This window comes from Saimiri boliviensis, chromosome 10 (assembly GCF_048565385.1).
Source record: "Saimiri boliviensis isolate mSaiBol1 chromosome 10, mSaiBol1.pri, whole genome shotgun sequence".
Classification (NCBI taxonomy): Eukaryota; Metazoa; Chordata; class Mammalia; order Primates; family Cebidae; genus Saimiri; species Saimiri boliviensis.
The window spans coordinates 73,443,184-73,504,131 of NC_133458.1; the positions used below are offsets into that span (position 1 = coordinate 73,443,184).

At 39.8% G+C, this 60,948-nt stretch overlaps 1 protein-coding gene and 1 pseudogene across 2 annotated transcripts; both read right to left on the reverse strand.

The window, feature by feature from the left end:
• Positions 1 to 2,922: 2,922 nt before the first annotated feature.
• On the reverse strand, positions 2,923 to 24,484 carry ASNS (asparagine synthetase (glutamine-hydrolyzing)). 2 transcript variants are annotated; one of them, XM_039472728.2, is made up of 13 exons: positions 24,348 to 24,484; positions 21,969 to 22,004; positions 21,083 to 21,354; positions 15,458 to 15,695; positions 10,594 to 10,779; positions 10,235 to 10,336; positions 9,662 to 9,789; positions 8,069 to 8,195; positions 6,450 to 6,556; positions 5,693 to 5,793; positions 4,042 to 4,123; positions 3,798 to 3,953; positions 2,923 to 3,281 (listed from the first exon to the last, which is right to left on the reverse strand). In XM_039472728.2, the coding sequence occupies exons 3-13, from the start codon at positions 21,329 to 21,331 to the stop codon at positions 3,072 to 3,074; spliced, it is 1,686 nt and encodes a 561-aa protein (XP_039328662.1). In that variant the 5' UTR covers positions 21,332 to 21,354; positions 21,969 to 22,004; positions 24,348 to 24,484; the 3' UTR covers positions 2,923 to 3,071. The 2 variants fall into 2 exon arrangements, with proteins under 2 accessions (XP_039328662.1, XP_074235576.1); XM_074379475.1 differs by lacking the exon at positions 24,348 to 24,484 and having other exon boundaries at positions 21,969 to 22,006.
• Positions 24,485 to 53,437: 28,953 nt separating this feature from the next.
• Positions 53,438 to 60,737, reverse strand: LOC141580094 (ras-related protein Ral-B pseudogene; annotated as a pseudogene).
• Between the last annotated feature and the right edge of the window lie 211 nt (positions 60,738 to 60,948).

Sequence of the window (60,948 nt, forward strand, 5' to 3'; positions counted from 1 at the left end):
TCAAGGAGAGGGAAGATAGGCTGCTTCTTCTGAGAGGCAGCCAGACTCTGGAAGAGGACATGGGACCAGGAACACTGCTATGGCCACTTTCAGAAAATAAAATCTGCCACACTTTCTAAGATTGGAATGAGCTAACAATAAAATTACTTAGAGCAGCTGCTAAGTACATGCTTGGTATTGATTTTTCCACTGCACAGTCTAGAACCACACGTAACAGCCTCCCTGCTCAGCTTCCACTCTGCTTCTTCGTGGCCAGACTTTCCCTTCCTAGGAACCTACTCCAAAGATCCTTTATTACAGATTCTAGACCAAACTAAGGGCAATTCCAAAACAGGAGGCATTCAGGAGCATGCTCTGACTCTGTGCTCAAGATGTTCATACCACAGTCTAATACAAGCAAGTTTCCCAAAAAGTATAATCCTTTGGATGCTGGGCTATCATAGGCTTAGGATTCGTTCATTTTTATGTTTTCTTTATAAAGGACTTCAGAAGCTTTCAGGCTTTGTATTAACCAAAATCTACCTACACATGTCCCTTTATAGCAAAAGATCTTCAAAAAAATGTTAAAACTTTACAAGTAGATTTTAGCTGGATTTTACTTTTCATTTTTTAAAATAGAAATGTATCGTTCTGTCAAACTATTTGGTACCTGATAGCAGATTTTAAGACAAAGTGAAATAAACCTCTAAAGGGTGGGTCATTCATGACAGTGCTCACATCAGACTGAAATGGCAGAACGGTATCAGCTAATATTCTCAGTGTATGCTAAAAACGACTGGACTATTTGTTGTTAGAGAACGGTGTGTGGATTAGGGCCTCCTTAGCACTAAATTACCAGAATCCAGGAAAACAGGCTTGGCCAATAAGTGAGCTATTAAGTCATGTGTAGAGCAGCCCAAGGGCACCATTTCTTCAAACCTTCTACAATTTAAATTGCAAAAGATAAAAAGCTAGCTTTACTCTTGGTGCCAAGAACCTTCTGTAAATCTTGTGTGTAGTTTGAAATCCAGAAAGTTGCTGCCATTATAATTAACCTAGAGTTTGGTGCTATGAAATTGGCTTAGCTAAGTATCTTCACTACCAAACTTCTGGGTAGCAACTAAATATGCCAGATCTCAGTCACTAAAGTTAAAAATCCAGAACCAAATCCCACTGCCTGGAAAACTGGTAGTTTGGGGTTTATGTCATATCTTAAACCTTGTAGTGTACACTCTATAATGATTATGAACCGAGTTTCCCAAGGATTTTTTGTCATTTAGCTTGGTTATCTGAAGCTTTACCAGGAATAAATAAGCCTAGAATCTAATCATTCTAGGTTTAAGCAATTTAAGCACCTACAGACACAAGATAACCATTAGAAGTCATCTACTAGGGTCAGGTGCAGTGACTAACACCTTGGCATTTTGGGAGGCCAAGGTGGGTAGATCACGTGAGGCCAGGAGTTCAAGACCAACTTGGTCAACATGGTGAAACCCCATCTCTACTAAATATACAAAAATTGGCCAGCCACAGTGGCACCTGTCTGTAATCCCAGCTACTTGGGAGGCTGAGGCATAAGAATTGCTTGAACCCAAAAGGCAGAGGTTACAGTGAACCAAGATCATGCCATTGCACTCCAGCCTAGGTGACAGAGCGAGACTATCTAAAACAAACAAAACAAAGTCGTCTAAGATAATGACATCTCTGTTTCTTAGAGATACTCTCTGGATACAGCCCTACAGCTACCCTAAAATACACCCTTCTTCCAACTTACCAGCTAATTTTCTGCCCACTCACTCCTCCATCAAGCATCCTTGTATTTATCAGTACACCAGCAATTCCCTTTTCAAAAGGTTTTAAGAGCTAAATTCACCTTTATAAGGTATTTCAAAATATTGTCCCTAAACAACCAATGAGTATTTACTGAAAATCTTCTACCTGTTCTTTGAACGTGTTTTTTGTTTGTTTGAGATGAAGTTTTGCTCTTGTTGCCCAGTCTGGAGTGTAATGATACCATCTCAGTTCACCGCAACCTCCAACTCCCGGGTTCAAGCGATTCTCCTGCCTCAGCCTCCCAAGTAGCTGGGATTACAAGTATGTGCCACTGTACCCAGCTAATTTTGTATTTTTAGTAGAGATGGGGTTTCTCCCTGTTGGTCAGGCTGGTCTCGCTCCCAACTTCAGGTGATCCGCCCACCTCAGCCTCCCAAAGTGCTGGGATTACAGGTGTGAGCCACTGCACCCAGCTGAATATGTTACTATACTTTCTCTTTCAAGTAGGTTTGGACTTTTAACGGAAATGCTTAGTCAGCCTGGTTGTTCCTCTAGAACAGTGATCAAAAAATTATGGCCCATGGACCACATCTGGTCCACCAGCTGCTTTTATAAATAACTTTTAACAGAACCCAACCATGCTCATTTTTTGACATACTGTCTATGTAACTGCTTTTGCACTATAATGGCAGATCTGTACAGTTCCAAAAGAGGTCCACAAAGCCTAAAATATTTGTGTGAATCTTTATTTAAAAAAAAAAAAAAAAAAGCCTGATCCCTGCTTTAGGACAAGTCTCTAGAAGTGACTTTGGCTCAGCATAAAAGAGAAAAGAATGAACTACTATCTTGCAAAATAGAGCTGTCAGAAACTCCTACAAAAGACTCAAGTCTCGAGTCTTACCTAGGCAGCTATTAGGAATGCAGGCAGAACAAAAATACTGTAGGTCACTGATGACTTCCCTAAGATGAGGCAAGGACTGGAAAGAAGCCACGTGAGCACAAGATGCAGATGACATCTAAAGCAGCTCTGCCAGAAGAGTGCTGTGAATTCTTGCAGACATCAGACCATTTCCTTTTCCTAGCTTACTCTCCACTTTACTGTGATACAGCAAAAAATTTCTAATTACCTCTTATGAAGAGACTGTATGAACATAAATGACTATAGCAGTGTTTAAGATTTAGGACTTTTATTTTTTTCAAGTTAGGCTGAGTTGACTTTCATTGTTCCCCCATCTACTCATATATAGTACTCACACAAGAAGAAGAAATATTTGCATAGTACCATACAACAAGAACAACAATTACAGCACGAAGAGCACCTAAGCTTTGGCAGCTGACTTGTAGTGGGTCAGCGTGCGGGCGGAAGGGTCAGTGGCATTGATCCACTTGGGCATCCAGTAATGGCTCAGCCAGTAAGCCCGGCCTGGGTAATGGCGTTCAAAGATTTGACGATAGTAATATCCTTCTTTGGTTTTGGGAGTATTGAAGGGAAATTTCTGGGCTGCATTTGCCATCATTGCATCATCAACCTGTAAGAATAAATGTGTAAGAGCAAAATAGTTTTTTAAAATGGCATGGAAATACTTGTATTTACTCTGGTTCCACAAAACAGAAAACATTAAGACATGACTGTAAATTATATGAGACCCTTTGAATCACCCATCGCTTAGAAAATGCTAAAGTATTCATCATAATACGCACAGCTACAGTGACTACTGAAGAATTCATATACATATTTTTAATGCTTGGTGGCTCTGTTTTAGTCATTTGTGCCTAACAAGATCTGGCACCCAGCAGGTGCTCAATAATGTGTTATATGAAGGTAAGTGATGATTGTAGTAGTAAGTCTCCTCTCTCTTTTAATTCTAGATGCTACTTTGTAATCCTTTATGATACTTAATTCTTATAAAAGAGACAACTGTTTACAGAGACTATGACTGTCTCTTACAGGGACAAAGCATTCAAACTAAATACGAAATGAATAGCAATGACAGCTCTGCATCCAAATTGTCCCATTCCTGAAAATGTTTTTAAAGATATTATACCTGATGTTCAATGTATTCCTGTAAAATCTTGAACCACGAATTCTTAACTGAAGTTATGCCATCACTGAAGGCTTCTTTTGGTCGCCAGAGAATTTCTTTGGGTATTAGATTGGAGTCCTCAAATGCCTCTCTCAGGAGATGTTTTTCTATCCCATTCTGACATCAAAAAAAAGGAGCGTCAGTGAAAGTTACAAATATAATCTGGTGGCACTGGACGGTTTCTATCTTGAGTTGATTTACCTACCTTTGGAATTCTCAATTCTGGTGGCAGAGACAAATAATAGGAAGAAAACCGATGATCTAGAAATGGGACTCTCAGTTCAAGGCTTAAAGAAAAAAAAGAAGAAAATCTAAATTAAAATGTGTATTTAGTGCCCATCAGTTCTGATTCAGTTACCCATCAATTCAACCAGATTCTAAGAAATGTTAAAATCATATAGCCACATACAAGTACAAGCCTCCCGTTAGGAGGCTGCCCTACACTACTGAATGAATACAAAAAATATATATATTTATTTAAAGTAACAAACATGTCATGTCATCTAGGGAGTAAAACTAACTATTTGAGACTATTACTTTTAGTTTCCTTTCTAGGAATAGTTAATTGAATATTTTAAAAAGCAAAAAAAGTTACAAATCATGAGTGACCCAATCATTAAGAAAATACCTTGCCTGGAGCTTTCTAAGTCAGTGTTTTCAACATGCAGTATATAAACTAGCATTCCACTGTATTTCATCAAATGCCATATCACCAGTTTCCTGAAGCCTAGAGACTCTAGTTAAGACAAGTAGATGGGATAATAACCAGATTCAGTTCATTCCCCAAACCCATAATTAATTATATCCTAATTTACGTGTGATTCAGCAGAGGCAACTAAAACATTTAATGTCAGTTGTTTATCCTATATAGCAAAAGTCTTCCGTTCCTCAACATAACTTTAGACAACCAGACATGATACCAAAAAACCCAGTTCCTCATAATGTAATCAAACGCCTCGCATCTTCACTGCCCTATCCCCTCAGGGTCACTACAGCACCAAACAGGCATGCTGGGCATTCAATATTGTCACATATTTACAATACTTCTCTCTTTTGGCATGAACCACCACGCCTGGCTGATTTTTTTGTATTTTCTTTTTTTTTTTTTTTTGAGACAGAGTTTCGCTCTTGTTACCCAGGCTGGAGTACAATGGCGCGATCTCGGCTCACCGCAACCTCCACCTGCTGGGTTCAGGCAATTCTCCTGCCTCAGCCTCCTGAGTAGCTGGGATTCCAGGCACGCGCCACCATGCCCAGCTAATTTTTTGTATTTTTAGTAGAGACGGGGTTTCACTATGTTGATCAGGATGGTCTCGATCTCTTGACCTCATGATCCACCCGCCTCGGCCTCCCAAAGTGCTGGGATTACAGGCTTGAGCCACCACGCCCGGCCAATTTTTTTGTATTTTCAGTAGAGACAGTGTTTCTCCATGTTGGTCGGCTGGTCTCCAACTCCTGACCTCAGGTCATCCACTGCTCCCGACCTATTTCTCTTTAAAACACTTAACAATAGCTGTAGCAGCCTTCCCTCTTCCCTCTTGGTTGTTCAGACCTGAGCAGAATGTTGTTACCCTTTAAAGGTGAAAACTCTACCTCAAACGACCTATGGAAGAAGTCTTCTCCCCACAGACCACGACACTTTGAAATGTGGCCTCTTTTGGGACGAAGTTAAGAAACAGCTTCATTTTCTCCATAGAAGTCATATTTTATAACATATAGCCAACTGTAGTATGTAACATATAGCCAATCAGCTATTGATGTTTTAATTTTTTCAGGGTATTGGGCTTTTTTTTCTTTTTTTCTTTTTTTGGTGTTTTTTTTTGTTTTTGTTTTACAATAGCTTCTTAAAATGTTACCCGTGGGCAGCAGTAGTTCGATCTGCGCGGAGAACATCAAACAAATAGAGTTCCCTCAGGAGCCTCTCGCTTTCTTCCTCGGCTTTTTCCGGAGAAGGAGCCTATTTCAAACAAAAATACCAAGAGTTTTGCTTTTGGCACACAAAGCGGTTTGTCTTTCTCTCCAATCCCAAAGGTGGATAAGACAAAAAGCTAAACAAGTTTAGAAAAGGGAGTAAATAACTGAACAGAGCTAAGCAATGCTTCACAAAACATACCTTCTAAACTGCTAGTATTATAATAAAATGAACACACTGGGAAACAGTCATAATTCCATAGGGGGCTAAGAAATGGCAGAAAGGTGATTCTCAAGCTTAACTAGTTTTATTTATTTAACTTTTGCTTTTTTTTTTTTTTTAAGAGACAGGTTCTTGCTCGGTCAACCAGGCAGGAGTGCAGTGGCACAATCACAGCTCACTGCAGCCTGGGACCTCTTCGGTTCAGGTGATCCTCCCACCTCAGCCTCCTGAGTAGCTGGGAGTATAAGCATGAGCCACCATACCTGTCTATTACTAGTTTTAAAGAATAAAAATTATCTAACACTATTAAAATTTCTTTCTTCCCCAAGAGATAGAACGCAAACACTATCAGATTCCCTTTGTAACCTCACAGGGCACTCAAAAATATTACTGTCATACTGAAAGATGATAGAAAATAGTCAAACGATTCATACTTTTCTTAATACAGAATGAACATCCCTCCACTTCACAGTTCTTACCTTGTGAAAATATATGTAACCTTGCGTAAGTTCGTCTGATCCCTCTCCAGAAAAGATCACCACGCTATCTGTGTTCTTCCGAATATACTTGGAAATTAAATACATACCTTAAATAAGAGAGAGAAATTAACTTTAATGTCAACATAACCTTCCACCAAGAATGCCTTTGATTTTTGGAAACAACTGAAAGTTTTACTACTATACTGGACTTCAAATTAATATAAAATAGTTTCCACAATAATGACCTTATATTTATAAGCCATTTACATGTACTTAATCCAAAAGTACTACTGTAAAATAAAATAACCCAGAACCATTCTGTCATTTTATAAAGAGGTTTCAAAATTCTAACGTTCTAATGTTTTTAGACCAAGAAAGACCATCTTAAAACTTTGCTAAGCAGAACAATGACTCAAATATCTAAAAATCATTCCTTTCATAGTAGCATAACAACACAAAAACAAGAGCACGTGTTTGGGTGGTTTAATGTCAGTTTTCGCCCTGCCACTCTCCATTTACCAGATTTTTCATAAAGCCAGGAAGACTATGTCAGTTATTAAACCTGCCTTCTTGGTTCTGTACCACATCCCTCTAAACCAGAGTTTCTTCTCAACCTTGTTTTAACTACCACCTCAGCTAGAGAGCCTTTTTTAGACAGTTATTTTCCTAACCCCAGCCCCATGAAATTCCAGTACCAGGGCTACCCTATTTATTGTGATGCTTTGGAGGGCCATAAACCATTGTAATATCTAAGATATTTTTGCCCTTCCTCTCAAGAGAAACAGTAGCATATAAAGGCTCAGTAACATCGGATCCATGTGATTTGGTGTATACGTCCAATCTCAGTGGATATATTATCTACAAGATAAAATTAGTATTGTTTGCAGAGCAATGATAGCTAGTGACTGGTAAGTTGTATGATGAAATATTTACCAAAATATATCTAAAATGTGTATTTCTTATCAAAAATACATTACCAAATAGACCTATTTCTTCACTGTATACAGACTGTAGCCCAAGAAACTATAAGAGAAATGGGAGATTGAGGGAAGAAAATATGTATCTACTCCCTGGGAAAACACCAACAGTCCAACATTACCAAAAATGTAGAAGTTGAACTATGTATTTATTGTGCCCTTCACTCCAAAAGAGATTCGGAGAATTCTTAAGTGATCTTAAATAATTAATAACATACGGATTTAATTTGCATTCATCCTTAAATAATATTATTTCTTTTTTTTTTTTGAGACTGTCGCCAGGCTGGAGTGCAGTGGCGCAATCTCAGCCCACTGCACCTCTGACTCTTTGGTTCAAATGATTCTCCTGCCTCAGCCTCCCGAGTAGCTGGGACTATAGGCGTGCGCCACTATGTCCAGCTAGTCTTTGTATTTTTAGTAGAGACAGGGTTTCACATGTTGGCCAGGATGGTCTGGATCTCTTGACCTCATGATCAAATCACCTCAGCCTCCCAAAGTGCTGGGATTACAGGTATGAGCCACCATGCCCAGCCCTTAAATAACATTTTTTAACTATTGCTTGAAATAATTTTTGTTACACCTTACATTTTTTTTCAGTATTTTAAAAAAACTGTTTATTTACTAATATAAGTAATACCTCACCTACTGATGCACGAACTGTTGTAATATCGTAAGTTTCCAAAGAAAATATGACTTCATCGAGAGCCTGAATGCCTTCCTCTGAGTTGAAGAGGACTTCATGATGCTCGCTTCCAATATGATTTGCTACCTTATTATATAAAGAAATACCCCTTTATTTGTTAAAGAAATTAACTTCCCTTGAAAATCAAACATGATGCGAGTTCACAAAGCTTTATGAATTAACAATGGTAAAAACTAAACAAGGGAAAACAGAAAACCTGATTTTATAGGCCACCACATACAAGCCCCATCCAGCCCTGTTCCCTCGCCTGCTTCAACTCCACCACCAGGAAGCAGGTCTCCCCTCAGCTCCTCCGGTGCCAAGGCTTCAACCATTCTCTCAGTCGGCACCTTCCACCTCACCCATTTTACCTATCCCACCTCATTTCTCCCTAGTCCAGCAGGGTCCCATGCTAAGCTTGGTCTTTTTTGGTCCTTCTGAAATGCCTAATTTTATAACCCAGATGTTATTACTATATAGAATGGCCCCTCCCCTCATTCTACTTTTCCTGGCTATTTTGGATTCTCTCAGCATTGATCACTTTGCATTGAGACTGCTCTCTAGCTCTTTCTCATCCATGTTACAAAAGTTCTCCAGAGTGGGAACTAGGTCTCCTGCTCACTGAATACAGACAAGCTCCCCTCTGCTCACAGTATTCTAAATATAGCACTTTTGAAAATAATAACAGCTAACACTCATTAAGTACTTACTATATGTTAAGTTCTACCCCACTTACTTTACATGAATTATATCATTTCAACTTAAAACCACCCCATAGCATACACTATTATTTTTGTTACATAAACAAGTAGAGCCAGAATGTCAAACCACAAGTCAGACTCCAAAGCCTGCAGTCTTTGCCACGATATCATGCCTTTACGTTCTTTTTTAAAAAACAAAACAAAACAAAAAAACGAACAAACAAAAGCCTCTCTTTTGAATTTCTCAAGATGGGATGTTGCTATGTCACCCAGACCGGACTTGAACTCCTGAGCTCAGACCTCCCACCAGTCTCCCAAGTATCTGGGACTGTAAGTGTGTGCCACTGCACCTGACTTATGCCTTTACTTCCTTCCTTTTTTTTTTTGAGACAAGGTCTCACTCTGTCACCCAGGTTCCCAAAAGGCTAACATCACAAGCATGCACCATCAAGCCTGGCTAATTTTTATATGTTTTTCTGTAGAGATGGGAGTTTGACTATGTTGCTCAGGCTGGTTTCAAACTCTTGACCTCAAGTAACCCACTCCCTTGGCCTCCTAAAGTGCTGGGATTACAGGTGTAGGCCACTGCACCCAGACGCCTTTACTTTCAAAAGAACATAATTATCATCATAGGGTCTTTGTGAGAACTGTATGGGTCATAACAGATAAAAGTACAGAGGACAGTGTACAACACAGTGCATATTCAACAGCAATTTCATTCTACTTTAATACATTTGAAACAATTTCCTCAGTCAATACAGCAGCATAAGTGGAATTATCCATTATTGATTCCATTTTCATTCTAATAACAAGTCTACTCTAGCTATACAAGGGGCAGAGACAGCACCTTACCTTTCTTGCAGCCAGTAAATCGGGGCTGTCTTCCATGCCAATTGCAAATGTCTGGAGAGGATACTGTACTTGGGCCTCTTTCATCTGCTTCAACAGCGTGGCAGCAACCAAGCTGGAGTCCAAGCCCCCTACATGCAAAACAGAAAAGTGGAAGTGTCCTAGTTATGTGCCTTGAATAAGACAGGGACAGAGGATGTACATTCCTGATAAACACCAAGATCACAGTTTTACCATTTAAAATCCTTAAGTTTTATAAACCGAAATCAACTTCAATAAGATAAAAATACATATACTGTGATAATATTAGTATTTGGTTAAAAATCACTACACAGAGTTCTAAAGAACATTCACTGGCTCACTCTTTACACCAATAACATAGCTACAGTGTCACTCAAGTTGGAGTGTTACTATGAGTATTAAGTGTAGCTTATACAAAATGGTTTCCATCCTATAATGAAGGAAAGATTTTATCATATAGTAAATATTTTATAGTAAAAACGAAAGGGATGGCTACAAATCATCTCAATTAAACACACATGAAATATAATTAGGTTTTTTTAAAATTGACTTCACCTGATAAAAGGCAGCCAATCCTCCTGTCTGTCATCAAACGCTTCTTTACAGCATTATTAAAAAGGATCCGGATGTTGTTCTTCACTGTTTCTATCTCAAAACCTATAAACACAGCAAGTAAATCAAACGGCTCCAGAAAATCTTGGGCTGGATTAGTTATTGAAATGAAATACATAATCATCAACACCTATCATGATGGCATTTACTCAACGGTTGAGCCTGCCAAATCTTCACGTGTTCCCTCCAAACAAAACAGGAAGTAGGTCTTGACACTAAAATCATTCAAATGATGTAAGAGTACAACTTATAACTTTTTCCCTTGGAGAAGGATGGGGAATAGGTGGGTGGGTGTCCACTACCTGGAAAGAGTTTCTCCACATTGTCATAGAGGGCGTGCAGGGGTTCATCCCGACAGTGATGATATTTAACCATTTCCACAGATGCAACTTTGCCATTTGGCTTTAAATCCAAAACTTCATAGTGTCCAGGAAGAAAAGGCTCCACTTTTAAAAAGGGAGTTGAAGCGTGCTTCAACGTAACAAGACCTACAAATTCAAAATCATACCTTTGTTCAAATTAGGTAACCTTTCACAATTAGTTAACATCCCCTACATTCCTATTTATTTTTTCTTTTCAATACAAACGCATGCCCATTAAATAAGCAAAATAGGAAAAAAAAATTTTAATCGCCCAAAGCCCTACCATCTACTTACTGGAGAGAGAATAATGGCACAGTGATATACTGCCAAATTGCACTAACTTTTGGTAATTCAAAGCAATAGAAAAATCTTCAGTGTTCAATTCCTTCTTCTTAGATTTCTAACCAAGAAAACCTATTTTCTATACTAAAGCGAATACATACAAAAGGAAAAGACACACTTATGAGGTAAAGGGAAGAAACGGAGTCCTAATGTTATGATAAGCTAGTAGTCATTTATTTGTCATCACTGAGGTATTTTCAGAAAACAGCCATGGTTCCCAGACCTTTAACAAGTTCAATGATCCACTCTTAGCTACTTTTAAGTCAGATAAGACATCTACCCCTTAACTAGTTGTTATGCACTATATGTGAATAAAACCATATAACTTAAATTTCCTCAAAAAAATCCCACAGAAAGTACCCAACCTCACATTACCATGATCTTTGACGCAAACATCAATGTTTTCTTGTAAATCGTAAAAGACTATATGGAATACCCAAGATTTAAAATTTGAGATTGTCAACCCAGCCAGCAACCTGTGTAGCACTGAATTCACATACCAGAAAAAGGACCCAGATTCCCTCACCAGCTTTCAGAGCTCGTGAGCTACACAGCCTGGGAAAGGAATGGGGAGTAATTTAAAGGTTTTAAGCAGGCAGTACTATCATCAGATGAGTTTTTGACAGGTTATTCTAAAAGCATTGAGAAAGGAAAACTGTTGCAGTCTTCCAGATGAGATCATTTGGTCTGGAAAAGGACAGTGTCAAGGATATAGAAAAGAACTATCAAGGAATTTCAGAGGGTAAACTGGATGTGATTATAGCTCCATGTCAAGTGATCGTCAGGCTCAAAGAAGGCACAGAGGAGCAGAAGGCTGCTTTTCTGGGGTGTTCTCTTTGCCAGGCTTGCCCAGCAGTCCTGGCAACTGATATATATGCTTGTTCTTTGCCACCTGATCACACTAGAAATGCCTGAAAATAAAACAGTTCCGGTATTAGTACAAACACTGTGACTAGTGTCCTAAGGACCCATTCAATTGATCTCATTATCCCTGTTGCAGCCAATATTAAATCTGAAAATTAAGTGAGAAAGAATTTAAAGAATGGCAAAAAGAGGCAGGGAGAGAGATTTTAGGATGTTACTGCTGTATAGGTAAGGAATAAAAAAAAAATGTCTTCCTTCACTTCTTCATCAAAAAGTGCTATACATGATTCACAATTATTTTCTTCCCTCTTGTGGGTTGTCTTTTTGATTTCTTGATGGCGTCCTTTGAAGTACAAAAATGTTTAATTCTGATGAAGTCCAATTCATCAATTTGTATTATTGTTGCTGGTGTAATATTTAAGAAAGCTTTGCCAAATCCGAGGTCATGACAATTTACTCCTATGTTTGCTTCTCAGGATTTTATAGTTTTAGTCCTTACATTTAGGTGGATTAGCTCAAAATGGATCCAACTGATCCATTTTTTTGTATCCAGAGCTTTTGTATTTGGTGTTGGGTAAAGGTCCAACACTTCAGGTTTTGCATATGTTTACATATCTAGTTGCCCCTGTGCCAGTTTTTGAACTTGTTTCCACACTGAATAATCTTAGCAACCTTGTCAAAAATCAGTTGATTTTATATATATATGGGTTCACCTCTCTCAATTCTATCCTATTGGTCTATACATCTATCTTTTTGCTAGTATTATACAGTCTTTATTATCATTGTCTTGTAGCAAGTTTTAAAGTCAGTAAATAAGAATTCTCTTACTTTGTTCCTCATTTTCAAAAGATTGTTTAGGCTATTCTTTAGTTCCTTGCAATTCCATATGAATTTGACAGTCAGCTTGCCAATTTTACAAAGAACTCATCTGGGATGCTAATAAGGATCAAGTTAAATCTGTAGATCAGTTTAGCGAGGACTGCCATCTTGATAATGTTAAGCCTTCAATCCACAATCATGGGATACTTTTCCATTTATTTAAATCTTCTTTCATTTCTTTCAACAATGTTTTATAGCTAACAGAGTACAAGTTTTATACTTCTGAATTTTATTTCTAAGTATTTTATTCTTTTTTATGTTATTATACATGAAATTGCTTTCTTAATTTCATTTTCAGATTCCTCATTGTAATTATGTAGTACGCAGTTAAGTGTGTCAGATACCATTGATTTTTGTATATTGATTTTGTATCCTATAACCCTGATGAGCACAAGGGATTTGTATCTAGAATACATAAGGAACTGTTAAAATTCGTAATAAAAAGACAAAATAACCCAATTAGAGATGGATAATTCAAGAATGGATAAACAAAATGCAGTACATGCAAACAAATGGAATATTATTCAACGATTTAAAAAATGAGCTATCAAGCCATGAAAAAACAGAGAACAACCCTAAGTGTATACTATCAGGTGAAAGAAGCCAGTCTGAAAAGGCTACATACTATATAATTACAACTATTTATGTGACATTCTGGGAAAGGCAAAATTAGAGAGAAAGTAAAAAGATCAGCAACGACTGGGGGATTAGGAGGAAGAGGAGGGGAAGGAATGAACAAGTGAAGCACATTTGTCAAATCCAAAAAACACAAAGAGTGAACCCGAATGTAACCTCTGAACTTCAGTTAACACATAAGCATCAGTTCATCAAATCTAACAAACATAGCACAGTAATGCAAGATGTTAAGAGTCACAAAAACTGGATGGGGCACTGAAGGGGGAGCATATGTGAACTCTCTGCACTTTCCTCTCAATTTTTTCTAAAACTGCTCTAAAAAGAAAAATAAAGTCTATTATTATTATTATTATTATTATTTTTTGAGACGGAGTTTCGCTCTTGTTACCCAGGCTGGAGTGCAATGGCGCGATCTCGGCTCACCGCAACCACCGCCTCCTGGGTTCAGGCAATTCTCCTGCCTCAGCCTCCTGAGTAGCTGGGATTACAGGCACACGCCACCATGCCCAGCTAATTTTTTGTATTTTTAGTAGAGACGGGGTTTCACCATGTTGATCAGGATGGTCTCGATCTCTCGACCTCATGATCCACCCGCCTCGGCCTCCCAAAGTGCTGGGATTACAGGCTTGAGCCACCACGCCCGGCTAAAGTCTATTATGTTTTAAAATAAAATGATGCCTAGCAGGAAAAAAGAAATGGCAAAGAGTCTGTACAAATATTTCTCCAAAGAAGATATACAAATGGCTAATAAGCATGAGATAAAAATCAAAACCACAATGAGATACCACTTCACATACACTAGAATGGCTAGAATTAAAAAGTCACACGGTAAGTGTTTGTGAAGATGTGGAGAAACTGGAATGTTAATACACTGCTGAAGGAAACAAAAACCATGCAGCCATTTCAAAAAACAGACTGGCAGTTCCTCAATTAAACAGTTACCATGTGTCCCAGCAATTCTACTCCTAGATATACACCCAAAAGAAATGTCTACACAAAAACTTGTACACCAATGTTTATAGCAGCATTATTCGTAATAGCCAAAAGGGGTAAACAACGTCCTAAGTGTCTATCAACTGACAAGTGGATAAACAAAATGCAGTGTATCCATGTGATGCGGTATCACTTGGCCATAAAAAGTAAGTATTGATACACGTTACAGCATAGACAAATCTTGAAAGCATTGTGCCAAGTGAAAGAATCCAGTCACAAAAGCCGTATGATATAATCCTATTCATATGAAACATACAAAACAAGGAATCCAGAGGCAGAAAGATAAGTGATTGTTGGGGCTACGACTGCAGGGGTGCGGATGACGGATATGGAGAGATGGAACTGAAAGCTAAAGGGCACAGGAGGCAGGATGTTGTGGTGCGTGCCTGTATTCCTAGCTACTAGGGAGGCAGAGGTGGAAGGATTGCTTGAACCCAGGAGTTCAAGGCTGCATTAAGCTATGATCACACCACTGGGCTGGACGACTGAGCAAGACCCCATCTCTTTAAAAAAAAAAAAAAAAGAAAAACCTGGTTGATCCTGCCAGTAAAAAATAAGGTAAAGGACATAGGATTTGATGTGTTTTTTTTGAAGTGGAAAAACAATTCTAAAACTGACTGGAGTGTTGGTTACCAACATCTGTGAATATACTAAAAACCACTGAACTGTACACTTCAAGTGGATGAGTTATACAGTATGTGAATGATCAATAAAGCTATTTTAGAAATCCTAATATTTGCTGTGCTATAACTGCGGCAAAGTACCACAGCGCAATAATTGCAGAGCCAACTCAACCATTACAGTATGACGCAGGAAAACTTAAAACTACACTTAGGATCAACCTAGATGCAGAGCATATTAGCATAGCAAAAAACAGATGACTACAGTAAAGACTCATCCTTCAAGTATTACAGAATTTAAGTGCTGAAAAGGAGAGTACAATTCCTCTGTTTTTTAAGAAAAGGTAAGGACTCATAACTTAGTCACTTGTAAAATTCTGGATTGCTCTCTAAGAGATTTTCAAATATAACTTAAAAGAAAACACACAACCAAGACAATAATGAAAATCTATAGAAAAATTTATTATTACCTTTAGCTTCTGAACATACAGCCATAAATCCATCTTCTGTCATTGTTTTAAACAAAGGTCTGACTCCGTATGTATCTCTGCCCAGGAAAACTTTCTTACTGGCAGTATCCAGTAGAATAAATGCAAACACACCATCCAACATAGAAACTGTTTGCTCAATTCCGCCTTTGTCATAAAGATGAAGAATTATCTCACCATCCACGTTGGTCTGGTATTCAAATCCAAAATGCTGTTGCATCTTAGGAAGCAACAGCAAAACCAAAACATTAGACTCTTTGTGCATTCACTAATAATTTTTTATTGCAAAGTTGCTTCAGTATTTGAGCTCTGTAATTATTTCATGCACTTCGGTGATTTAGGAGAATCACAACATTATCAAATTAGGGTTTGTTTCAGCTCATAATTCTGCAAATTCTTTATCAGACTGCAACTAAAATTTTCATTACATAAAGTTGAACCCATGAAAATTTTGACTGCAGTCTGATAAACAGAATGTAATGGGAATGTACCAGAATCGTAACCTGTAGAGGGATGGAAATGCATATTATACACACACCATGTATGTAATACATATATATTTATATATATGCAGATTGAGTATTCCTTATCTGAAATGTTTAGAACCGGAAGTGTTTTGGGTTTTGTGGGTTTTTTTTGGTTTTTTTTTTTTGGAATATTGGCATATATGTGAGATATCTCAGAGATGAAACCCAAGTCCAAACATAAAATTCATTTGTTTCATATATCTTATACACATAGCCTAAAAGCAATTTTATATAACATTTCAAATAATCTTGTGCATGAAGCAGAGTTTGTGTACATGGAACCATCAGAAAGCAAAGGTGTCACTATCTCAGCTACCATGTATCTGTGGCTGTTTGATATCACTGACCATCATTCCTGACTCTGAATTTATATGCTACTGATGAGTCATCATTTTTATACACTTATTCACATATAAGTAAAAAATATGACATACAATTAATACAGTAAGAAAACAAGCAGTATAGTAGCATCACCAGAATACCTGCATCAGCTGTTAAGCAGCTATATAAACAACGGCAGGCTTTCAGACTCCACCTACAATACTGTGTTTTTTTTTTTTTTTTTTTTTCTTAAGACGGGGTTTCACCATGTTGATCAGGCTGGTCTCGAACTCCTGATCTCAGGTGATCCACCCGCCTCAGCCTCCCAGAGTGGTAAGATTACAGGCGTGAGCAACCGCACCCGGCCAATGCTGTGTTTTATTAAAAGTTACTGTCCACTGTATTTTTCTTTTCTCTTTTTAGTTGAGAATATCAGAAGCAGTTGAGCAACTGGGAGGTGGGTCCTCTGAGGCTGAAGAGGCATTCTGCCAGATGGTTTTTTAAAATGTTTCTCCAGAGTCATCTGCCTCATTAACAACGGCTTTCATCCTGGAAGTCTCTTCGTTTTTATAAACTGACATAACCTCTTGTTCTGTTATGAATGCAGGTAGCACTAGTCCTTCAGTATCTCTATCACACATTTTCACCATGTCATCTATACCTTTATGCTACAGTCCAATTTCTCCAACAGCTTGACTTTCTGGGTTATAAACACACGTTTCAACTTTTTCTTATCATTGCTGCTCACAGGGACTTCTACAGGCCTTTTTATCATTTTCAGTATCTTCACACCACAGAGCAGAGAATAAGCAAAAATATACAACAGGTAATGCACACAGGTCCCATCTGTGGGGATCCTGCCACTCGGGTGTCCAGCTTGCACATGTGCCATTCTACTACCCTTTGTGGGCGCACTTGCATGGGGAAATCTGGGCACGAGTAAAAAAGTTACACTGCAGCTGAAGGGGGCTGAGAGGGTCTTTCTTCCCTAGGGAACGCCAAATAAACTCTGTGTTGTACACTTGCATTTTGACAATGACATCAAAATGTACATGCAGTGTCATGTCAGTGCTCAAAAAGTTTCAGATTTTGGAGCATTTCAAATTTCAGATTTTAAGGATGCTCACCCTCTAAATTTAAGATAATAGGCTGCCTGGTTGCCATGATACTAAAAAATGTGTCTTGTGCAACTGTTAACTTTTGGTTTGAGAAGACAGTATTGGCTAATAAGTTCCTCAGGTTCAGCTTCAAAGACCTATCTATAAAAATGTAAAGCACAGGGACAAACATCATTTGGTATCATTCCCTGAAAAATGACTCCATCACAGTAACAGATACATGATCCAAAACAAAGCTGCTGGTCCCTAAGGGTGGATGACAATGCCCAGTGCTTCCACTACTGCAGTAGCATTAAAGCTAGTCCTCAATGATAAACTGACAATGGTGCTTTATTAGTCTGCATGCCCCAAAGGAACAGCAAAGGGACTGTCTGCCACTGCACACAGAGTAACAAGGTTTGATAAGGCTAATCCCCAGTTGAAACCCTCCATCATCACTGGCAAACTATGAGGATAAAAAGCCCTTGATGTATTCCTCTTCATACCTTTTACTCACATTTTTGGTGGACATTAGAGAAAGAGGTTTAAATCAGGTGCAAATCCTAGATTAAGTTTAAAACATGTTTACAAATTTCAAAAACTAAATCTATTATTTATGTGCATGACCCTAAAATATGCTTCACACTCCATTCAGCTCACTCCCTGATTTGCAAAACTTTTGTCTATGAGCCCTCCCTGAACTGTCCAAAAATGGCCTTTGTCCTCTATTTGGTCCCTCTCTGCTCCATCAGGGATAATCCTGTAACTAGCAGGTGGGGTCAGGAAATAGTCTTTAGCTGACTGTTCTGGGCTCAACTGCCTGAAAGGTAAGTGATCATAAAGCATTCGGTGATAGCAAGCAACAGCTTCCCAGATCTACCTTGCCTACCGCTTTGGCCTAAACTTTGCAGATAATTAATTTAAGAAGGAGAAGCAACCTTCGGGTAATGGATGTATCACTTCCTATTCTCCTAAACGAAACTCCAATGCTGCATCTTAGATAAAAGCCCTCAGATATTGCCTCCTGAAGTCACGCTGGCATTTGACTTGGTTGCAGCCCTCTGACACTCTCCTTCAGGGACAGGGACTGCTCTTTGCCCCAGCCTTTATTCCATTCCTCCTCTCTTTCATTCACTCTCCCTCTACTCCCAGCATACCTCTGGCTATATTTTATTAGTAGTACACTTTATTTTTATCTAAAAGGGAATGGGGGGGATTTTTGAGCTTATGTTGCAGAATATATAAACCTAAAATTTACATTCTGCTCATTAGATGAATTTCTGGCTGCCCCAACTGCATAAGCTTAGAAGTTTGGTAAAAGCAATGGAACAAACTTAACTTCTCTACTTTTACAAATACAACATTTGGCTAATTTAGAACAGAAATTAATTAAGTTTGAAATGTTTAACTTCTTGTAACTTTTTAACAAAAGCAACAACACTGTTCAAGTTAAAGGGGCACTTCCTATCTCATTTAAGGGGAAAGCCAAGCTGATAATGCCATAATACCACTTAGCATTCTCATGCATATGACACTGATTTGACTTAGAAAGAAAAAAGTTTTAATACTCTCTTCTTCTACCTCCCACTAGCAGGAAATTCCATCCTTGCCTCTCCTTTTCCCTATTTCCTCTCCAATCACCTAGAAAAATGGTCTGGTGCATAGTAGGCCCTTAACAAAGGAATAAAGAAATGTGTGAAAGGAATTTCCTGAATAACTATTTTAAAACTTTTTAAATGAGAAGACTATTATTAAAAGTATTCCTATGAGCAGGCAATAAACAAAGACAAAGCTATTATTCAGAGATAAAAATGTCCCAAAGGTGGTTAGGATATACATCTCTATCAATGCATGACAGGTATCTATCAAGAAATCTCAAAAAATATCAAGAAACATCACAACCAAATGCGTGAACCTTGAATGAAATCTAGCTCAAAACAAACAAAAATCTGTGGGGAACACTCCTGTGTGAGACCCCCAAAAGGCGTGGGTCTCACTATACGGTGAGTTTGATCCCAAACGCAGTTTCCTGTTGGAGGCAGTCCAGCTACCAGGAAAAAGGAACTGAAAGATGGATGATCAGTTTCTAATAACAACCACGATATTGTTTGGGCCTAACTATGCAGTGCTGCTAGACCAAGTGACTCCTTACCAGCAACCAGTTTCTGCTTTTAATCTTTATGACTCTAAGTATAGCTTTAACCTTTTTTTTACTTGCCTGACTGCCTTGTACCCTAGATAATGGTTTAACTGTGGGGATATCTGCAAAGCAAATGCCACCATACGGGATGGCTTTGATCCCTGACTCAGAGACTCCTGAATGGGGGAGTTGAGATAAGCTGAGTCAGGAGCAGACAAAGGAGAATCTGGTTAAAAGATATTCTGATGAGCAAAACCAGAAAACCTTTTCACATCTCAGTTCTAAAACAAGATCAAACCAGAAATACCTGCAGCCATGAGGAATAATGTCTGGATGTAAACAAGCTTTGTGATCACAGGAAATTCTGTTACTTTTTACAACCACTGATTGTGTATCTGACTTCTCTGTTGTATAGGCCAGTAAGGTATAGATTTGCATTTCCTCTTGCAATGAGGTAAACCAGAGCAAAGAAAGTGTATTTATTCCTGGCCTTTGAAAAATAAAATTCACTGTTTAGGCACGGCCTATCCAGCCCTCCAGACGCCTTGCTTTCTGTCTCCCTTTCTTCCACGCACTCTCTCTTCCAGGTATTGGGACCCTCTTGCAGGTCGAGAGACCCCCAGCAGACGTGCCGTCCCGGACCGGTCTCCGACAAAAATCGGCTATAAAGATATTCTCGGTAGCATTCTGAGAGGCCAAGGTGGGCAGACACCCTGCGCTCAGGAGTTCCAGACCACCCTGAGCAACATGGCAAAACCCCATCTTCAATAAAATACAAAAAATTAGCCGAGTATGGTGGCAGGTGCCTATAGTCCCAGCTACTCAGGAGGCTGAGTCAGGAGAACTGCTTGAACCCAGGAAGCAGAGGCTGCAGTGAGCCGAGATCATACCACTGCACTCCAGCCTGGGTGACAGAGTAAGACTCTGTCTCAAAAAAAAAAAAAAAAAAAAAAGATATTCTCAGGACACTTACGGAAATTTAATTTAAGTATAAACTGGGTATTAAGTGGTATTCTGGAGTCTTAGATTTAATAATGGTATTGGTGTTACAAAGAAGAATGTCCTTATTCTTAGGTGATAAATGCTTATATATTTAGGAGTGTCATAATATCTGCACCATACTCTCAAATGATACAGCAAAAAAGTGTGTGTGTGTGTGTGTCTGTGTTTGTGAGGAAAGAAAAATCAAGCAAATATGGCAAAACGTTAATGACTATTCAATCTAGGTGCTCACTATTCCCTTATTTTCTGTATGTTATCAAATAAAAAGTTGGGGAGAAGGAGAAAATAAGAGTCAAAGAAATTGAACTGTAATCTCCATTTTTATCACTTTTTTTGTGACCAAGTCATTTCATTCACCTTTTTATTCATCAGTTCCCTGACTATCTACACACTTACAGCAAATGAGATAACAAAGAGTGTTTTGCAAAGTAAAAAGCATGATACAGAATACATAATATCATCATAACCAACAAGCTCTGAAGTTTAATCACATCCAGACATCTGGCTTCTTTTTCCTTACCTTCCTATGGTTGTAGATCTCACCATTGTAACAGAGCCACAAATACGGATATTTCCTCACTCGAATTGGCTGCATTCCATACAGAGGGTCCACTACTGCCAACCGGTGAAATCCAAAGCAGCAGTTGGTGTATCCATTGACATTCTCAAAACGAAATGCATCTGGACCCCTGTGTGCAATCTTCATAGCACTCAGACACTGAACAGAAAGGCAGTCATCACTGCCAAACAGGGCCCAAATGCCACACATGGTGTAATGAAACTATAAGCTCTCTATGGAGAAAAGCAGACAAATAAAAAATATTCAATATCCAATCCAAGTCTGCATTAAATCTTGATTCCAGAAACGTGCGTGCATAAACCACTTCAAAGACTAAAATGTAAACCACCTTTTCTATAGCTATTTCCCATTAGGTTGACAGCCCATGGGAGTAGAGAATGATTTCATTTACTTACAAGTATTCAGAGAAGATATTGACCTCTACATCCAACCTGCTACAGCAGCTTAGCATCCACCAAAGCCTGCATCTCGCCCACTTTAGTGGTTGGCTAGAGCTGGCAGCATCCAGGCCACATCTATTTCTGCAATCTAGGTTTGCTTCCAAGATACAGAAACAAATGCAGGCTGGCTCCAACCTAGCCAGAGATCCCAGCCCCACTCTCTCCATCCCAAAATCCCTCAAAGATTCAAGAGACTTTCCAGATTATACTAGAGTCTCCTCTCAGGTTCGCTTGACAGTTAAATGCCCTCTCTTTACTTGAACTAGCTGCAGGTAGAATATAATGGGTAGAACAGAAAATCATACTGCTGTAATACTAGGATTACTATCTGTAATACTAAGATACACAGCTCTTTTAAGCATTTCACTATATTATAGCTAGCTTACCTCTAAATGATGTATCCAGATGTTATTGAAGAAAGTCTAAATGGGAAAAAAAAGCAATTTAATTTGATATCAGATATCCTGGCTTTATAACAAATAAATCATTTTAGGTTGACAGAAGATACAAAATGTTTGCTATCAAAACATCCTAACTGAAAAAAAATGTCCTCAAATATTTCTGTCTCAAAGTTTAATGTTCAGTACGGAAACAAAGTAGATGGGACATACACTAACAACAGCCCTAAAAAAAAAACTTGGCTCATCCCTACAAGCCAGGAAGCAAATAAATCATCCTTATATACATTAATTATTTTCCAATTTCAAATTATCAGCTTTGAAATAAAGGGCTGTTTTATTTGACTACTACCAGCTCAAAATGGCCATTTTCATTAAACATCTTAAAACATCATATTAAAACTTGAAAAATAACAATTTTGATGTTTTCTTAAAAAAAAAACTGCAAATTGCAGCAAATGCCCAGATAATTTGGGATAGATACCCTAAGGAAAAAATACATATTCAAATTACATAAGTCACTTTGAGCAATCCTTTGAGGATATTTCATTTTTATCTAAATGAACCAAAGGTTTAGCTGGCTTTTCCAGAAAACCAGAACCAAATAATACATGGTTATAATGAAAATCATCTCAAGCAAATTGGAAATGAAATGCCACACATCCTACACTGTCCCTTCCATGCACTTTACCAAATAGCCTATAACAAATTCTTTACTTTCAGATTTAGTGGGAAAACTCCATGAGATTTAAATGAGATGACTACTAATAAGCCATCTGCCTTTAACTCTATACCAATTAAAAATGGGTTAGGAAAGTGCTTTCAAAATCAAATGTGGTCATCACAGAATAATGCGCTGCTTGTGAATATTAAGCCTGCTATAGTAAATACACGCTAACCACTAAATTGGAGGGGAAAGAGGGAGAACAAAGAGGCATGTAAAGTACACTTACTTATTTCTAGTAGGAAAAAGCCAATTAAAACTACAACTTATTTTTTATTGGAATCAGTCTTATAGGAGGGCAAAGTTCCTACTGCTGCTACCTGTTCTCAGTATTTTTCTTTTTTCTTTGTAAACTTCTAGAGCAGTGCTGTCCAATAAATGTGAGCCACATACGTAATTTTAAATATACTAGTAGCCCCATTAAAAGAAAAAGGTGAAATTAATTTTAAATACACTTAATATATCCCAAATAGTATCATTTTAACATGTAATCAATATAAAAACTTATCGAGCAGATATTTTACACTGTTCTTCCTACTCCAACGACAAAATCCAGTGTATTTAACACAACACATCTCAATTCGGACCAGCCAGCATTTCACGTGCTCAAAAAGTTACAGGTGGCTAGTGCCTACCGAATTGGACACTGCAGTTTCAGTACATTTAATTTCTATTCCACTTAGTGCTACTTAAAACTTCACCCTCTCACCTTACTTTTATGTTAAGATCTCAGTAAGTAACCAAGTGTACAAAGGTTCAAACCCTACTTTACCTCTAATTACTCTTACAGCAATGTGATAAATCATGATTTACAAAAAAAGAAAGAAAAAAGAAAAAAAAAACACTGCTGTTAAAATTATCAGCCAAGCGCCCAGGGTAGTGGACAGTAAAGAAATAATGCAGGCCAGAGGCCGAGATGAAAACTATCCTTTTATTTAAAGCTTTAACAATAACCTGAAGTCAGCCCTGTAAAACAGACATCGATTGAAACAGGCACGCTAGTTCTTTTGCCTTTTTCTGTGCTTGGCCTTGTGCGTCCCTAAACAGACTGCCTCTCAGCCGGGTTTGCTCAGCAAGTCACTTGTTGAGTCTTGCAGTCTACATAGGGGTGGTGACTGGAGGGGGGATGGGGTGAGAAGAGAGGAGGCATGGTGCGGGAGGCCAGGTGAGGAGTGGGGCAGTTGGAAGGGAAAACACAAGACACCCAGGTCTCTCCTTCCTAGATCAGGACCACGCGACACGTGACTGCGCCCCGGCCACGTGGAGGCTCCCACCCGTCTTCTACAGGGTCCCGGACCGCGAAAATATCCATGGGCTTCAACGCCACATAGTTTAAAAAAAAAAAAAGTACACATATAACATCTACGGGGGCTCAGGTCGCCGCTGCCTTCTCTCCGGAGCGGCCCAGTCTTCCCGCCGCGGTTCCCTTGATGACAAAGAGTCCTTCCGCACCGGCTTGCTGCGAGGTGCGCAACAATCGCTAGGCGTCCACCTCGCCCTCTCTACTGCCGGAGACGCAGCATCAGCCGGCCCGAAGCGCGTCCGTCCGCCGGGTGCCAGGCGGCAGAGCGCATCCTCCTCCCCCCGGGCAGCCCCAGAGCCCGCGAGGAGGGTGCTGCGTGGGGCGCGGGGCTCCGTCTTACCTGGGCGCAAGCGGGTCGAGGCGATGTGGGCCGCGGAGGCCAGGTCTGCCAACGGCGTGTCGGGAGATGGATGGCGTGTCGTGCTGTGGATGGCGTGCCGGGCGGAGGAGCTACTGGCGCTTGTACCGGTCTGGCTGCTGTAATGCGTACGGGAAATTTCATCAGCCGGCGAGAACCAACCAGCGCGCGCAGGGGCGGGGCCCAGGGGGCGGCCGGGCGGGTGGGGACTGAGCCCGACGGCGGGAGTTCTCCAGTTCTTTTGTTTCCGGTGCGTCAGTTTAAGGATAGCCTCAGATATCTGCCTAGGTTACCTGCTGTTCTGACAACCAGGGAGTCTTCTGCACTTGGTTTGTTCTTAGGTAAATCATCTCCGTTTATTGTTGCATTACCGTCTGTTTTATTATGCAGTGCAGAGAAAAGCTTGCCCTAAGAAACTGATGGGTAAGGCCTAAAATGTCCTTATAAAATCTATTAATAAATCGGAGGGCCAGGCGCGATAGCTCACTCCTGTAACCCCAACACTTTGGGAGGCCAAGACAGGAGGATCACTTGAAACCAGGAGTTCAAGGCCAGCCTGGGAAACACAGTGAGATCACATCTCTACAAAAAATGGTGGCACACCCTTGTAGTCCCAGGAGCTCAGGTGGATAGCTTGAGGCCAGGAGCTTGAGGCTGTGGTGATCTGTACTCCAGCCTGGGTGACAAAGTGAGACCCCCATCTCTGAAACAAAATAAAATCTAAATCTAATTGATACGTGAAGCCAAAATACATCAGTGGTTCTTAAACATTTTAAGTACAAAGATTCCTTTTAGAATCTCAAAAAAGAATTTTGTCAATGTGCCTCCACAAGATGATGATGTGCTTTTAAGTATCACTTTGATGAAAAGACATCATGATTAAATATATATATATAACACTCTTAAATCGCATTTTACTAATTACATCAGCACCAAAATAAATGGAGAAATAGTAAAATTATAGGTGCACCACCTACTAAGATCAGACTACGGTCAATGTGTGGAGAGCATGCAGGTTTGATGGTCCCATACAATGCATTCCTGACTAAATAAAAAATGCCAACAATATAAAATCCCTAAGCACTGAAGATGGAGTAGATGCTTAGTAGTTACAGGCAAGAGCAAAGATAGATGACTTGTTCTCAGGTTCATTCTTGCTGGAAAGTTTTCAGGATCAAACAAACTTTACTGTATCCTAATTGACACATTTTAAACCTGAGAGCAATGAGAGAAAGTAGGTCTTCTGTCTACATTTTACAAATGAAAAAATAAGACTCAGAGAAGCTGAGGGATTTATCCAAACACAACTTCACAACAGCAAAGAACTGAGTCATAATCTGTGTAAACCCAGAGCCCATGTCCCGTAGCACCTAGCCTGTGTAGTGGAAGACAGGTTCCCCTACTTGATGTGTTATCTAGTCTGGTTAGTTGTGCTGCATATCTCCTGCTTGTCCCTCCAGAGTGCCACTCTTCCCCACCTCTCTTTCTGTCCTGGCTCCCTTGCCCTCCTCTTTCAGAGAGAGTGACCAAAAAAAGACATTTCATGGAGATACAAAAGGTGGGATGGAATAGTCTCAGGACATTTACCCCCATGGCTTCCTGACCTCAAAGCTTTTCTCCTGAAGGCCACAGCTTCTGTGGACTGACCCTTTGCACACATCCTTTTCTTCACATTCCAGAACTGCTCCCTATCTAGCTACTCTATCACAATGCTACTTGCTCTCTCACTGTAGGATCTGTTAAAACAAAAAGTGAGGCTGGGTGCAGTGGTTCACGCCTGTAAATCCAGCACTTTGGGATTTATGTATATATTCATTTTGTAGAACTGCAGATCCCATGGAACTGGGAACTCTTTATTCTTCCAACAAAATATTTATTTAGCCACAAATAGAAGACCAGTGATTCAGCCTACATACACACACACACACACACACACACACACACACACATACACGAAACAAAAAAGCACTGGTAAGGCTGGGGGCAGGGTGGGGGGAAAAATCTAAAAAATTAAAAATTTACTGAGAAGGACCACTAATTAGAATCTGAATAATTACTGCTTTAAAGCAGTTAAGAATAGAGCACAACGAACCCAGAGAAGAACTAGATACAATTCAGAGTGGAGCTAACAGAGCAGATGGTATCTGAGCCAAGACTGATAGAATAACATTAATAAGGGCATTCACTGCCGATTATTATCTCCTAACTGCAATGCATTTCATAGAAGTTATTTATACTTTTCACATCAACCATGGAAAACAATTATTATTATTCTTTTTTGGAGTTAAGGAAGTGGTGTAAGAAGATAAATTTCCAGTCATGGAAAATAATAATTATTCTTCCCTTTTGAAGTTAAGGAAGTGGCGTAAGAAGACAAATTAACATACCAATACCAAACAGCTCACATTCAGTGACTCAGGAGTGTCCATGTTTCCCCAAGAGAGGTCTGTCTGCTCAGCAGGCAGACCCAGTAGAGAGAACCCTTCCAAGAAGTGGCAGTGAGACATGAAAGGTCTCAGTGTGTCTCTGAGAACAGCAGAAACCAGTATGTAAACCAAGTAGAAAAAGCCAGTGAAAAGGCAGGGATTTCCTCTTAAGAGAGCAAGAAGAATAAACAGAGCAGGACTGAGGGAAGCCATGGGAAATGGGCAGAATACCATGCTTCGAACAGGAAAGAGGGAAGGAATGCTGGTGGTCTAGGTAAGTGTAGAAGCAGAGGAAAGGGAAGCGGAGGAAAAAAAAGGATGTATTAGTCAGGGTTCTCCAGAGGAACAGAACCAATAGGATACACGTATATGTAAAAGGGAGTTTATTGGAGAGAACTGGCTCACATGATCACAAGGCAAAGGCCCGCTGTAGGCTGTCTGCAAGCTAGGGAAAGAGAGAAGCTGGTAGTGGTTCAGACCAAGTCCAAAAGCCTCAAAACCAGGGAAGCCCACAGTGCAGCCTTCAGTCTGAGCCAGAGGGCCTGAGAGCCCCAGGGAAGCCGCTGGTAAAAGTCTCAGAGTCCAAAGGTGGAAGAACCTGTAGTCTGATGTCCAAGGGCAGGAGGAATGGAAGCAAGTGTCCTACACAGGAAGAAGAAATAGAGAGAGCCAGAAGCCTCAGCTAGCAAGGTTATCACACCTTCCTCTGCCTGCTTTATTCTAGCTGCTCTGGCAGCTGATGGGCTGGTGCCCACCCACCTTGATGGTGGGTCTTTCTTCCCAGTCCACCAACTCACAGGTCAGTCTCCTCTGGCAACACCCTTACAAACATACTCAGGAACAATACTCTAGGCAGTTCTCAGTCCAATCAAGTTGACACCTAATGTTAACCATCATTCAAGATTTATAAGCTAAGCATGTCAGTGATGCTAAATAAGTGCTGGGGAATAAAAAAACAACAGAGAGGAGAAAAGGAATGCAGAGGAGGGTTTACAAGGTTAAAAAGAATTCATACTTATAGGCCCCTCTTTTCCATGAAAAAACAGGAGGCTCATCTTCTGCAGGTACTGAAGGGTTTGGGATGTTCTGAGGGTGAGCTTGAAAATAACAGACATATGTCAGAGTTAATGATGGGAAAAAGAAAAGATGAGTGAGCATCATCGTGGTCCAGCAAAGGAGGAAAACCCAACTATGAATGTGAACCGGTGCCAAGGGCAGAGCCTCCAACAACATGGGGCACTCCGAGAGGTGGAATCAAGACCTGGAGAGGATGGATCCAGGCTCTGTGTTTGGCACAGTGTGTGTATAAGAAGGATAAGAGGGCTCGGAAGCACAGGTGCAGTGAGTGTGCCTCCGCAGGGACACGCTTTTGGTATGTTCTGTTATTACTCAAAAATATGCAGTGCCCCTCCCTGGGGGAGGATTGTACTATATCTAGTCCATTGATATCTGTGTAGCCAGGTGACTTGCTATTGCCAATGAAACGTGAGCAGAACTGACAGGTGTCACTTGTGAGCAGAAATTTTAAGAACCATGATGTAACTCAACAATACGTCTTTTTCCTCTGCCAGTATTCCAGGTAGGAGCAACTCCACCAACCAAGGGCCCAGAATGCGAATTCTGTAGAGAAGGGTCACAGCCTACCCATGATCAATATGTAGCTGAAGTGAGCAAACTTTTCTGGTCTTAAGTGTCTGAGACTTGGGAGTCATTTGTAACCACAAAATAACCCAATCCAAACTGTCTAACAGAGCTTGAGTATTTCAAGTTGAAAGGGAAACAAGTAAAACCAGAAGTGACCTAATTTGTTGAAAGCGTAACAGGGGTTGATGATTAGAGGCATGGTTGCAGGCTAAAGAAGTATGGGAGTGAAAGGGACAGATGAAATGGACATTTTCATGAGCAATGAATGTAGAATTTTACAGTGTTAAGTAAAACAGTGAATTTAAGATTATCTAGCCCAGGTCCCTGAACACAATGTGTATTAAATCGACAAAAGCCTTCCTCACACAGGATTCCCATAAGCATTTCCAGGTTGTGCCCTGTCTAGCCGTCATAGATACTGTTTATAGATTCTGAACTAGGAATCAGGAGCCCTGGAGTAACAAGCCCCAAGAAAATCACAGTAAAATTGTGAGTCCAGAAGCTTGACAAACATCCACTTTCATCATCTTCCAAATGCATCTCTTACCTCCCTCTTCCTAGTTCATTACATCACAGGCATATTGATCTCTTTGCTGTTCTTGAACACAACAAGCAGAGGTGAACAGGGTTTTTAGCAGCTGAAAGTTAGACTTCTTGTAGCTGGAGACCAGACTAATCCCTTTTTCTTCGTGTGGAGGTTATGATTAGGATTGTCAGAGGAAAAAGGGTTTAATTGTTTCATTAAACTAACAATATGTTTTGAGCATCTCTTGTGTTCTGGGGCATGGAACTTATTACATTCATGGTGCAGAGGAACAGGGGAAGTCAACAAGACACATAAATTACATATATAAATGAAGATAAGTGCTATGGAGAAAAACAGAGTAGAGGAGAAAATATCATGATGGGGTCTGGACATTGCATTATGTAATATCATCCTATATACTCTGCTATAGTCCAAGTAGTCTTCTATTATTCTCATTGAATAAAATGGTACGAACATCTCTCTGGGATGAAACAAAAACATTCTGCATTGCTATAGTGAAAGGTCCTCAGAAGAGAACTATCTAGTCATTCCTGAGGCTTGTTAGATATGACCAACCCATCCACTGCATCTCAGTCATAACTATTCTAAATAGCACCCACAAAAGGGGGGAAAGGCTTGCTGGAATCCAGCCATCAGTACATTGTTGCAGCAGCTGAAGACTCATTTCACTTTTACCCTAACTTGGCCATCATGACAGCACCCATCCCAATACTCCAAAGCTAGGTTCATAACCCCATAATGGGGACTAGTGTTTCCTAGGAGGTACCAAAGGGTTTCAGTGACAGCAGATACAAATGATGCTCACTGCTATATCTGCAGTGCAGAAAGCTGACAGCAAAAGTGATTAGATATCAAGGCTGCCTCTATGGCCTGGATGCCTCCTTTAAGAAACGGGCACCTGGTGTAGGCTATATGCAGACTGTCCAGATCACTTGTGGCAGACTTTAAAATAACAATGATAGTTACTGTTTATTGAGGGCATTTTGGGTCACCTTTTCAAGGTGATTTATTTTTGTCTACTGCTAAGTAACTGTCTGGCTGAGAAGCCGAACTCACAGTGTACGGCAGGGTTAGCCCCACTCTCAGGAAATCCTTCAGAACAGGCATGTCTCAGCCATCAGGCTCCAGTATAGACAGAAAAACACATCTCCCCACTGCATCTGGCTGTGATACAGAACATCTGGTGACAGGACAAAGGTGAGGAGGACTGAGAGGAAATTATCAGAGCAAGCAAATGACAGTCTGAAATTCAGAATAATAACACATACATAATGTGTAGAGGAGTTGGTGTAGTAGTTGAATGGTGGCCCCTAAAAATATATACATAGGTCCCAGAACCTGTGAATGTGACTTCATTTGGAAAAAAGCATTTTTGCAGATGTAATTAAGTGAAGAACTTTAGGATGAGACCACCCTGGATTATCCAGGTAGGCCTTAAATCCAAGGACAAGTGTTCTTAAAGAGAGACACGCAGAAGGGAAACAGAGGAGGCCACATGAAGGCAGAGATTGCAGTCATGGAGTCACAGGTCGAGAAACATTTGGAGCCAGCAGAAGATGGAAAAGGCAAGGAAGGGATCTTCCCTAGAGGTGTCTTAGGAAGTGTGGTTCTGCTGACACCCTGATGAGGGACTCCTGGTCTCCAGAACTTCAAGAAAATAAATTTCTGTTGTTTTAAGCTACTCGGTTTGTGGTTATTTATTACAGCAGTCCCAGGAAACTAATACACTTAATGACTCTCTTTAGCTTGACCCTACCTTTGATGCCTACCACCAAGACAAGAAGCCCAGGCAGCAGCACTATTGCCAATCCGAAATGCCTCTGCAATTGTCATAGCCTCCATTTCAGATGTGCTCCCTGCCATATTTAAACTAGGGGATCTCTTGCACCTCCATCTGCCAAACAACCACCCAGGCTGGAGCAAAATACATAATCATTAAAGAGATTCTTTAAATCTTTCTAAAGAGATTCTTCATGGACTATTCAGCCAATTAGCCTCCAACCTTCCATTCTAATGGATGCCCGCACTTTGCAAGACACCATTTAAAACTGTCCATGCAATTACCAGATGCCCTTCTGAAACATCCCTCCAGACACCTTGGCTCTTTTACCAGCTCAGACTCCATGGAAATGGGCTACAGTGAATCAGTAAATTGCTGTTTTTCTCTTACAGAATAGCCATTTCCCTGAAAGTTATAATTTCCTCCTCTACCTTTTTCTCAGGTCTCTGCTGCTCTTGACACAGTTCAGAGCCAAGCACAATGCCTGGCACCCAATAAATGCTGGCCAAGTTAATAACTAGAGGCCAAGTAGCTTAGGAACACCCAGGAGAATAACCTAGAACCCACAAAACATCAGGGGGTACTCTAAACACTTTCCCACTGGCACTGCTACTACTGGCCTCCTAATACATTTCACCACTCTCTTTAGCTTGACCCTATTTTTGATGCCTGTCACCTAGTGATGGTTGAAGCCTATTCTGGCCTCCCCACAATGAGCACATGGAGCTTGCTTCGGGCAAACTTCCTGTCAAGGAGAGAGGATTTTACCAGGTGAACAAGCAAAACTTCAAGCTAGCTTCTACCTTCTGGCTAGCATTCTGTCTCCTGTCTCTTTTCCGTTTTGGCCTCCCTGGTTCCATGCATTGGGTTCACACACCCAGAACTCTTGTCTCTTCGTGTTTAGATCAGCTTCTCCACTTAATGTTATGCTCATAAGCTCTCATGCTGTGTTTTGGGAGTGCAATAGTAAGAAATATGTACTTGGTCTTTGTCTTTGGTTTCTAACACAGAGCTTTTAAAAAATAATAATTTTTAAGAGACAGGGTCTCACCAGTGGCATGATCATAGTTCACTGCAGCCTTGAACTCCTGGCCCAAGTGATCCTCCCACTACTCCAAGTATCCTGAGTAGCTGGAATGACAGATGCTTGCTACCATGCTGACTTCTGACAGAGTTCTAAAACCCTTGGGATTTCCTGAGTGCCAGGGGTGATAGGAGCATTTGTGTTGTTCACAGCAAGTTCCTTTCAACCATATCTGAGTTTATGTTAACAACATGACTCTTGGAGGATAAGGGCTGGTTGTCCTAGGAACCAACGAAGTGATTAGAGGGTTGGAAATTTCTGCGGCACCTCTCAACCTCCTGGGAGGGGACAAGGGCTGGAGATTGAGTTAATCAACAATGGCCAATGATTTAATCAATCATGCCTATGTAATGAAACCTTCATAAAACGCCTAAATGATGACTCAGAATGCTTCTGGATTGGTGAACACAGCCAGGGGCTTGGAGGGTGGTGCACCCTGAGAGGGTGTGGAAGCTCTGTGTACCCCCATACCTTACACTATGCATCTTTTCCATTTGCCTGTTCCTGAGTAATAGCCTTTAAAATAAATTGGTAATAGTAGGTAAAGTGACTTCCTGAGTTCTGTGAGCTGTTCCAGCAAATTATCAAATATGAAGAGGGAGTTCTGGGATTCCTCAACTTGTAACCAATCAGTCAGAAGTATGGGGAGCCTGGGACTTAGGATTCATTTTTGATGTGAGGGCAGTCTTGTGGGACTGAGCCCTTAACCTGTGGGGTTCATGCTTACTCCAGGTAGACGATTAGAACTGAACTGAATTCTTGAACACCAAGATGGAGTCTAGAGAGTTCAGGGAGAGAGGATCTGGGCTATGGTATCATACAGATCAAACATGGGAAGCCCAGCTACATTTCCTTTAAGCTGTAGGACCTTGAGCAAGTCCCCTCAGATTCTCAATTTCTTCACTTGCCAAGTGGAAAAAGATAAAAACTATGCAGGCTTGTTGGGAGGTTTAGGCATAATGTGAAGATTAGCAAACTGGTAGTGTAGTTGGAACACAATAAACTTTCAAAATGTATCAGTTCTTGTTATCATTAGACTATATTCAAATTTGGCCTCCAAATTCATAGCATTGAATACAGAAAGTTCTTGCAGAACCTTGGGTAGCCTCACTCACCCTTTCAGACCTGAAGAGGTGAACAGAATACTCCCAACTATTCCCAGATGTTTCTACAATTCTGTCTTACTGAACTGGGGATAGAAATAACAAAAACCATTAGAAATACTAGTTTGAAAAAATTAACTTTCTTAGCATTTAATTTTATCTCGTGCAAATGTAACTTTCTAGTTTTACACAATATCAATAGATGTAACTCAAAATGCCTGCAAGACTACATCAGTCACACAACGTTGTGATGTACTAAATATCACTGAATTGGACAGTTTAAAATGGTGAGTTTTACCTCAATTTTAAAAATGTGTTTAAATGTGGTTGATACAGGAGTTAAGAAGAAATTACTTGAGCAAATAGTGAAGATACAAAAGTCCTTGGTAAGGTTTTCTTTTTAATGAAAAGCAGCCCGAAATTATTTTCCTTTCTAACAAAGAGCAGCCTGTAAAATCAAGCTGCAGACAATGCTGGCAGCTGTGCCAATCATGTTCAAGATGGTGGCTCCATCTTCCCTTCTCTTTGTCAGCCAAGTGTACAGTAAGGAACAGACAAGATGGTGCCACCAATAGGAAAGTTCATTTGCATAATAAGATTAGGGTAGATGGGTCAGCCAGTCTGCCCTTGATGCCCCTCCCCCCATACGTCATACCTGATCAAATCAATCTGTGAGCCCTATGTAAATTAGACACCACCTCCTTAAGCCTGACTATAAAATCCGGCCCATCTGCCACAGACCAGCCTTTTCCTCTCATAAGTCCCGTCTCTCTCACTAGAAAGAGAGCTGTCTTTCTTTCTTTTCCTTTTGCCTGTTAAACCTCCACTCCTAGTGTGTCCATGTCCTAAATTTTCTTGGCATGAGATGACGAACCCTGGGTATTTACCCCACACAACATAGCTGCTGCACAGTGACTGATGTTGTCTCCAACATTGGAATGTTGCCCTTGGGCTCATTTTAAAATCAGTTTCTTGAAATTCTGATTCTCCAGGTCAAGGTAGAGTATGGTCATCCGTGCCCTGTAAAAATTCCCTTTTCAGATGAGCCAGAGTTGAGAACCACTGATTCACGATTTAAAATATTTCAAAATTGGGCAAAGGATATAGAGTAGAAATTGCACTTTTAAAAAAAGCTGTTGTTATCTGGCTAAGATGGTTGGATTCTGGGGCATTCTTTTCTCTATTATTTGAGTTTTGATAAAATTTGGGTTTTCTTGTTGTTATTTTGTGGGGGGTTTTTTTGAGACAGGGTCTCACTCCCATTTCCCAGGCTTGAGTGCAGTGGTGTGATCCTGGCTCACAGCAGCCTCAACCTCCTAGGCTCAGGTAATTAATTCTCTCACCTCAGCCTGCCAAGTAGCTGGGACTATAGCAACACACCACCAAGCGTGGGTATTTAATTTTTTCTTTTTCTTTTTTTAAAATTTTTAGTAGAGATGGGGTTTTGACATGTTGCTCAGGCTAGGCTCATTAATCTGGGGAGGATTACTCATGGGCTCAAGCAATCCATCCACCTCAGCTTCCCAAAGTGCTGGGATTATAGCATGAGCCACTGTGCCCAGTCTATGATAAAGTTTGAGCAATGCATTTAATTGTGTAAATTATACTTTTCTGTGGGTTTTTATTCATTTTATTTTTAGGAAAAGGTGTCTATTTATTGGCAGGTGCAAGCTTGGGAGCTGTGAGGTGGGAAAACAGAACATGGCCCCTATAACACCCCCTGGATTCTTCTCATCCAGGAGACAATGAGACTAGCTGGGGCAACATAGCAAGGCCCCATCTCTATTATTTTAAACCTCCTCCATGCAAAAGGGTCCCAACATCAAAAGCAATTTCAGGCCGGGCGCGGTGGCTCAAGCCTGTAATCCCAGCACTTTGGGAGGCCGAGGCGGGTGGATCACGAGGTCGAGAGATCGAGACCATCCTGGTCAACATGGTGAAACACCGTCTCTACTAAAAATACAAAAAACTAGCTGGGCGTGGTGGTGCATGCCTGTAATCCCAGCTACTCAGGAGGCTGAGGCAGGAGAATTGCCTGAGCCCAGGAGGCGGAGGTTGCGGTGAGCCGAGATCGCGCCATTGCACTCCAGCCTGGGTAACAAGAGCGAAACTCCGTCTCAAAAAAAAAAAAAAAAAAAAAAAAAAAAAGCAATTTCAACAAAAGCAAGATTTGATAAACGGGACCTAATTAAACTAAAGATCTTCTGCACAGCAGAAGAAACTATCAACAGAGTAAACAGACAAGCTACAGAATGGGAAAAAATATCTGCAAACTACACATCCAACAAAGGTCTAATATCCAGAAATTATAAGGAGCTCAAACAAATCAATGAGCAAAAAACAGTCCCATTAAGAAATAGGTAAATAACATGAACAGATACTTTTCAAAAGAAAAATTCATGTGGCCAATAAGCGTATGAAAAATGCTCAACATCATTAATCATTAGAGAAATGCAAATCAAAACTACAATGAGGTATCATCTCATACCAGTCACAATGGCTACTATTATTACTATCATCATTATTATTTCAGACAGAGTCTCACTCTGTCACCAAGACTAGAGTGTAGTAGTGCTCCCTTGGCTCACTGCAACCTCCACCTCCCGGGTTCAAGCAGTTCTCATCCCTCAGCCTCCTAAGTAGCTGGGACTACAGGTTTGCGCCACCACACCCGGCTAATTTTTGTATTTTTAGTAGAGACAGGGTTTTTACCATGTTGGCCAGGCTGGTCTCGACCTCCTGACCACAAGTGATCTGCCCATCTTTGCCTTCCAAAGTATGAGCCACCATGCCCAGCTGCAATGGCTATTACTAAAATGCTAAAAAACAACAGATGCTGGTGTGGCTACACAGAAAAAGGAATGCTTACACATTGTTGGTGAGAAGGTAAATAAGTTCAGACACTATGGAAAACAGTTTGGTGATTTCTAAAAGAACTTAAGTCAGAATTACCATCTGACCCAGCAATGTCATTATTGGGTGTATACTCAAAGGGACATAAATCATTCTACCATAAAGACATATGCACACCTATGTTCATGGCAGCACTATTCACAATAGCAAAGACATGGAATCAACCTAAATGTCCATCAACTGTATAAAGAAAATATGGTACATATATACCATGGAATACTATGCAGCCATAAAAATGAGATACTACTTTGTAACAACAGTGATCAACATAGATGCAGCTGGAGGCCATCATCCTAAGCAAACTAACAGAGACAGGAACAGAAAACCAAATGCCCCATGTTCTCACTTATAAGTGGAAGTTAAATATTCAGTACATATGGATACAAAAAGGGGAACAACAGACACTGGGGCCTACTCAAGGGTGGAGTGTGGGAGGAGGGTCAGCATTGAAAAACTACCTATCAAGTCCTATGCTCATTACCTGGGTGATGAAATAATTTGTACACCAACCACCCCTCCATTGCAACATGCAATTTACCTATTTAACAAACCTGCATGTGTGTGCCCTCAAACCTGAAATAAAAGTTTAAAAAATAAAATAAAATAGTTGTGAAACTCTTTAAAAAAAGAGGGGGGGTCCCCAAGCACAGCTCAGCATCCCTTTGTGTCCAATGGGAGTGAGCAGTGGGGATATGAACTTTCCAGGAAGACTGAGGCTCTTCAGTGAAGCAGAGTGCTGTGAGACCCGGAGGAGAGAGGCTACAGAGGAACAGCCAGGGTGTAGCAGACAACGCTTCAATATTCAGCTGCTTCCAGATTTCCCTCTGACCTCCTCTCATCAAACCACCCACCATCCACCCCTCTTCCCCCTCATCCATCTTCCTCCTCACCTCCAAGTCTGCTTGTTTGGCATATGAATGAATACCAGGCAGTACCTCATTTCTGAAAGAGCTTGCTGCTTCCAGGAAGATTTCACCTAAGGCAAAATCTTACTAGTTTTGCAAGCAAGAACAAACAACCCCGTTAAAAAGTGGGCGAAGAACATAAACAGACACTTCCATAAAAGACATTCATGCAGCCAAGAAGCATGTGAAAAAATGTTCAACAACACGAATCATCAGAGAAATGCAAATCAAAACCACAATAAGATAATATCTCACACCGGTCAGAAGAGGTGGGGGAAAAGGAGAATCGAGTGGCAGAAAGAAAGGGAAGTATTAAAGCTACATCTGTGAGCCAGACAGAAAAAAATTACTCTGAATTTTAATAAAAGAAAAAAATCTTCTTAATAGTTCCTTATTTCAGAGGGTAAGAGAAGGAACCTCATCTCTGGCTATTAGGAGTTTGCCCAATTTGCTATTATATAAGAGAAGATGCTTCTGGATTTGTTTATATTTCTTTTAGGGATATAATCACTACTTGTTATTATCCTCCTCTACATTTCATTTCACCCTCCTCCTTTGATTGTAAACCCTGATTTTTCAGATCAACTCAAACACCACCTGGCCAAGTTGTTACCACATAAATATCTGTTGAATTACTAAGTAATGAGTTGAAGTGGAAAATGTGAGAAACATAGAATGTTCTCCTTTTACCATAGAAGATTAGATGAAGCTTTTCTTATGGTTCCCAGGAAAATGCATTCTTTCTTTCTGAAGCTTCCACCTCTCTCACAGCTGATGTTTCAGCTTATAAGATTAGAAACTGAGTTGAGGTATGAGTCTCCTACCAGGCTGTGAGCTCCTACTGGCCCCTTCAAGCCATGTTAACAATGCCAAGTTAGGAGGCTAGAATACTGAGGTCTAGTCCCAGTTGCATATAGTATGTTACTATACTGTATATTCAGGCTTCACCTGAATGCCTCTTTTGGAAGTTAATAAAAGACCACAGGGAATTTTTAATTATTTTAATTGAGCTTTTTAGAATGTGGAATTTATTCCATTCCAGTTTTGAAGACTCTAATGTCAGTATCCCCATCTTCCCCAACACCAATGACCTATTTCCACTCTGTCACTCATACATTACCAAAGTTTATTATGCAGAATTAACATGACCTAGTCACAAGGTCCACGGTCAGAGAACAGATATGATGGAGAGTATTATTTAAAATGAGAGCTTTTACATAAAAATAATAAAATCAGTATGTAGTTATGAATAAGAGTATCTTTATTAATGTCAAAAAAATTGAGCAGACTCACATGACAATTGTGTATTTAGTTCCCCATTGAAAAACAATGAGTGATAATTTTTTTCCCCTTTTTTTTTTTTTTTTTTTTTGAGACAGGGTCTTGCTCTGTTACCCAGGATGGAGTGCAGTGACACAATCTCAGCTTTCTGCAGCCTTGACCTCCCAGGCTCAGGTGATCATCCCACCTCAGCTTTCCCAGTAACTGGGACTACAGGCCTGTGCCACCATGCCCAGCTAATTTTTTGAAAAGATGGGGTTTCCCCATGTTGTCCAGGCTGGTTTCAAACTGCTGGGTTCAAGCAATCTTTCTTCTTCAGCCTTTCAAAGAGCCAGGATTCCAGGTATGAGCCACCACACCATGTGGATAATTTATTTTTAATTTAATGAATTTATTTAAAATTTAGTAAAGATTTTGAAACTCATTTTGTTTTCTTCAGCATAAGAAGTATCTACATATATCTTAAAATACAATTCTTTGTGGGGAACACTCCCGTGTGAGACCCCTAAAAGGCGTGAGTCTCACTATACGGTGAGTTTGATCCCAAACACAGTTTCCTACTGGAGGCAGTCAAGCTATCCGGAAATATAGGAACTGAAAGATGAATGATCAGTTTCTAATATCAACCACAATATCGTTTTGGGCCTAAAATTATGCGTTGCTGCTAGACCGAGTAACCCCCTACCAGCAACGGTTCCTGCTTTTAACCTTTTTATGACTTTAAGAATAAGTTTTAACCTTTACTTACCTAACTGCCTTGTACCCTAGATAATGGTTTAACTGTCGATATTTGCAAAGCAAAATGCCACCATAAGGGATGGCTTTGATTCCTGACTCAGATTCCTGAATGGGGAAGTTGAGTTAAGCTGAGTCAGGAGTAGACAAAGGAGAATCTGACTGAAAGATATTCTGATGAGCAAAACCAAAAAACCTTTTCACATCTCAGTTCTAAAACAAGGTCAAACCAGAGATACCTGCAGCCAGGAGGAATAATGTTTGGATATAAACAAGCTTTGTGAATAATGTTTGGATATAAACAAGCTTTGTGAATAATGTTTGGAAACAAACTTTGTGATTGTAGAAAATTTTGTTACTTTTTACAACCATTGATTGCATATCTGACTTCTCTATTGTATAGGCCATGTGAGGCATACATTTGCATTCCTCTTACTATGACGTAAACCAGAGCCAAGAAAGTGTATTTATTCCTGGCCTTTGAAAAATAAAATTTGCTGTTTAGGCACAGCCTATCAGCCCTCCAGATGCCTCGCTTTCTCTCTCTCTGTCTTTATTAATTTTCCAGGCGCACTCCCTCTTCCAGGTATTGGGACCCTCTTGCAGGTCGAGAGACCCCCGGGCAGACGTGCCTACCCGTCCCGGACGGTCCACGACAATTCTTCACATATATTCATTATGTATCTGATAGGTAAAGAAGGCAAGGCCATTTATAGAGAAATCCTCTAAGAACACAAATGGTTCTGTAGGTGACAAGGGCCATGGGAGATTTTTAGGTGGAGTGGAATTATGAGATTGATTTTTTGAAAAGCTAACTTTGACAGCTGTAGGGAGAACCAGCTGGAGTTGGGAGCCCAGCAGCCAGAGGTCAGTTAGGAAGCAGAGGGGAATGTCAGCTGCACTGGGATGTAGAGATGCCTCTGTGAGACCAACGGAGATGAGGATAAGGGAGAGAAAAAATCCAAAGTGTTCTTAGGGGATGGTCTAAAGGAGAAATCATGACAAGAAATAAGAAATATTAGAGAAGAAGGTGTTGAAATAGGGACAATTGGAGGGTAGAAAAGGGGTTGAAATGAGGGACAAGTAATATGAATTTAGTTTCATATCTACTAAGGCAGAAGTGCCTGAGCTACATCCAGTAGGTAGTTGGATGTCACAGCCTAAAACTAAGGAGATCTGAGTTAGAGGTTTAGAAGATAATAAATATAGTATCTATAACAACAGTTTCAGAATCAAATAGACGATGAGTTGAATCAAAGCTCTGTCATGGGATTAGGAAAGATTTGCAGCCTTACTGAACATATATTTCCTCATTTTAAAATGAAGACAGTGATTCTCAGAAGAGTATTTGGTATGGATTGGGAGAGACAGGCAGGGCAGCAGTTAGCAAAGTGCCTGGAACAAGTACTACAGTAATTGCTCAGTAATGTTAGATGCCGTTACTTTTACATAGGTTATTGAGTCATGAATAGAGTTAGAATTTAAGCCAGGATGGAAGCTAATGACCCTGAAGTATGTGAGATGAAGAATCAAAGACAGGGCCTTGGGTTTTCCAACCCAGGAGGGGCAGGCAGAGCTGGAGCAGGCAAAAGAGACTAAGAACACATAGAGATGGGGGGAAGGAGAATCAGGATTGGGTGGTAATCTGGAAGCCAGTGAAAGAGTTCCAACAAGTAAGAGGACAGTCAGAATCATAGTAAGTAGATAAGCAGCAGAAAATTAACCATTAGATCTGTCAGTGAGGATGTCTTTGTTGACCCGAACAAACATTAATTTAAAGAAAGATAGGGTAGAGGCAGTGTACAGGGACAGTATTCAGCTTTCCTATCAGTCTGAAAGCTTAATTATTTAAAATAGCCGTATAATTCTAAAAGAGTGAATATAATCTAGCTAAAACCCAGTAAGGGACTGATTATTAATATTAACACAGCTGAAGTGGATTTCTTTAGGAACCTTCCCCTCAGTGTGTGACCATGCTAGTATTTCTCCCATCTTAAAAAAAGTAAAAAAAAAAAAAAAACAAAAACAAAAAAACCACACAATAACAACAACAACAACAAATCTCTTGACTTTATAACTCTACAGCTCAACTTCTTTCTCCATTCTACTTCTGCTCCATTTGTCTCTTTACCTTCACAGCAAAACTTGTCCAATGCTTGGTCTATATTCCCCATTTCCATTTTTTTTGCATTCTCTCTTACACCTACTCCAAAATGGTTTCTCCCTGGCATTCCACCAAACTCTTGTCAGAGTCACCAGGGACCTCCACACTGCAAAATACAATGGTCAATTCTCAGTCTTCATCTTAGACGCACGATTAGCAACATTTGATACAGCTAATCACCCTTTTTCTTTAAATATTTGATTCATTCAGTTTCCAGAGTGCACGTTCTCTTGACTTTCCTCTTTTTTCAACAGCCACTCTCCGATTCTCCTTTTCTGTTCCTTCTTATCATCTTGACCTCTTAATATTGAAGAGCACTAAGCTTAGTCCTTAGACTTATCCGATATATATTTTTAAATCTACACTCCTCACTCAATAATCTAATCCAGTCTTGTGACTTAAAATAAATTATATGCTGGTAACTCCTAAATTTGTATTTTAAGCCTAGAACTTTCCAGAAACTCCAAACTACTATATCCATCTTCGTTTTAACATTTTTATTTGAAACTTTTGTAACTGTGCATTTAAAAAATAAATATCAACAAAAACAATGGATCATCTCTTTTAATTTTTATTTTAGGTTTGAAGGAACGTGTGAAGGTTTGTTACATGGATAAACACATGTCATGGGGGTTTGTTTTACCTATTATTACATCATCCTGATATTAAGCTTAGAATCCAATAGTTATCTTTTCTGTTCCTCTCCCTCATCCCACCCTCCCACTTCAAGTAAACCTGAGTGTCTGCTGTTTCCTTGTGTTTATAAGGTCTTATCATTTAGCTCCCTCTTACAAGTGAGAACTTGCAGTATTTGGTTTTCTGTTCCTTCATTAGTTTGCTAAAGATGATAGCCTCCAGCTCCATCCATACTCCTGCAAGAGACATGATCTTGTTCTTTGTTATGGCTGCATAACATTCCATGGCGTATATATACCACATTTTCTTTAACCAATCTGTCATTGATGGGCATTTAGGCTGATTCCATGTCTTTGTTATTGTGAATAGTGCTGGAATGAACATTCTCATGCATGTGGCTTTGGTAGAATGTTTTATATCACTCTGGGTATATACTCAGTAATAGGATTAGTGGGTCGAATGCTAATTTTGCTTTTAGCTCCCTGAGGAATCACCATACTGCTTTCCACAATGGCTGAACTAATTTACTCTCCCACCAATAGTACGTAAGGATTCCCTTTTCTCTGCAACCTCGCCGGCATCTGTTATTTTTTGACTTTGTAGTAATAATCATTCTAACTGGTGTGAGAAGGTATCTCATTGTGGTTTTGATTTGCATTTCTCTAATGATCAGTGATATTGAGCTTTTCTCATAAGTTTCTTGGCTACATGTATGTCTTCTTTTGAAAAGTGTCTGTTCATGCCCTTGGCCCACTTTTTAAGAGGGTTGCTTGTTTTTCTCTTATAAATGTCAGTTCCTTATAGATGCTGGATATTAGACATGTGGTTGATGCATAGTTTGCAAGTATTTTCTCCCATTCTGTAGGTTGTTTGCTTACTCTGTTGATCATTTCTTTTGCTGTGCAGAAGCTCTTACACTTAATTAGATCTCATTTGTCATTTTTTACTTCTGTTGTGTTTGCTTTTGGTGTCTTTGTCATGAAATTTTTGCCCATTCCTAGGTCCAGGATGGTATTGCCTAGGTTGCCTTCCAGGGTTTTTACAGTTTTGGGTTTTACATTTAAGTCTTAAATCCATCTTTTTAAATTTTTATTTAATTATTTATTCTTCAACTTTTCTTTTTTTTTTTTTTTTTTTTTTTGAGACGGAGTTCCGCTCTTGTTACCCAGGATGGAGTGCAATGGCGTGATCTCGACTCACCGCAACCTCCGCCTCCTGGGTTCAGGCAATTCTCCTGCCTCAGCCTCCCGAGTAGCTGGGACTACAGGCACGCGCCACCACGCCCAGCTGATTTTTTTGTATTTTTTAGTAGAGACGGGGTTTCACCATGTTGACCGGGATGGTCTCGATCTCTTGACCTCGTGATCCACCTGCCTCGGCCTCCCAAAGTGCTGGGATTACAGGCGTGAGCCACCGTGCCCGGCCTCAACTTTTCTTTTAAGTCCAAGAGTACATGTTTAGAATGTGCAGGTTTGTTACATAGGTAAATGTGTGCCATGTGGTTTGCTGTACAGAAATCCCATTACCCAGGTATTAAACCCAGTATCCATTAGCAATTATTCCTGATGTTCTCCCTACCCCTGCACTCCCAACAGGCCCTATTGTGTGTTGTTTACTGCAATGTGTTTGTGTGTTCTCATCATTCAGATTCCACTTATAAGTGAGAACATGCAGTTTTTGGTTTTCTGTTCCTGTGTTAGTTTGCTAAGGCTAATGGCTTCCAAATTCATCCATGTCCCTGCAAAGGACATGATCTCATTCCTTTTTATGACTGCATAGAATTCCATGGTGTATATGTACCACATTTTCTTTATCCAGTCTGTCACTGATAAGCATTTAGATTGATTCCATATCTTTGCTATTGTGAATGCTGCAATGAACATACATGTACATGTATCTTTAGAAAAGAATGATTTATATTCCTTTGGGTATATACCCAGTAATGGGATTGCTGGGTCAAATGGTATCTCTGCCACTAGGTCTTTGAGGAATCAACACACTGTTTTCCACAATGGTTAAACTAACTGACACTCCAACAGGGTAAAATGTTCTTTTTTCTCTGCAAACTTGCCAGCATCTTTTGTTTTTTGACTTTTTAATAAAAGCCATTCTGACTTCTGTGAGATGGTGTCTCATTGTGGTTTTGATGTGCTTTTTTTAATATCAGTGATGTTGAGCTTTTTTTGCATGTTCATTTGCCACATGTATGTCTTCTTTTGAGAAGTGTCTGTTCAGGTTCTTTGCACACTTTTTAATGGGGTTGTTTGTTTTTCTCTTGTAAATATGTTTAAGTTCTTTGTAGATTCTGATTTAAACCTCTGTCAGATGGATAGATTGCAAAAATTTTCTTCCATTCTGTAGGTTGTCTCTTGACTCTGTTGATGGTTTCTTTGGCTATGCAGAAGCTTCTTAGTTTAATTAGATCCCATTTGTCAATTTTTGCTTTTGTTGCAATCGCTTTTGGCATTTTCATCATAAAATCTTTGCCCACGCTTATGTCCTGAATGGTATTGCCTAGATTTTCTTCCAGAGTTTTTATAGTTTTTTGTTTTATGTTTAGGTCTTTAACTTATTTTGAGTAGATTTTTGTATATAGTGTAAGGAAGGGGTCCAGCTTCAATCTTCTGCATATCACTAGCCACTTATGCTAGCATCATTTATTGAACAGGGAGTCTTTTCGTCAGGAAAGCAATACATCTTAACTTTTTCAGGTATGTGAGGTCCTTTCCCAACATCAAAATAGTAAACAAACTGCTTACATGAGAATAGTTGTAATTGGGTATCCACTGACAGAAAAACTCATAATGAAACAACCTACTATGACATTTGTTACACTTTTAAAGTAATTTTTTTTTTAATGGGGTTTTACCATGTTGGTTAGGCAGGTCTTGAACTCTGGACCTCAGGTGGTCCGCCTGCCTTGGCCTCCAAAGTGCTTGGATTACAGGCGTGAGCCACCACGCCTGGCCCTGACTTTTGTTACACTTTTAAGTTTGTATTTCATTTGCCATTCTACACATCTGAAAAATCATTTTCATAGATGTATCAGTTAACTTTTTTTTCCATTTATAGACAATGAGACAGCAACATTCAGGTTCACCAACTCCTTGCTATATAATTCCTAAACTATTCAGGATCCATGCCTCACAAGTTGAAAAACACAACTAGATTACCAACTAATGTATATGTATCCTCAAATCTTTATGTTTTTGAAGTGAGGCCCACTATTTAAAATTTATTTATTTATTTATTTATTTTTGAGACGGAGTTTCGCTCTTGTTACCCAGGCTGGAGTGCAATGGCGCGATCTCGGCTCACCGCAACCTCCGCCTCCTGGGTTCAGGCAATTCTCCTGCCTCAGACTCCTGAGTAGCTGGGATTACAGGCGCGCGCCACCATGCCCAGCTAATTTTTTGTATTTTTAGTAGAGACGGGGTTTCACCATGTTGACCAGGATGGTCTCGATCTCTCGACCTCGTGATCCACCCGCCTCGGCCTCCCAAAGTGCTGGGATTACAGGCTTGAGCCACCGCGCCCGGCCTAAAATTTATTTTTAAATTAATACTTAGTCTATATGACTGATTCCTTGTTTCTCTTCATTTCAGAATATTACACTAGAAATTCTATTTTTAAGCATTAAAATTCAAAATGAGGAAAAAGAGAAATCAACTTATTTAGCCCACCAGTCCCCTATCCATGTTTTCTGATTTCCTGAAGTATCACCTGCATCTACTCACATCCGAAGTACAGTTCAGAAGGTTAAATAGCAGAGGTAAAATTCAAGAATGGCCAATGTGCCATTAAACTGCCATGATGCTTTCACTTTATAATATTTTGACCAGATATTCAATCTCTTTCTGCCTCATTTTCCTTATGCAAAACAATAAAAGAATTATTAACATGGTCACACAAAGACACTTCTTAGAAAAACTAAAGTGACCTTAGCAGCAAGATGCAGGACAGACTTAGAATGTGGAGAGACTAGAAATAAGGAGACTAGTTAGGAGATAATAGATGATGGCAGTACAAGTGGAGACGTCCAGACATCTCTGGGGTAAATTTTATAGGACTTGGAGCCAAAAGGATAAGAAGAGTGAGAGAGGACAAGGGCTCTTGGATGACTCCTAAATATCTACCTTTGTGTGAAGGATGATATATTAACAATGTAAGAAATACAAGGGGAGATTTGGGAAAATGTGTATGCAGTTTTATTTTGGCTAAAATCAAAGTTCTTGGGAAGCATCCTGGTGATGTTCTAATAGAAAGTTGAACATAAAGATGCATGCATCAGACCATCTGCCAAGATTTTAATCCTCTAAGAATCAGGAAAGACAAAGACATCTATATTTAAAAACATTTAAACCAATGTCTCTAATGTGCTCCAAAGGTGTGAAGACACGCTCTCAGGTTCAAGATGGAAATCTGAGTAGGCAGTATGTTGGGTGGCATATGGTAAGTTTAAGGCAACCGTTTTGTAATCACATCTAGGATAAAATCCCAGCTCCTCCAAGCTGTGACTTGAACAAGGCATGCAACGTTTTTGAGCCTCATGCAAAACAGGGATGCTAAAAAGAATGATTAGGTTGCCGTAAAATTTTAAAGAAATAAAATGTATAAAGAGATCAACAGTTCCTGGAACATAATAATTGCTCAGAAATGGCAAATTTTCAAGGTCATCGGTATATTTAAAGAGTGGAAACAATCATCCTGCAAGAGCAAAAGTTGAAATTAAAGGGCAGACCTTAGAAATGACAGTATTTTAGGAGTGATGAGAGAATTATGAGTAAGGAGAGAATGATAAACCAAACACATCAGGAAAGTGTAAGCACAAGGGACAGAGAAGATTCCTACAAAGTGGTGATCTAGAAGCAATGGAGGAAAGTGTTTCAAAAGTTTTAGGATCGGTTAATAGCATCGAACTGGGACCAAGAAAGAATAAAACTAAAATTTTATCATTGGACTAGAAAATGAGGAATTTATTGGAGACTGAATAAAAATTATTTAAATCTCACGAGCCCTCCAGCTTGTACCGATGGGGATAGCACCTAACTTTGATCTCTAAACAGTCCTGGGATCAGTCATTGGTTTCAGTAAAACTGAAATTGACTGATGTTTTGTCTAGGGTGCACCATATCATGACTCTGAAATATTGTTATATTGATCCTGAAAGAACCTTTCATGCAAGGTGGTGTTCAGAGCACCTTAAAGAACAGAGAGCTCGGGCTTCATCAAGCTAACAGCAAATGTCAAATATACTATGTTATGCCTTCTTATATACATGGCAGAACGTGGTCCAAGGACAGCTTTCATTATAACTCAGCTCAAGCTTTTCCCGCAACTATAATTTTCTCTCAATTAACCAAAAAAGGTTCATTAGGGTGATCCCCAGTCTCTAACTAATGTGTAGGCCTCCTTCCTTTCTGTGGTCCAATTTTGATAAGCAACAGAGCCTTATGGTAAATCCTGAGACTGAGTCTCAATTTACACAACAGTTTGGTGCAGGTTTTGGTTGAATGTGAAAGAATAAAAACTTTGAGAATGGCAGAAGTGAACTACAGGGCAGGGACTTTGTGAGCTTGGGTAGAATCCTTTGATGCCTTACTTTAGGTGCTTCCTTAAATCCCCTCTGCTGCACAGGGATGCTGTGGATAAGCTTTAATTCTCAAGTTGGTTTCTGTTCAGAAAGACTTTGGTTTCTGGAGAAATTATAAAGCTGAATCTGTCTGCCTAGTTACCCTTCCCTCTTCTTACAATCTTTCTATATAAATCTTTGAGACTGCAGGTCTTGTTAAATGATGCCTCATCGTAGTAAATTTTCATGAGTCTTCCTCAGGCCAAAATTTAAGAGGATGTCCTATGCCTGTTAGGTGCATGTTAAACTATTTTTATTTTTGGTCTACAGTAGCAATTAAAGTTCTCAAAGAGATCCTTTCAAAAAGTCCATGATGTCAAAGCTGTTTTCATAATATAAGATAGTATCTGAATTTTTCACTTTCATACACCCTAATGTACAGAGTACAAAAAGCTCGTTGATACCATTTCTGTTTCCACATTATAACAAACCTTTAGTAAACTAGTACTTAAACAGTTTGGTGTCATATCAAAAAATATTCACAATTATCTAAAAAGGCCATTAAAATACTACTCCCTTTTCCAGCTATACATCTGCACGAGGCCAGAGTCTCTTCAAGTGCTTAACTAACACAGTGTATCACAGCATATTAGAAACAGAAGCAGACATGAGAATGACCTGCTATCTTCTGGGTCAAACATAAAAGAGATTACAAAATTTGTAGACAGTATCACTCATAACTAATATTTATGTTGGGAAAACATAATTATTTCTTTTAAAAATTATTATTTATGTTAAAATGTAAATGGTTTATTATTGTTCTTACTTTTTTCCAGCTTTATTGAAGTATAACTAACAAATAAAAATTGTATATATTTATGGTGCACTAAATGATGTTTTGATAAATATTCACATTGTGAAATAATTACTACAGTCAAGCTAGTTAGCATATCCATCCCCTCACATAGTTAACATTTTGTGTATGTGTGTGTATGTAGTAAGAACATTTAAAATCTACTCTTTTAGCAAATTTCAAGTATACAATACAGTATTATTAACTATAGTCATTATGCTGTCCATTAGATCTCCACAACTTTCATTTTGCCTAACTAAACTTTGGATGTGCTGACCAACATCTCTCCCTTTGCCTCATCCCCTACCCTCTGGTAGCATAATGCTACTCTCTGCTTCTATGAGGTTGACTTTTACATATTCCACATATAAGTGAGATCATGTTACTACTTATGTTTCTGTGCCTGGCTTATTTCACTTAGCATGATGTTCTCTGCATTCATATATATTGTTGTAAATGACAGGATCGCCTTCCTTTTTATGGCTGAATAATATTCCACTTTATATATCCATTGACACTTTGATTGATTCTATATCTTGACTAACATGAATAATGCCGCAGTGAACATGGGAGTGCAGATGACTCTTTTGACATGCTGATAATCTTTCAATATATGCCCAGAAGTTGGGTTGCTTGATCATATAGTAGTTCCATTTTTAATTTTTTGAGGAACCTCCATACTGTTTTCCATAATGGTTATATTATATCATGTACTCACCAACAGCGTGAAAGGGTTTTCTCTTTTGTCTTCATCCCCACCAACAGTTTGTTATCTTTCATCTTTTTGATAATAACTATTCTAACAGATATGAGGTGATATCTCATTGTGGTGTTGATCTGCATTTCCTTGATAATTAGTGATTTTTAGCACGTTTATATACCCCTGCTGACTATTCATATGTCTTCTTTTTAAAAATGTCTATCAAGGCTTTTGTCCTTTTGATAATTTTTTTTTCTTGTTATTAGTTAAGTTTCTATATATTTTGGATATCAACACCTCATCAAATGTATGGTTTGTGAATAATTTCTCCTAATCTGTAGGTTGGCTTTTCACTCTGTTCACTGTTTTCTTTGCTGTGCAGAAACTTTTTAGTTTGATGCAGTCCCATTTGTCTATCTTTCCTGTTGTTGCTCATGCTTTTGGGGTCATATGCAAAAAATCATTCCCCAGGCCAATGTCAAAACACTTTTTCCCATATTTTGTTTAGTAGTTTTATAGGTTGAGATCATACATTTAAATCTCTAATCCATTTTTAGTTTAATTTTGTATATAGTATGTGATAAGAGTCTAATTTCATTTTTTGAATGTGGAATCCTGTTTTCTCAACACTATTGAAGAGACCATCCTTTACCCATAATGTATTCTTGGCATCATTGTCAAAAATCAATTAATCATCAGTGGATTTATTTAGAATAGGGCTCCCTATTCTATTTCACCAGTCTATGCATCTGTTTTTATGTCAGTACCATGCTGTTTTGATGACTGTATCTTCACTGTATATTTTGAAGTTATGTAGTGTGATGCCTCCAGCTTTGTTTTCTTTCTTTCATCTTTCAAAAGTTTTTTTCTAATTTTAATTTTTATTTCAATAGTTTTGGGGGAACAGATGGTGTTTGGCTGCACAAAAAAGTTCTTTTCTGGTGACTTCTATAGATTTTGGTGCACCCATCACCCGAGCAGTGCACAGTGTACCCAATGTATAGTCTTTTATCCCTCATCCCCTCCCAACCTTCCAAGTCCCCAAAGTCCAATATATCATTTTTATGCCTATGCATCCTCATAGCTTAGCTGTCACTTATAAATGAGAAGATACAATGTTTGGTTTTCCATTCCTGAGTTACTTCACTTAGAATAATGGTCTCCAACTCCATCTAGGTTACTGCAAATGTTATTATTTCATTCCTTTTTATGGCTGAGTAGTATTCCGTGGTGTATGTATACCATATTTTCTTTATTCACTTGTTGGTTGATGGGCATTTAGGCTGGTTTTGTATTTTTGCAATTGTGAATTGTGTTATTATAAACGTGTGTGCAAGTGTCTTTTTCATATGATTTCTTTTTTTCTGGGAGATACTCAGCAGTGGGATTCCTGGATCAAACTAGTTCTACTTTTACTTCTTTAAGGAATCTCCACACTGTTTTCCATAGTGGTTGTAATACTTTGCATTCTAACCAGCAGTATAAAAGTGTTCCCTTTTCACCACGTCCACACCAACATTTTTTATTTATTTATTTTTGATTATAGCCATTCTTGCAGGGGTAAGGTGGTGTCTCGCTGTGATTTTGATTTGCATTTCCCTGATAATTAGTGATGTTGAGCATTTTTTTCATATGTTTTGTGGCCATTTGTATATCTTCTTTTGATAATTGTATATTTATGTCTTTTGCCTACTTTTTAATGGGATTGTTTGCTTTCTTCCTGTTGATTTGTTTGAGTTCCTTATTGATTCTGAATGAGTCCTTTCTCAAATGCATAGTTTGTGAATATTTTTTCCCACTCTGTGAGTTGTCTGTTTACTCTGCCAATTATTTCTTTAGCTGTGCAGAAGTGTTTTAGTTTAATTTAAGTCCCATCTATTTATCTTTGTTTTCTTTGCATTTGCTTTGGGTTTTTGGCCATGAACTCTTTGCCGAAGCCAATGTCTAGAAGAGTTTTTCTTTGGTTATCTTCCACAATTTTTATGGTTTCAGGTCTTAAATTTAAGTCTTTGATCCATCTTAAGTTGATTTTTGCATAAGGTGAGAGATGAGGATCCAGCTTCATTCTTCTAGATGTGGCTTGCCAATTATCCCAGCACCATTTGTTGAATAAAATATCCCTTCCCCACTTTATGTTTTTGTTCACCTTGTTGAAGATTAGTTGGGTTTTTTTTTTTTTTTTCCTGGATTCTCTATTCTGTCCCATTGTTCTGTGTGCCTGTTTTTATGCCAGTACCATAGTGGTTTGGTAATTATAGGTTTGAAGGATGGTTTGAAGTTGGATAACGTAATGCCTCCAGATTTGTTCTTTTTGTTTAGTCTTGCTTTGGCTATGCAGGTTTTTTTTTTTTTTTTCTGGTTTCATATGAATTTAGAATTTTTTTTTCTACTTCTATGAAGAATGAAGAAGGTATTTTGATGGGAATTGCATTAAATTTGTAGATTGATTTTGGCAGTATGGTCATTTTCACAATAGTGACTCTACTTATCCATGACCACAGGATGTGTTTCCATTTGTTTATGTCATCCATGATTTCTTTCAGCAATGTTTTGTAGTTTTCCTTGTAGAGATCTTTCATATTTTTGGTTAGGTATATGCCTAAATATTTTTCTTTCAGCTGTTGTAAAAGGGGTTCAGCTCTTTAATTTGATTCTTGGCTTGGTCACTGTTGGTATATAGCAGTGCTACTGGTTTGTGTACATTGATTTTGTATCCTGAAACTTAACTGGATTCATTTATCAGATCCAGGAGCTTTTTGGATGAATCTTTAGGGTTTTCTAGATATACAATCATATAATTAGCGAACAGTGACAGTTTGACATTCTCTTTACCAATTTGGATGACCTTTCTTTCTTTCTATTGTCTGATTTCTCTGGCAAGGACTTCCAGTACTGTGTTGAGTAGCAGTGGTGAAAGTGGGCATCCTTGTCTTGTTCTCACAGCTCCACTAGGCAGGGCCCCAGTAGGGACTCTGTGTGTGGGCTGACCCCACATTTCCCTTCTGCACTGCCCTAGCAAAGGGTCTTCATGAGGACCCTACTTTTGCAGAAAACTTTTGCCTCAGCATCCAGGTGTTTCTGTACATCTTCTGAAATCTAGGCAAAGGTTCCCAAACCTCAATTCTAGACTTTTGTGCACCTGCAGGCTCAACACCACATGGAAGCAGCCTAGGCTTGAGGCTTCCACCTTCTGAAACCACAGCCTGAGCTCTACATTGGCCTCTTTCAACCACAGCTAGAGCAGCTGGGACACAGGGCACCAAGTCCCTAGGCTGTACAGAGCATGGGTACCCTAGGCTCAGCCCACAAAACCACTTTTTTCTCCTGGGCCTCCAAGCCTGTGATGGGAGTGGCTGCCATGAAGGTCTCTGACATGGCCTGGAGACATTTTCTCCAAGGTCTTGGGGCTTAACATTAGATTTCTTGCTAGTTATGCAAATTTCTGCAGCTGACTTGAATTTCTCTTCAAAAAGTGGGTTTTTCTTTTCAACTGCATCTTCAGGCTGCAAATTTTTTGAACTTTTATGCTTTGTTACCCTTTTAAAATAGAATACTTTTAATAGCACCCAAGTCACCTCTTGAATGCTTTACTGCTTAGAAATTTATTTCACCAGATACCCTAAATTATCTCACTCAAGTTTAAAGTTCCACAAATATCTAGGGCCTAGGAATTGCAGTCCTTGTTTTCTAGACAGCCTCAGCTCATGGTTGTGAAGTTTGCCAAGAAACTTGAGTTCTGACCTATAAGATGGGTGATCCCCCTTTTGTTAGGTCTGGTCCAAATGCTCCCTTTATACATGGCACTGGTTGAGCCCAGTATGGCTTTACTCTCTGCTGTGACAGGGTAGTACCAAGTTCCATGTCACTACATTCTCCCTTCTCAAAATAAACAGACTCTCTGCACTGCACGGCGACTGCCAATGGGAGGAGGAGGAGTGGCCTTGGTGACTCAAGACTGTCTCTCTTGCCCTTCTCAATGCCTCTTTTCATGATATGTAGGTAAAACCAGGTAATGTGATTGCTTACCTGATTTTTGGTCCTTGTGATGGTGCTTTTCTTTGTACAGATAGTTGCTCAATTTTGGTGGTCCTGTGGGGGATACAAGAGCTGTAAGTTTCTATTCTGCTACCTTGCACTGTCTATTTTTAAATTTTATTTTAGATGCAGGGGGTGCATGTGCATGTTTGTTACCTGGGTATATTGTACGGTGTTGAAGTTTTGGGTACAAATAATCCTGTCACCCAGATAATGAGCATGGTGCCCATTAGGCATTTTTTCAACCTCTCACTACCCCCACTAGTAGTCCCCAGTTTCTATTGTTGCCATCATCTTCAATGTGACCAATGTTTAGCTTCCACTTATAAGTGAGGACATGCAGTATTTGGTTTTCTGCTTCTATTATCAATTCACTTAGGATAATGGCCTCTAGCTGCATCCATGTTGCTGCAAAGGACAAGGTTTTGTTCTTTAACATGGTTGCATAGTATTCCATGGCGTATATGTACCATATTTTCTTTTTATTAATATATATTTTATTGCATTTTAGGTTTGGGGGTACATGTGAAGAACATGCAGGATTGTTGCATAGGTACATAAATGGCAATGTGGTTTGCTGCCTTCCTCCCCATCTGCCTTCCTCCCCTATATCTGACATTTCTCCCCATGTTATCTCTCCCCACTCCCTGAAGCCCCACTGTCCCTTCCCTAGTTCCCCCTATAGACCCCAGTGTGTGATGCTCCCCTTCCTGTGTCCATGTGTTCTCATTGTTCATCGCCCACCTATGAGTGAGAACACGTGGTGTTTGATTTTCTGTTCTTGTGTCAGTTTGCTGAGAATGATGGTTTCCAGGTTCATCCATGTCCCTACGAAGGACACAAACTCATCATTTTTTATGGCTGCATAGTATTCCGTGGTGTATATGTGCCACATTTTCCCTGTCCAGTCTATCATCAATGGACATTTGGGTTGGTTCCAAGTCTTTGCTATTGTAAACAATGCTGTAATGAACATTCGCATGCATGTGTCCTTATAACAGAACAATTTATAATCCTTTGGATATATACCCAGTAATGGGATTGCTGGGTCAATGTACCATATTTTCTTATCCAATATACCACTGATGGGCATCTAGGCTGATTCCATGTCTTTGCTATTGTGAATAATGCTGCAATGAACTTGTGAATGCATGTCTTTTTGGTAGAAAGATTTGATTTCTTTTGGATATACACCCAGCAATGGAATTCCTGGGTCAAATGATAGTTCCGTTTAAGTTCTTTGAAAATCAAATTGCTTTCCATAGTGGCTAATTTACATTCTGACCAACAGCATAGAAGTGTTCCCTTTAGTAATAGCCATTCTGACTGTTGTGAGATGGTATCTCATTGTGGGTTTGATTTGCATTTCTCTATTACTAGTGATGTGGAACATTTTTTCATGTTTATTGGCCACTTGTATGTCTTCTTTTGGGAAGTATCTATTCAAGTCTGTTGCCCACTTTTTAATGGGATTAGTTGGGTTTTGAATGTTGAATTATTCCTTATGAATTCAGGATATTAGACCTTTGTGAGATGCATAATGTGTGAATATTTTCTCCCATTCTGTAGGTTGTCTGTTAACTCTGTTGACAGTTTCTTTTGCTGTGTAGAAGCTCTTTCATTTAATTAGGTCTCACTTGTCAATTTTTGTTTTTATTGCAATATCTTTTTTTTTTTCTATTTGTCTGCTTTGTTTTTTATTCAAAAAAAAAAAGCCCATGATTCTTTGGGAGGTGATTGATACAGGATTGTTTTCCAGTTAGATCACAATTTCTGCAATCTCTGTGATAATCATAAATTCACAAAGTTCTCACTCTCCACATCCCAATTCACTTTTGGCACCTATATATGAAATGCCACTTCTCAAAAATGGGAAAAAATGTGAATACTGGGCTTTTACCACAGTGCTCCTTTCCTGATGAGTATCTTTCTGCTTGCTAAATTTAGAATCCTGATACAAAAGATGAAAAATATCCCATCAATAAAAATCTTTTTCTAACTATCTGGCCATCTTAGAAAATAATTATATTAGAAACAGCAGTCAATTCTTAGAAGCAAAGCGGCAATAGCTTATCTCTCTCCACTTCTAACTTTAAATTTAGAATTACAGAGCAATTTTATGAGAGGTAGCAGAAGGTCTGGCATAGGCTCTGGCTTCATGATTTTGGAATATCACATCTTTGGGAAGAGTGTGTGTGACACTCAAGAGGCTCACTAGACCTCCGAGTGCAGTGACACTGATCAGAAAGGCATGTGCATCCACCATTAGTGGAGACGGAGGGGCCTAACCACAGGATGGGCAATTAGGAGAGGACTTAGAAAAAGAACTTAAAAATATCTACATGAGTCGAAATGTGTGCCATTTATAATGTACACTATTCTTGAGTCTTCACTTGGTCTGCCAAAAAAAAAAAAAAGTTCCTACATAAAAATCAGGATGTTTACAGGAGAAAAATAACCAACACAGACTATAAATTGGCCAGTATTTAAATAAGAGGAAAACAACTCACAACTTTCACTTTTCATATGTGAGGAGTCAAAAGCTAGTAGTGATCTATTTGGTGCAATTCAAATTAATTTTTTTAGCTCTGTTTGAGATCCACAGGGTACTGCCAAGAAACTTATCCAAAAACTTAATGGATTTTTTCGTGTCCTTGGGGCTGAATGGATTTTTCTCACTACTACTACTAAACTGATAAAAGTGGGAGGGCATCTTACTCCACTCCTTCCTCTAAAACCTACCACAACACCTGTAGTTCAAAAGTTCTCTTTGTAATGAACACCATTTTCCTACCTGTGGCACTTTATACATAGTGAAGCTTTTCGGAAGGAAGAAGGGAGGGAGGAAAAAACTCCACAACCTCCTGACAAAGCAGCAGTTCCTCTGCATGGGCTTATTTCTTCTGCCAATCACTGAGTCACAAATATTTTCCCCCATTTCAAGAAGTCTGAGTGAATGAAGCTGGGGAGAGCAGGAAGCACAGGCAAGAAGTCAACCACAGCCTTCTTTTTACCAACCCAGCCCTGTGTCTTTAGGGGCAACTGGCTTCATCCGTCACCTTAACATCTTTCTTTAAAACTTTTCTTGTTCTCGCTGCTTTTCTTGCCATTCTTATCTTTGTTTTCTGACATCTTCTTTGCTCTGATTTCTCTCATTAGGTCAAAGAACACCTTGTCCACGTTGGCCCGCGTCTTAGCCGACGTCTCCACGTACTGCACGCCCCACTCTTCGGCTTTACTCCTGGCCTCCTCCACAGGCACCTGCCTCCGCTCCTCTAAGCCAGACTTGTTTCCCACAACGAGCAATGGAATTTTATATTCTTCAGTTTTCACACGGAGAATCTGTTCCCTGAATTAGGCAGTTGCCGTAAAGGATTCATGTTCTGTGATTGAGAACACAAAAAGAAAACCTTCTCCACTCCGAAAGTAGTTATCTCGAATGGCTGCATAGTCCTCTTGCCCAGCGGTGTCCAGAATGTCTATCTGAACTTCTTCCCCATCAAGAACCACTTTCTTTCTATAACTGTCAGCTTTGGTAGGTTCATAGTCTTCGACAAACTCATCATACCTGAACTGAAGCGTCAGGGCCGACTTGCCAACACCTCCGCTGCCAACCATGATCACCTTGTGGAAGGCCAAGGAGCTCTGGCCCTTACTCTTGTTGGCAGCCATCCTGCTGGTCTTCTGAGGCTGTGACAGACAGATGACCCAGTGAAGAGCAAGGACGCGTTGCCTGCACTTTATTGCAATTTCTTTAGGGAACTTAGTCATCTTTCCCAAGACCCATGTCCAGAATTGCTTTTCCAAGGTTTTCATCTAGGATTTTTATAGTTTGCAGTCTTTCTTACGTTTAAATCTTTTCTCCATCTTGAATTAATTACATGGTTAAACACTGAGGTCGTTTCATTCTTCTGTAAATGGCATGCCAGCTATCCCAGCACCATTTATTGAATAGGGAGGTCTTTTCTCACTGCTTATTTTTGTTGACTTTGTCAAAGCTCAGATAGCTGTATATGTGTGGCTCTATTTCTGGATTCTTATGTGTCTGTTTTTGTACCAATATCATGCTGTTTTGGTTACTGTAGCCTTACAGTATAGTTTGAAGTTGGATAACATGATGCCTCCAGAGTTGTTTTTTGTGTTTTGTTTTGTTTGTTTGTTTGTTTGTTTTAGGATTGCTTTGGATGTTTGGGCTCTGTTTTGGTTCTATATCAATTTTAGAATAGTTTTTTTCTAGTTCTGTGAAAAATATCATCAGGAGTTTGACAGAAATAGCATCAACTCTGTAGATTTCTTAGGGTGTTATGGCCATTTTACAAATATTGATTCTTCCGATCCATGAGCAAGGGATATTTTTCAATTTGTATTATCTATGATTTCTGTTAGCAGTATTTTGTAGTTCTCCATGTAGAAATCTTTCACCTCCTTAGTGACATGTATTCCTAGGTATTTTGTGTGTGAGTATAAGTGTGTGTGTGTCTAGTAAATGGGACTGCATTTTTTATTTGGCTCTCAACTTGAATGCTATTGGTGTATAGAAATTCTAGTGGTTTTTGTACATTGGCTTTGTATTCTGAAACTTCACTGAAGTTGTTTATCAGTTCAAGAAGCATTTTTGGTGACATCTTTAGGATTTTCTAGGTCTAGAATCATATCATCCTTTAAGAGAGATATTTTAATTTCTTCTTTTCCTATTTAGATGCCTCATTTCTTTCTCTTGTCTGATTGCTCTAACTAGCAGTTCCTGGTCCTACTTTGAATAGAATTAGGTGAGAGTTTACATCCTTATTGTGTTCCAGTTTTCACTGTCCACTCAGGATGATGGTTCTTGTGGGTTTGTCATAGATGGCTCTTACTCATTACTTTGAGGTATGTTCCTCTGAAGCCTAGTTTGCTGAATTTTTTTTTTTAATCATGAAAGGATGTCAGATTTCATCAAAAGTTTTCCACATCTATTGAAATGATTAGGTAGTTTTTCTTTTTAATTCTGTTTATATGGTGAATCACATTTGTTGATTTACGTATGTTGAACCATCATTGTATCCCAAAAATAAAGCCTACTTGATCATAGTGAATTCACTGTAATATGCTGTTGAATTTGGTTTGCTAATATTTTGTTGAAGATTTTTGCATTTATGTTCATCAGGGATATTGACCAGTAGTTTTCTTTTTTTGTGTCTTTGCCAGGTTTTTGTAATAGAGCGATTCTGGCTTTGTAAGGATGAATTAGGAAGGAGTCCCTCCTTCTCAATTTTTTGAATAATTCCAGTAGAACTGGTACCAGCTCTTCTTCATATATGTCTGATAGAATTTGGCTGTAAATCCATCTGGTCTGGGGCTTTTTTTAGTTGGTGGGTTTTTTGGTTACTGATAGAATTTCAGAACTCAATATTGATCTGTTCAGTGTTCCAATTTCTTCCTGGTTCAATTTTAGCAGATTGTATATTTCCAGGAATTTACCCATTTTCTCTAGATTTTCTAGTTTGTGTGTGTAGAAGTGTTTATAACAGTCTCTGGGGATCTTCTGTATTTCTGTGGCATCAAGTATAATGTCACTTTTGTCATTTCTGATTGACTATAAATTACAAAGCAACAAGCTACCAATGTCATGATAGGATTTAAACCTTAGATAGCAATATTAGCCTTGAAAGTAAATGGTTTCTAATCTGGAGACACGAGCATTTCTGATTTTTATAATTATTTTTATTAGAGTAGGATTTTTTATTTTTCTTTCTTTATATATATATATTTTTTCTTTTCCTTTCCTCCTGTTTCGTAGAGGTTGTGACTGTGGAGAGTGTCAGGTACGGTCTTTTGGCTTTGTTACTACAGTCCTACTCACTTCTACTGTTTTATATTGGGTTGTGCAATTCCACCTAATCGCCAGCAGATGGCGGTGATAGATAAGAGCCAGCTGTGGCCAATGTTGTTCATATATACTTGCTTACTGGCAGAAGCTCTCTGTTGTCTCAGGCACGGGGCTGATTAGTGGACTGCACTGTGGTCCGAGCTCCCTGCTCAGCCCAAGAGTGGAACAAGGTGGGTGGCGGGGGTGTGGGTGGGTGCAAAGGGCAGGACCGAACCAGGCAGGTCTGCCTAAATGTTACCCAATGGCAAGCATGAGCACCAGCACTGAGGGAGAATTCAGCAGGCAGCCACCAAGCACCCAGCGGAGCTGGGAAAACATCTCAGCTCCAAATTCTCTGCCTGAGGATGAGGGGCAGCTGAAACTCCTAATCCAGGGGAGTGGGTGCTCCAGATGCCTGGAGATCTGCCCAGGCACGGAGTAGAGAGGGACCTCTGCACCAAGATCTCTCCCCATAGGAGGGGTGGGGTAGCTCAGGCTGCTAAACCAGACAGTTAGTTACTTTGAATGCCTGGAGATCTGCCTGAGCATGTAGCAGAGGGCTCCCTTCCCACTCTTTACCCTGCAGGAGATCTCTATAAAGGAAGGGTAGGGCAGCTAAGGCTGCTGATCCAGGCATACTGTTGCTCTGAATCCCTTGGTACAGAGAAAGCCTGTGGTGTAGATCTGCCTAGGTGTAAAGAGCCTGGCTGCACCATGACCCATGTCTATGAAGGGTGGGGTATCTCAGGCTGCTGGTCCGGGCAAGCAGATGCTTTAAGTGCCTGGATTTCTGCCTGGTGGTGGAGCAGAGAGGGCCCTGCTGTACCATGGCCTCAGGGGAGCAGGTTGGGGTACCCAGATATGGGACATGAAGATCAGTTCCAGGTGGCCAAGCTGGCCTACCTACAAGTCTAGCCACCCAGAAGAATCTGTAGCTGTAACAGCTTTCCTCCTGCCCCAGGCTTGTGACAGGAGACAGCACAATTCCAGCACCTCCTGTTGAGGTGCTTTCCACAGTTCTGGCTGTGGAGGCCCCTACTCTGCTCCAGAGCAGACACTCCAATCTCTGGCCTGAGACTAAAATGCCTGTATGACCACACTGCTGAATCGCTGATTTCTTAGGCGATTTCTAAAAACCCAGATTTCAAATGGCATCCTGCTCTAGGTCCCAGGTCTGGGAAAATGTCTGCAGCTTTCCCTGGTGTCTTTCCCTTACAGTGTATGTAAGCCTTTCCCCAAGTTAGCTGCAGGGCTTGGGAGAAACAAAGTGCTCTCCCTTGGCCTGGGTTGCTCAGATCCCCAGGAAAAAAGATGAGTCACAGAGGGAGCCCTCTGCCTCTCTCATGTACTAGGGCTTCAGTCACTTTCATCAGTTGGATGCTGTCATGGGGGCTGTTAGCTCACATTCTCCTCCATGGGATCTAGGGTGTCCTTCATAATTCTGGTGGATCCCATTTTCCTTGTTGAACTAAAGCTCACAGAGAGTCAGGTGCCGTGGCTCATGCCTGTAATCCCTGCACTTTGGGAGGCCAAGGCGGGTGGATCACGAGGTCAAGAGTTCAAGACCAACCTGGTCAACATGGTGAAACGCTGTCTCTACTAAAAATAGAAAAATAAGCTGAGCGTGGTGGCACGTGCCTATAGTCCCAGCTACTCGGGGGGCTGGGGCAGGATACTTACTTGAACCCAGGAGGTGGAGGTTGCAATGAGCCAAGATCACCCCACTGCACTCCAGCTTGGGCGAAAAAGCAATGCTTTTGTCAAAAAAAAAAAAAGCTCACAGAGTTAATCTTTATATACTTTCTATTGTGGCTGAGGCATGCTAAAAGCCTCTAATCCTCCATCTTGGGGGAAAAAAAAAAGTATGGCACTCTTAATAGAAAACATTCTATCAGTTAATCTTCAAGAGATCAAATTTATTTAAACCTGGTAATATCTTTTTTTTTTTTTTTTTTTTTTTTTTTTTTTTTTTTTTTTTTTTTTTTTGAGGCAGAGTCTCACTCTGTTGCTCAGGCTGAAGTGCAATGGCATGATCCCAGCTGACTGCAACCTCTGCTGCCCAGATTCAAGCAATTCTCCTGCCTCAGCCTCCTGAGTAACTGGGATTATAGCCCCCCAGTCCCCGCGCCTGCCCCCTCCCCTCAACACACACACACCAGGCCTGGCTAATTTTTTTTGTATTTTTAGTAGAGACAGGTTTCACCAAGTTGGACAGGCTGGTCTCGAACTCCTGACCTCAGGTAACCCACCCACTTTGGCCTCCCAAACTGCTGGGATTACAGGCATGAGCCACTGTGCCCAGCCAATACCTTTTTTAAAAAGTATTGTACGTCTTCTATTTTGTGGGGGACTTGATA

Bases quoted from the DNA above. Each gene is read 5' to 3' on its own strand.
- ASNS (XM_039472728.2), bottom strand. From the start codon at position 21,331: ATGTGTGGCATTTGGGCCCTGTTTGGCAGTGATGACTGCCTTTCTGTT. The intron at 9,790-10,234 runs GTGAAGTCAATT...TTTTGCATGTAG, and splicing joins GATTGGCTGCCTTTTATCAG to GGGGCTTGGACTCCAGCTTG. The intron at 3,282-3,797 runs GTATAATATCTT...TTATTCTTACAG, and splicing joins AGGAATACATTGAACATCAG to GTTGATGATGCAATGATGGC.